Source organism: Malania oleifera, chromosome 8, assembly GCF_029873635.1.
Source record: "Malania oleifera isolate guangnan ecotype guangnan chromosome 8, ASM2987363v1, whole genome shotgun sequence".
Taxonomy (NCBI): Eukaryota; Viridiplantae; Streptophyta; class Magnoliopsida; order Santalales; family Ximeniaceae; genus Malania; species Malania oleifera.
In genome coordinates this window covers 27413934-27486022 of record NC_080424.1, presented here as the reverse complement: position 1 = coordinate 27486022, position 72089 = coordinate 27413934, and positions in this window count along the sequence as shown.

Genomic DNA, 72089 nt, shown 5'->3' with positions numbered 1-72089 from the left:
TTTTTTGCTGCGTATATGTCCTGTATGTGAATGTGTATAGGGTGTACGGGAACCCCACGGGGTCGGACCCTCATTCATTATAGTATCATGTGTGTTTTGTTTGATATAGGGTCATGTTAGGTTACTACATCACACCCTGGGTCCCATTGTCGGGTTCAGAGTGTAACAACTTGGTATCAGAGCTGACCAGGTTGCTAGGTCTTGTATACTTGGTTAGGCGTAGCTATGTGTACATACCAGAGTATAGGATGTAGGGAATGGGTAGAATAGGTCGAGGGTTGTTTTGTTACTAGACAGGGACTCGTTGGCGATGTTCTGTATTTTTCCTGGAATGACGATTTCAGTAAAATCATGACAAACCATTGATGGTTTCGTGTCGGTGTGATGGGACAGACCTGGGCCGGTGAGAGTAATAGTTGACATGATTAGTTCTAATGATTGTGTTAACTGTGTATAATATAAGAATTCTAACTGATTATTCTATTTTCAGAATGAAGCCCAAGGATAATAACTTGGATAGTGCCTCTGAGGAGATTTCCAGCGATGAGTCTCCTTCTATGCCTCGAGGGCTGACTAGGTAGGTTATGAGGGAGATCGGGTGGAGTGTTAGGAGGTGTGAACATTCTCCTACTGCTGCAGGGTGTACCATCGAGAGGTTCACACGTATGCACCCTTTGACGTTTTCAGCAGGACCCAATCCGATGATAGCAAAGGACTGAGTCGAGACGAACAAAAGGATTCTGGAGGTCCTACACTGTACAAATAAGTAAAGAATACTATACGCTACCTTCCAGCTGTTTGGGGAGGCTGGGCAATGGTGGACTGCGGTGAGTCTATTGGAGAAGCAGAGAGTCAATCCAATGGAGATGACGTGGAGCCGCTTCAATGAAGTGTTCTTTGAGAGATTCTTCTTGGCCTCCACACGTGATGCTAAAGCGGACAAGTTATCTATTCTGACACAGGGAGATATGACGGTGTAGGGGTATGTTGCTCGGTATATAGAGCTATCCCATTTTGTGCCATGCTTGATCTCAAATGAGTACGAGAAGACTCGGAGGTTTGAGAAGGGCATGAGGAAAGACATCTGCAGGTTAGTGGGTATGATGTAGATCTGTGAGTTTTCGGTTTTGGTGGATAAGGCCACTGTGATTGAGATCAACATCCAGGAGGATAAGGTGGATCAGGGACCGAAGAAGAGGCCAGTGTTATTTGGTTCTCGTCAGGGATCATAGAAGAAGAGGAACCATGGCTTGGGTTATCACTAGAATACCGAGCGTCTGGGTTCTCAGGTGGACCAGTCGCGCGATCGTTGTATTAGGTGCCACAAATGGCCTGGTGGTGAGTGCTAGTCATTTGGGGGTAATTATTACAGTTGTGGCAAATCAGGCCACATGGCTCGTGACTACCGTGCACTGAAGAGAAACATGTCTGCATCCAGTGTGAACCGGGGTAGCAATCAGATACCTCCGGGAACCATCCAGGCAAAAATAGCTCTAGCGAGGGTATATTCTCTTACTCCAGCAGATGTTGACTGTGCGAGGAATGTAGTGACAGGTACCTTGTTATTTCTTTCAAATAGAGCAGTTGTTTTATTTGATTCGGGTGCAACCCATTTTGTTGACCACATTGGTCACGCCCAGTTTTGATTATGAAAAATACTCTTGGTACTAATGGTTGTACTGAGAATTGCATGTAGGTTCACCTTGTGCGCTCTTTAGGATTGAAAGACATAGCATGATGGCGTGAGGTGTTCGTGCCGAAGAATGAAGATATATGTGTTGTATTTTGTATTCATTTGATTATTTCTTCATTCTAGGATGTAATTTATTATGAACTGTGCGGGTGTATGGTTTGTAATAATTTACATCATGCATGGTAGGTAGGTAGGTATGCTAAAAAATGATCACAGTTGGACTTTAAGTACCTACACAAACCTTAGGAATTTTTTCCGGTAGAATAGAAAGTCCTTAGGTCTCTAAAAAAATGCACAAAAAATCCTCATTATCATCTTCATATCAGGGGAATTACAATTGGCTAAAATTGGACTGAAAATTGGAAAGATTGAGAGGGTTCGGGTGACCGAACCCATGCCGTGTAAAGCAGCTTGGGTGACCGAACAAGTCAACATGATGACTTAGCTTTGGGCGACCAAACCTCTTTTGAACATATCTTCCTCGGGCACCCGAGTGCTCTTCAGAGCACCTTTTCAACCACTCGGGTGACCGTCTGTCTACATTCAAATAGAGGCTCGAGCGACCGAACTACCTAGTTCGGTTAACCGAACTCAGCTTCGGGCACCCGAACCTCGGACAATTGGCTACTGACTTTGGTTCAGCCAACCGGTTGTCAACTCGGGCACCCGAAGCTCTTAGAGTTGAATTTTTGACTATGTCTATTCTGGCACCCGAACCTCAGGCCGAGCACCCAAACCTTGCGGGTTAAAATAATTTTTACTGATTTTTTAAATGGGATAAACTGGGTTAATTTTCTTAATGGTCTTTTAGACAATTCTAATAATACCCATTGTGTCCCCAACGGTCAAAAAATCCTCTTTACTTATATATACCAGTTCATTTGTCTTAATTAGGAAGAATTAGCAAACTTGATTAGGGCAAATATTCTCTCAACTCTCAAAACCCTAAAAACCCTATATTAGCCAAATATTTCTTGCAAACACTCACATACTCCTCATTCTCTTTCTCTAAGCATTGTGAGTATCTCTATAAGGCTATTGTGCTTAAATCTCTCTAACGTATACTCTCTTTTGATATATTGATTAATTGATTTTACTTGAGAGTATAGCCTAAACTTCTTCCACATATTTCATTTGATAAATCTAGTGTGGAAAAACTTTAAGGATTTTGGTTCTTGCATTATTGTTGCAAGTTACCTAAACCTAGATTTTGTGTGCAAAAATCCTCTACAAAAGCTAGTCTTTCAAACAACTCCATTGTGCTTTATATATTGAAATATCCTATTGAGTTTGTTTGATTTATCTTGCTTAGCATATTTGAAACCCTGATCTAATTTTTGTGATGTTCAAATAGTGTGTTTCAAATCTTGCTTAGAAATACACTCTAGATCTGGACTGAAATTATATACGTGATTGAGTGTTTAGCACACATTAGCATATTTACATATCATTCGTGCTTGCATTATTGACTGAGCTATATTGGTGCACGCATCTGCTTGTGTTAAAGTGCATTTACGTGCACAAACAATTTATACACATTGATTGTATTCCAGGCACGGGCTTGAAGAGGGAGACTAGCCCTGTGGAATAGTCCCGGATTGGCTTAGACCCAGTTAGGAAAGCTAGGTGCGCCATCCTATTAAGGAGTGTCAGTTGAGGTCAGCCCCTTGAATTGACTTCGTTGTATAGGTGCCGCTCCACCCGTTTAAGAGAGCATTATAGTGGTAATCCTTGTGCTGGTGTGGCCAAGGCGGGGATATAGGCACAGTTGGCCGAACCTCGATAACATATCGTGTGTGTTCTTTACATTTTCGCAATTTACATTTACTGCACGTGTATGTTTGTTTGATGATTGCATAGAGTGACCCTAAGCCAAATTACATTGTTGTTAAAATTTGTAAACCTAGGTAACAAATTTTTAAATACCCAATTCACCCCCCCTTCTTGGGGTTGCACCATAACTATCACATTCTTTTGTATCTGTGAGCTTCGTAAAGCTATGTGGGGTTGAGACCCAAGTTATGAATAAGAGGTTATTTGTAGCTACATTGTCTGGAAGTGTAACATCCTGAAGGAGGATGTTAGGAGGCTGCTTAGTGGAAATTTAAGGAAGGCTACTATTGGCGAATCTTGTGGTGTACTATATGTCTGGCTTTGATGTCATACTGGGAATGAATTGGTTATCCTCCAGTTATGCTCTGATCGACTGTCGTGGAAAGGTGGTAGTGTTCAGACCTCTTGGGGAGCAGGAGTATGAGTTTATGGGATTGTGTGTGCATTCGATGCCACAGATTCTATCGGCATTACAGGCGAGGAGGTTACTCTTGGAGGGATGTTAGGGGTACCTAGCTTGCGTGAAGGAACTACTGTGGGATAAGTTGGAGCTCGAGGATATTCGAGTGTCAATGAGTTCCCGAATGTGTTTCCAGAAGACTTACCTAGTTTACTTTCGGATCGTGAGGTGGAGTTTGCGATAGAGTTTCTGCCTGGTAAGGCACTGATCTGTAAAGCACCACACTGGATGGCTCCAGTAGAACTTTAGGAGTTGAAGGAGCAGTTGCAGGAATTACTAGACAAGGGCTTTATCTGACCTAGTGTTTCGCCCTGAGGAGCTCCAATTTTGTTCGTAAAGAAGAAGGACGGGTCAATGCACATGTGCATTGGTTACCGTAAGATCAACAAGGTGACTGTGAAGAACTGTTACCCATTGCCTCGTATTGATGATCTCTTTGACCAGTTACAGGGGACGCAGGTCTTTTCAAAGATCGACCTATGGTCAGGGTATCATCAGGTGAGGTTTAGATCTAATGATGTTGTGAAGACTGCTTTCCAAACCTGATATGACCACTACGAGTTCTTAATCATGCCTTTTGGGTTGACAAATGCACTGACAGTGTTCATGGATCTGATAAACAGGGTTTTCCATGAGTACCTGGACTAGTTTGTAATGGTGTTTATCGACGATATTCTGGTATACTCGAGGAGTCCAGAAGAGCACGAAAACCATTCGAGGTTGGTGTTATAGATTCTGCAAGAGAGGAAGTTGTATGCGAAGCTGAAGAAATGTGAGTTCTGGTTGAATCAGGTCACATTTTTAGGCCATGTGATGTCTAAGGGCGGTATCTCAGTTAATCCTAGTAAGATTGAAGTTGTGGTCGACTGGGTAAGATTGAAGAGTGTGCAGGAGGTTCGGAGTTTCCTAGGACTGGCGGGTTATTATCGTTGGTTCGTGGAGGGGTTCTCCAAGTTGTCTAGGCCTCTGACACTATTGACCAGGAAGGGTGTGAAGTTTGATTGGACCGAAGATTGCGAGCGGTGTTTCCAGGAGTTAAAACAATGACTGGTTACTGCTCTAGTCTTGACCATTCCTTCTGGGGATGGCAGTTTTGTGATCTATAACGACGCATCTTTGAAGGATTTGGGATGTGCTTATGCAACAGGGTAAGCTAATTGCTTATGCTTCTTGGTAACTCAAGGAATACGAGAAGAATTACCCTACGCATAATCTGGAATTGGCTGCTATAGTTTATGTACTGAAGAATTGGCGACACTACCTGTATGGTGTTCAGTGTGAGATTTTCACTGATGACAAAAGCCTCAAGTACTTTTTCATGTAGAAGGAGTTGAACATGAGGCAGAGAAGGTGGCTTGAGCTGATCAAAGACTCCGATTGCACCATCAGTTATCACTCGGGGAAAGCTAACGTGGTAGCTGATGCGTTAAGTCGGAAGTTGGAGCATGCAACAGTATTTGCAGTTGTAGCTCAGCATCATACCAGATGGGATCTGGAAAGATTTGGCATAGAGTTGGTGGCTAGAGATCATTAGGCTTTCATTGCTAGCTTGGTGATCCAGCCGAATTTGTTTGAGCGCATTAAAGTTGCACAGGCTAGTGATGCAGAGTTAGTTGAAACTGTGGAGAAAGTGCAATAGGGGTTGGTTGCGGATTTTAACATCTTTGAGGGAGTTGTATTGAGATTTGGAACCAGACTGTGTGCTCCAAACAATGACGAGATCAGAAGGATGATTCTGGAGGAAGTGCATCGTTATTTGTATACGGTACATCCTAATAGCACGAAGATGTATCAGGATTTGTGCGAGACCTTTTGGTGGAGCGATATGAAAAGGGAGATCGCTTGGTTCGTGGAGCAGTGTCTGACATGTCAGCAGGTGAAAGCTGAACATTAGAGACCGACAGGGCCATTACAACCCTTAGCTATTCTAGAGTGGAAATGGGAGCACATTTCCATGGACTTTGTTACCAGATTGTTGCTAGTGCTTCATGGGTAGAACGCAATTTGGGTTATCGTGGACAGGTTGACGAAATCTGCTCACTTTTTACCGATAAAGGTTAGCTACTCTTTGAGTAGGCTAGCAAACCTATACGCATGAGATAGTTAGAATGACGGGGTACCTATAGTGACCCAAAGAATTATGATATTTAAATAATAAAAGGAGGAGGGAAAGGAAGTTATAAAGGGGTCACAGCAGGTCCTCGTTGACGAACACAAAGAGTTCGTCGATGAAGTGGCTTGTTGGACTCGTTGATGAGAAGATACCGAGAGGCTATATTCAATTTTGAATTTTGTCTATGAGGAATGGGTGTTCGTCGACAAACATCCTTCATGGCCTCGTCGGCGAAGTGACATGTCTCGTTGATGAAGGCCAGTGTATAAATAGCCTAAACTCAAGTTTTACAGTAGAAAATAATGCAAAAACCTCTCTCTCACTCCTCTTTCGGTTTTCCTTCATTCTTTCTAATATTTCGGGTCGGATTCTTGCCGGTTCGACGATCTGAGGCCACCACGACACTCCAGGGAAAGTTCTCTTCAAGTCTGCTGGAGTGGATCATTGGTGGGGTTCACTTAGGCTTCGTTCCAAATTCAGGGTAAGGCTTTTTATTTAGTATTTGGCTTACCCACAGTTGTAGAAAATGTAGTAGTCAAATAAATACTGAAGTTTTGTTTAGGGGGATATTGTTTTCAGGGTGTTGAACGGGGAACCCTGCGGGTGTAAAACTTGACTTCATAGGGGCTTTTTCAAGAATCAGGAAAGGGAATAAACTAAGTCAGGATTTTTATGGAAATATATATATATATATATATATATATATATAATTTTACAGCATTTAATTTCAGATAAATATGTAAATTATAAAATTATGTTGGGAATAATGCTATTGATCAGAAATATGTTTAATATCTAAATTCGTGTGGCATGAGTAAATTTACCATGAAAATGTTATAATGATACAAAAGTTTTTATATGATATATTCGTGTATGGGCTGAGAGTTTAATAAGAAATACCGGCGTACGGGCCATGATCTAAAATATACGAAATGCTGGCGTAAGGGCCATATATTTTATGATATGTTATGAAAAATTATATGATGATATTAACTTGACAGTTATAATTATGAATAGCCAAGTATCACTATTTGGAAAATATATTATATATTATCAGAATCTAGTTGGCTTAGTTTAGGTTTTCATGAGTACAGTATTGTAGCTATATGATTATGATCATGATATGTTAGTACTACCGCTAGCCGTACAGGGCAGTGAGAGATTGGCAGTCGATGTGGTTTATTGTAGTGTTGGTGCCCCTATTGTACAGACCAGTAAAGGCAGACCCATCGTACTTATAGACTTTTGCTTTTGATTCGACAGTGGTCGGCCAACCATTGTCGGATCCCACCTTCTGGCCGCAGAACCCATTCATGCGGGGGTAAGACATAACACCAGCCACTAACCATCCATGATGTTTTCTATGTATTGTTATATGAGATGATTTATACGTATGAAAATTCAGTATGTTATGATTATATATATTTTCCCAAATATGATACAAACAATTTAATCATGTATATTTATGTACTATTATATGTATAACATGAAATTGCTCATGTTGCCACACACTGGTATTAGTTTATTTCCCTTACTGAGAAGTGTCTCACCCCAAATTGTATAAACATTTCAGGAGTCTCAGATAGAAGAGCGGATAAAGTTCTGCAGCGTTAGAGTTCGATAGTCCTACCTTACCTGAAGGGTAAGTTGTAATAACCCCAAAAAGGGTTATAGAAGATTAGTGAAGTGATTTCAAAAAAAAAAATAAAAAAAAAAAATAAAAAAAAAAATAAAAAAATAAAAAATAAAAAAATTAATTAACTAGTTAATTAATCAGATTTAAAAGAAAAAGAAAAAGAAATTAAATTAATTAAAATTTATTTTTATTTTTATTAATAAAACATATTATTATTAATATTAATTAAATATATTATTATTATTATTATTATTATTATTATTATTATTATTATCATTAATAGTTATCCTGAAGCTGAAAGCTTCAGGATTCTTCTTCTTCTTCTTCTTCTTCTTCTATCTTTCTTTCTTTTCTTTTCTTCTCCTGCTGCAGCGTAGCTCTGAACACTCTCTCTCTCTCTCCTCGATTTCGTGACGGATTTTCGCCCGATCGAAAATCCAAAAATACCACTGGACTCCATTCGCCGCTGCCGTCATTTCTACTGGAGCGGATTGGTGGTAGGAGTGGCGTAAGCGTATTCCCTGGGATAAGCTATTTTATCCTTTTTCTTTAATTTCTCGCAAAATATAAGCCCAATTGACGAACGGACACCACCACGAGAATCTAGGGAATACGAGTATAGTGGGACGGAATTCTCGTGGGGGTGTCGGGCCAAAACCCCAAATTTGGGGTGCGGCGATTATTAGGGGGCTTATTTTTAATTAGTTAGCATTAATTTAGAAATGCTAAAATATTAAGCATTTAGAACTGAAGTAGGAATTCTAAAATTTAGTGCCCGGGTGAGCGTTGCGGGTGTAATTTTGGGACCCACAGATAAAATTCAGAAAATTAAGTGGGGATATTAAATAATAGTTTGAATATTAATTTGAGGTATATGGGGTCTAAGGAAGGCTAGATGAGTATTATTTTGGAGAAATAGATTAATTAATCTGGGAAAAATGTAAATTGCAGGAGTTAAATTTCTGGCGCTAAGGGCGTGAAATTTTGGATTCTAACGAGACTCTCAGTAAGTCAGGTAAGGGGAATAAATTATAGCAGTGTTTTTAGAATTATTATTTGAATGAATATGTGAAATTGAGCATATGATATTTTGTCTGAAAATTATTATGATATAAATATAAGATAAATTGTGTGGCATTTGAGTAATTGTAAATTGTGATATTTTGGAGTGTAAATTATAATAATGTGTAAATTCTGAGAAAATATTGAAATGAGAATTACTGATCTGATTAGTGAAAAATAATGTAATATGGTATCACTATATGAGTAGAAATGTTTTGCCTGGAAAATGGGATTTTGTGAATTATTGATATTGGAAAATAATGAAATGTGGTATTTATTTGTGAGTGTAAATTATTTGCATGAGAAATGAGTATTTTGGGAAAATGTGAAAAATATATGAAATGTGATATATGATATTACGAGATGATGAAATGTGCACAGAAAATGATGAGAATATTTATATTGAACTGAATTGTGATATACTGGAATATAATTGATGAAATGCCAATACCGCATAATGATTGCGGGTATGTGGTGGTAAACCCTGTTGGATGGTTATGATATTTAGCACGGTACCGTTGCGAGTGGTGTTAGTGCAACCACACGGACTCTTGGAGCGTGTGGCGTGACAGTCGACTGTGCCATTGTGTAGGGTTGTTGGGCCCCCTGAGTCCGGATCAGGGTATTAGGCCGGCCAGTCGTATTACAGACGCGATATGTGATATGATATTTGATCTAATCGGGTCGGCCAACCGCGGTTAGATCCAACCTTCAGGCCGCACAACCTTGACCATGGGGGGAAGCATGGCGTGTATAGAAAGATCCTCAGGGTGGCCATGAGTTACAGACGCAATGTTGGTATTTGATACCGAGGATACTCATGAGCCGAAAAGTAAAGTGGAAATGAAAAGTGAAAGAATGATTAAATTGACTAAAATGAGAAATGAAAGAAAGAATGGAAATTGAGAAATAAAGAATGATAAAATTGAGAAATGGAACAGTGTGGGTTAATAATATAAATAATTAAGGCGAAGTGAAACTCTTCGCCTGAGGGCTTACTGAGTAAGGTGAGTGCCCTGATGGGTATCAGATGTGGCCATACCCGGTTGCATAATGTGTTAGGGCAGAGGGAAGCTACCTATATGGGCGGGTAATCTTCCCTATTCTCAGGAACTTCGCGTGTAAATATGTGTTGGAAATCATTGAATTTGATAAATGATTTTAAAGCTTATAAAAGCTTGTGTTGTATATCTATATGATTATGTGTATGTGAATATCAGTGTATTTTCTCAGATGAAATTGTGATTTGAAAAGTAAAGTGTATTATAATTATACTCATTTGGCCACACACTGTAAATAATTTATTCCTTCTTATTGAGATGTGTCTCACCCAATTTATCTAAATTTTTCAGGAAATAGAGACGACCCGGTGATAGAGCTCCGTGATACTAGGGAGTTGAGACCCTGATACACAGGGTGAGTTTTTGGACTAGGGGAGATGTAATTCCCCTAGAGTTGAATAATAATTTTTAGTATGGGAAGGTAGTGTGAATATTTGTATGTATGTTGATACTCTGGGTATTGTATTCTGACTGATATATGTATATTGTCTTCCGTTGTTAGGTTGAATATAATTAAATACTTTTTACCCAGTACCCAATGCGGGTCGGGTTGTATGAATGGTACTAGGATTGTTGACGTGGCCGATTTGTGGATGTTATGGATTTATGACGTGATTAATTATTTATTTATTATAATAAAAAAAAATTATACGAAAATCGGGGCGTCACAGTTTGGTATCAGAGCCTAGGTTACTAGGTTCTGTAGACTTTAGTAGACAGCGGAATACAATACCAGAGTATAGGAGTGGATTTTGAGGGAAATAGGAGATGGGTAGATTGAAATGTGAGTTAGTGGTTGTTAGAGGATGAGGTGAGAATTTAGGATTCTATCTTGCGGTCTAAAGACAGGAGTATCGGGGTTGTTTCTGTGTTTTTCCTGGGGTGACAATTTCAGGAAAATCATGGATACTACCACTGGATCTTGTTTTTGAGTGGTAGGACTGAATCTTAAATGGGGATTAAAGATGTGGATAGAAGAATAATTTATGAGTTATTGTAGTGTATGGGTTGTGTGATAGTGATTGTATGCTAAGATTAGTTGTTTCCTTTGCAGGATGGATCAGGGCAACAAAAACACGAATGCGGGAGGTGATGGAGCAGGACCTTCTAGTATGGGTGGTACAGACCCTAATGCAGTGTTATGTAGTGTCACTCAGCAGGTGATGGCTGAGATGCCCAGGAGCTCGGGGAGCGGAGCTGCACGATCGAGCAGTTCACACGTATGCGACCCCCATCTTTTGCTGGAGGAGCGGACCCATTGGTAGCAGAGAACTGGGTTCAGGATATAGAAGACATTCTGGCAGTCCTATCATGTACAGACAAGCAGAAAGTATTATTTGCTACCTTTAAATTGACCGGGGAGGCAAAGCACTGGTGGAGGTCAGTGAGAGTACTGGAGGAACAGAGGCCTGGCCCTATAGCGATGACGTGGAGTCGCTTTAGGGAAATTTTCTTCGAGCAGTACTTTCCCGCTACAGTCAGGAGTGCAAAGGCGTCGGAGTTTCTGTATCTAACACAGGGGTCTATGACGGTGCAGCAGTACGCAGTGAGGTTTGTTCAGCTGTCCCGCTTCGCCCCGTATATGGTGCCAGATGAGGAGAGGAAGGCGAGGAAGTTTGAGGAGGGCTTGAGGCAGAACCTGTATGAGTAGGTGGTAGGTTTCCAAGCTCAGACTTTCTTGGAGATAGTGGATAAGGATGCGGTGATTGAGAGCAGCATACGGCGAGGCGCAGCAGCCTAGAGCCAAAGGAAGAGGCCCGCGCCTTATGATTTTTAGGCAGGGCCCAGTCGTGGGCCATGGAGGAGATAAGATACCGGAGGAGGACGACAACAGGGAGGAGGAGAGCGAGCAGTATAGGGTAGACAGATGCTGCCTCCATGTCCCAGATGTTTGAGTAGGCACCTAGGAGAGTGTCGAGCGAGAGAGGTGGTTTGCTATCAGTGCCACCAGCTTGGGCATATCGCGAGAAACTGCCACGCACCACCAGCGGTAGCAGCTGCTCCTCGACCATATAGAGGAGGCTACCAGGCACCTCGAGGTGGACAGCAGAGGAATACTATGCCGGCGTGAGTTTATGCACTGACGCCTGGAGATGCTGAGGCGGCGGGAGATGTGGTGACAGGTACGGTTTCAATACAGTCATTTAAAGCTACTGTTTTATTTGATTATGGGGCGACGCATTCATTTATCGCTCGAGATTATGTAAAATTGTGTGGGTTTGAGCCTCAGCAGTTAGAAATTAGTTTGTCTGTTGCTACGCCGACTGGGGCCGTAGGGGTATGTAGAAAGGTACTCAGGGACTGTCCAGTGGATATTCAAGGGAGGTATTTATTAGCTAATCTGGTGGTTTTAGACATGCATGGGTTTGAGGTAATCTTGGGCATGGATTGGCTAGCTGCCCACTATGCTAGCATTGATTGCCATCAGAGAGTGGTAGTGTTTAGACCTCAAGAGGGACAGGAGTACAGATTCGTGGGATCACGTGTGCGCACCCCACCTCAGTTATTATTTGCTATTCAGGCATGTAGATTGCTATCAGAAGGTTGTCAGGGATATTTAGCCTATGTGAAGGCTGTATCAGAAGGGGAACTGAGGGTGGAGGATATCCCAGTGGTGAGAGATTTTCCTGATGTATTTCCAAAGGATTTGCCGGGACTACCTCCTGATCGTGAGGTAGAGTTTGTTATTGATCTGGTTTCGGGGACAGCGCTGATTTCGAAGGCGCCGTATAAAATGGCACCGGCAGAGCTGAAAGAATTGAAAGAGCAGTTGCAGGAGCTGTTAGATAAGGGGTTCATTCGGCCCAGTGTGTCACCCTGGGGAGCACCGATTTTGTTTGTGAGGAAGAATGATGGCTCGATGAGATTGTGTATCGACTATCGAGAAATAAATAAAGTAACTATCAAGAATAAATACCTGCTCCCGCGTATTGCTGATTTGTTTGACCAGTTACAGGGGACACAGATCTTTTCGAAGATAGATTTACGCTCCGGGTACCATCAGGTGAAAGTCAGGGCGAAAGATGTTATGAAGACGGCATTTAGAACACGGTATGGTCACTATGAATTTCTAGTTATGCCGTTTGGGTTGACGAATGCTCCTGCAATGTTTATGGATCTTATGAACAGGATTTTTCACCAGTACTTGGATCGGTTTGTGGTAGTATTTATTAATGATATACTGGTGTATTCGAAGAGTCTAGAGGAGCATGAGGAGCATCTGAGTATAGTGTTGCAGGTATTGCGAGAGAAGAAGTTTTATGCGAAGCTCAAGAAGTGTGAGTTTTGGCTGGAACAAGTTACCTTCCTTGGACACGTTATATCCAAGGGTGGTATTTCTGTTGATCCGAGTAAAATTGAGGTGGTAGTAGACTGGGTACAACCAAAGAGCGTGCACGAGATCAGGAGTTTCCTGGGATTGGCTGGGTACTACCGCAGGTTTGTTGAGGGCTTCTTTCGATTGTCAGGCCCATTGACCAGATTGACTAGGAAAGGAGCGAAGTTTGAGTGGTCTGATGAATGTGAACAGAGCTTCGAGGAGTTGAAGCAGTGACTCATCATTGCGCCTGTGTTGACGATTCCTTTAGGAGAAGAGGGGTTCGTAATTTATAGTGATGTGTCCCATAAAGGGCTCGGATGCGTGTTGATGCAGCGGGGGAGAGTGATAGCCTATGCCTCACGACAGTTGAAAGAATATGAGAAAAACTACCCTACCCATGATCTAAAGTTGGCGGCGGTTGTTTACGCGCTGAAGATTTGGAGGCACTATCTATATGGGGGTAGGTGTGAGATATTTACTGACCATAAGAGTTTAAAATATTTCTTCATGTAGAAGGAATTGAATATGAGGCAGAGGAGATGGCTGGAGCTAATAAAGGATTACGACTGCACTATTAGCTACCACCCGGGAAAGGCTAATGTGGTTGCTGATGCTTTGAGTCAGAAATCAGTGGAATCATCTGTATCTGCAGTGGAGATTCAGCATCCGATTCAGATGGATCTGGAGAGGCTCGGTGTGGAGCTGGTAGAGGGCGATCACTAGGCGTTCATTGCTGACTTGGTTTTGCAGTCGACTCTACAGAAGAGGATTAAAGCAGCTCAGAGGAATGATGTAGAACTAGTAGAGCTTATGGGAAAGGTACAGGATGGTCAGGAACCAGAGTTCAGCATTTCAGATGATGGAGCCCTGAGGTTCCATACCAGGTTTTGTGTTCCTACCGATCCTGAGATCAAGAAAGTCATTCTGGGGGAAGCACATCGATCCCTATATACTGTACATCCGGGTAGCACTAAAATGTACAGGGATCTTCGAGAGTCCTTCTGGTGGAGCAACATGAAGAGGGAGATAGCTCAGTTTGTGGGTCAGTGTTTGATGTGCCAGCAAGTGAAGGCTGAGCATCAGAAACCGGCGGGATCGTTGCAGCCACTCCACATTCTTGAGTGGAAGTGGGAGCATATAGCGATGGATTTCGTCTCAGGATTACCGCCAGCATTGCACGGACAGGACGCTATTTGGGTAGTGGTGGATCGATTGACGAAGACTGCCCACTTTTTGCCAATCAGAGTTAGCTACTCCATGGACAGATTGCTCAGGCTTCTCTCACTTTGTTTACTGTTTTCAAAATCGTAAAAGACCAAAAAGATTTTCAAACCCCATTTTTCGGCAACAGGATTTCACTAAACTTGCATAAATACTTTGATACTCAGTGGTCCCTGTGGAATACGATCCTGGACTCATCCTTGATACAACTTGACACTTCTGTACTTGGAAGCACAACCTAGAACGAGTCAAGTTTTTGGCGCCGTTGCCGAGGACCAATTGGTGTCATCGAAGTGTTTCTCAGATTTCAATGAGGTGTTATGGAGTTGTGAACGTCTTCACAGCCTAGGTGATATCTACTTCCTCTCCTTTGACCTGTTTGCTTTTATTGCATTTATGTCGAGTTTGTATCACTAGTTAGGCTAAAGATAACACATTTAGAGTAGTTAGGACAAACTCATCCATCTCATCATCGAGTGAACCTGTTTCACTTGAATCACGTGAATCGCCATTTGATACACGTAGCATCATGGCTGAGAATGAACCTCATGATATGGAGAACCCCAATAGGACACCTAGAGAATATTTGCAACCTGTTAGGACCAGTGCCCCATTCTGCATTATTCTACCTTTGAATGCAAATGCTTTTAATTTTAAACCTGGGATGATTCCATTATTACCTCATTTTCATGGCATTGAATCTGAAAACCCATATTTGTATATTAAAGAGTTTGAAGAAGCTTGTGCCACATTCATGGATAGAACATGCACTAAGGAGGTAATAAGACTGCAATTGTTTCCCTTTTCTTTAAAAGACAAGGCAAAAACTTGGTTTTATTCCTTTAGGCCAAGATCCATTGGGACTTGGCAAGAAATGCATACTGAGTTTTTAAAGAAATTTTTTCCTATGCAAAGAACTAATGCTTTGAAAAGACAAATCATGAATTTTTGCCAAAATGATGTGGAAACATTTTATCAGTGTTGGGAACATTTCAAAGACCTCTTAAATGCATGTCCTCACCATGGGTATGAGAATTGGAGGGTCATCAGTTTTTTCTATGAGGGGTTGCAACCAAAGATGAGACAATTTGTGGAAACAATGTGTAATGGTGAGTTTTTCAATAAAGAGCCTGAAGAAGCTTTTGACTATTTTGATTATTTGGCTGAAAACGCCCAATCTTGGGTTGTCTCTGATGCGTATGATAGATCTGAAAAGCAAAAATGTATTAGTGGGGGTGGTAAGTATCAATTGGAAGAAGTTGATGATTTGAATGCTAGGCTTGCATTGATGTCCAAAAGGTTAGATTCCATTGAGCTTAAGGAGGTAAATGAAATGCATGTTTTACCATCATCTTCTAAAAAATGCAGCATATGTGAGGATCTAGGGCATGCGACCGATGCATGTCCAACTATTCCTGCTTTTAAGGAAGTTTTGCTTGATCAGTCTAACTCGGTGTATATGGTTTCTGAGATTTCTTATGAACCTTATTCTGAATCTTACAATGTAGGTTGTAGAAGTCATTTAAATTTCAGTTGGACGAATGACCAAGTGGAGCCATCTCCCTAGGAACAAAGTCAATACATTCCTTATGCAGCATCTGGCCAAGACTCGGGACCCTCTTACTTTTCAAATCAGCCTCCTCCAATGCAAAGAAGGGAAATGGAAGATTCCATACAGCAGCTAACCGTTAGCTTGCAACAGTTCATGGCAAGCCAAAATGTGATCAACTCTCAAACTTCTAAAGCCATCAATGAGATAAGCACCGATTTGACTAGGTTGAACACATTATTGAATGCTTTGGAGATAGATGAATCTAAATTTCAAGCCCAGCTAGATACTCAAGTGCAGATTGCAATCAGGGAACTGTTATCCTCTATTGAAGCAAATGTCAATGATTGCAATGCCGAAGCAAATCTCAGTAGTGGTAAGGTGACTAGTGCATCAGATGAAGAAGTTGAGCAGAATGGTGAGCGTTTAACCTTCAAGGAACCAGGTATAAATTTTAATGTTGATGCTTCTGAAGAACCAAAGGTAACTATTCCGAAAACTTTTCCTCAAAAACCGGTTCTTAGAGAACTATATTTCTTGGAAACTATACTGGATAAGGATCCTTTCTTGTTAAAAAAAGAAAGACAATTTGAAAATGTGTTGTCTGATATTGTGTAGAGCATTGATTTATTCAGAGATCACTTTTGTGTAGATAGCAAAACTAACCCATTGTGGTGGCTCAAATTTGGAGACCTGCTAGTTCAATTTATAAATCTGCACCCATCGGACGAAATTCCTCCTGAGCCTCCTCCAGACACACTATAATGTTTTGCTTTCCTTTGTTTTCATTTTGTTTCATTATGTCTTATTTTTAGTTTATTGATAGGTACAATTTCCTTTAGTTCAGTTTTCCTTTTCCATTATTTCTTCATCTAGGTACGCCCACTTTTCCCGGGCACAATTTTTCTATTTCCCCTATGCTTTCACATTGAAGACAATGTTCCATTTTAGTTGGGGGGGGGGGGTGAGCATTTGCATGTGACACTATGCACGTATACGTACTGGGTTTTATATTAAAAAAAATAAAAAATAAAAAATAAAAAAAAATCATCAAAAATCAAAAAGAAGGAAAGAAAGAAGGGAAGAGTAGTGAGGAATTACATTGAATTATGCTATGCTTAACATTGACTCGTACCCTTCACATACCTGCATATAACCTAAGAACTACACACTTGAGTCATTTATGCGTAGTTTCTCTTTATATGATTTTATGACTCCATGAATAATTGATTGGTAGTACATTCGTGCTAATTTGACTATATAATTTTCTGTATTTACATGACATCTCACGAGGTTGAATACACACTCACGTGATTCATTGCACTTAGGGTTTCCTATGAGCATTGAGAGAACACCCGTGGCGACTATGACACCTTGTGAGATATCCTTGAGCTATGTATCGTCCTTTTGAGCATTAATATCAAATCAGAGTTCATGGAACTCAATTTTTTTTTTTTCTGGATGATTCCTTGTACACTAGTCTTTGTTTTGATTTGCTAGCCTAGAGGTGACTTCTAGTGGGGAGATAGAAACCTAGGTTTTGTAGCCTACTCAAGATGTGAAGGCTGAGCCATCCCTAGAGACAGACTTAGTTCATGGACCACTATTCGAACTCAATTCCCGTTGATGGTATGAAGATAACAAACGAAGTGTAATGATTATCTTAATTGTTCAAGAAAAGACAGAAAATAAAGAACGAGCAGAAGAAATGATAAGAAATAAAAATGCGTGTGAAATGAAATGCTAATGTCTGCTCCACAGAAATATCACAAAAAGTCAAGGACACAACACATGCTCTCTACATACAAAGATTCTTCAACTAGTTAATGCCTCAGATGTATTCACGAAAAGTTTGTGAATAAGTTGATCTAGGGTGGTCTCCGTTGGATGTGGTGAGTAGGTGAGAAGATGCTAGGGTGAGGGACCCGACACCTCATAAATAGGTTAGATACTTTTCAGACTAGTCCACTCCATATACTTAGTATTTGTTCCTTTTAATATGTGGGATGTTTGATCGCGACACTCCTCCTCACATATGACGAGTGAACCCATTCCTTTTGAGTGTTTTTGTGGGTATACCAGTTAGGCCGAGTCAAAGCGACTGTTATGTAGGTGTTCACTGGTATCCTAGGTGTATTGAATCACACACATCACACAAACTTCAAGAGTTTACTTGTTTATACTCGAACTCATATGACTGCATTAATTCTGAATGTGCCACTGACTAACTTCATGTGAGTATGTTGCTCTTAAATGACATATAAACGATAAAACTTGCATGAGTGACGTGCTTTGGAGTTGTGTGTACTGAATATGATCAAGTCTGTGTGAAATTCAGTGGTATTCTCATATGTGAAACGGTATGCTTGTGTTGCATGTGCATCAATTTCATGTTCATCAGAGTTTGTAGTTGTAGGCACTACCCTAAAATTCATTCACGTCATTTGCTAGATACTAGCAAAACGTTAGTTGGGGGGTGTGATTACGCGAGCAAATTGCGTAATTGGGCACTTAAACCCGGTCTTTGCGGTGTATATTTTTAATTAAATGTCCAAATTTGTCCAATATTTTAATAAAGTGCCTAAATTATCATTCTTGAGTTTTATTGTGCAATTTACGAGTTTTTGATTATTTTTTATCGCAGGAAAAGTCCCGAGAACCAAAACTGACACCTGTTCGTATTTTATACATAACTTTTCTGTAAAAACTCCGATTGAGGCGATTCAAATTTCTAGAGAAAGAGGAAAGGAATATCTAAAACTTTTGTGTTTTAAGTTTTATGATAAACTAGCTTCAGAAGGGTCAAATATTGTAGTGAACAGAGAACAAAAATGTGACCCGGCCTGCGAATCAAGTTATCGGGTCGAGTTGGCTAAACCGGGTCTAGGGCTTCCCCCAATCTCTTTTAAATTCTTCTTCTTCTCCCCCTTATTTCCTAGGCAGCCCGAGGGCTTTCCTCCTCTTCTCCCTTCTTCCAATTCCCTTTCTCTTTATCTTTTCCTTCTTCTTGATTTTCTTCTTGTCCTTTTGTTCTCGCTCTCTTTTTCTCTTTTCTCTATTCTCTGCTCCAGCCACAACACTGCCTCATCCTCTGCAAAACACCAGCAGCTCCAGCCACCTCTGCAACCTCCAAGACCTCCAGGCCACCAGTAGATTATGTGGTCTTCTACAACTCTCCTGCACGGTCACCACCACAGCAGCAGTCCTTCCGGGTTCTCCATACTAGCAGCCGTGTGACAGCTGAGCAGAGCACCTCTACTGCTACAACCACAACACCTTCGGCCAGCCCTCTACCTCTCCAGAACTTCTGAGCAATAGCAGCTTGCTGCCCCTACCAGCCTGCAATTCAGAGGCCATCTCCATGGCTTTGTTTTATCCCTCTCTCTCTCTATCTCATTTTTTTTTTTTCTATCTCTTTTATTTATTTATTTATTTATTTATTTACTTTTTTTGTATTCAAAGTTGGACATGGTTAAATTAGTATTAAGGTTTATTTTAGATTTTAAATAATTGTTAAGTTGTTTTTGCCTTTGGAAAATTAAATTAGTTGTGTTTTTTTTGTTCAAGATTTATTTTTATTTTTTTGTTGAAACTCAATTTAGATTAGGTTCGGTTTTATCAAAGTTTGTATTTTTCTTATGGTTTTTCGTTTTATTGATGCAGTGAGCCACCGTGGAATTAATTTGACCCGAAAATTGTGTATTGTGAGCATGAGTGGCTAAGTTCGGTAACTCGGGTTGTGGGTCAATGTCGTTTGTTTTCCATGATTTATTAATTCTCCTGAAAAATTATTGTTAAACTTTTATTTGGTTAAAACTGAATATTGAAGGCATCGTTGATAAATCGTTGGCTCTTATTTCTTGTTTTGTTGTTGATGATAGGCACATCAAAACCTTGATTTAATCTAGGATTTTAATCAACTAATTTTTACATAAAATTGGGTTGATGCTTAATGAGAGTTTTTATTTTCTTCCGTTTGGAAGTGGCCAATTTACTCGATTTTTAGTGATAAAATTTCATCTATTTAATGCCTTGATTGGATTAACAAGAAGAGGAGTAAGGCCTAGCAAATTAGTAAACGGTGGAAGCAAACAGACGTTGAACCCGTAACCCGAGTGTTTGGTAAAATTGTTTAGTTTCGGTTGTGTTATTAGATTTACACTTTTGGAAAATTGATAAAATTTTAGTTTCATTTTGATAGTTTACTCAGGCTTCTCTCACTTTGTTTACTGTTTTCAAAATCGTAAAAGACCAAAAAGATTTTCAAACCCTATTTTTTAGCAACAGGATTTCACTAAACTTGCATAAATACTTTGATACTCAGTGGTCCCTGTGGAATACGATCCTGGACTCATCCTTGATACAACTTGACACTTCTGTACTTGGAAGCACAACTCATAACGAGTCAGAAGGCCAGTGTATAAATAGCCTAAACTCGGGTTTTATAGCAGAAAATCACGCAAAAACTTCTCTCTCTCTCTCTCTCTCTCTCTCTCTCTCTCTCTCTCTCTCCTCTTTGATTTTCCTCCCTTCTCTCTAAGATTTTGGGCCGGATTCTTGTCGATTCAATGATTTGAGGCCACTACGACACTTCGGGGAAAGTTCTCTTCAAGTCTGCTAGAGTGGATCATTGGTGGGGTTCACTTAGGCTTCATTCCAAATTCGAGGTAAGATTTTTTATTTAGTATTTGGCTTACCCACAGTTGTAGAAAATGTAGTAGTTGAATAAATACTAAAGTTTTGTTTGGGGGGATATTGTTTTCCAAGGTATTGAACGGAGAACCCTACGAGTGTAAGACTAGACTTCATAGGGGTTTTTTCAAGAATTAGGTAAGGGAATAAACTAAGTCAAGATTTTTATGGATATATATATATATATATATATATATATATATATATTATTTTACAGCATTTAATTTCAGATAAATATGTAAATTATAAAATTATGTTGGGAATAATGCTGTTAATCAGAAATATGTTTAATATCTAAATTGGCGTGGCATGAGTAAATTTACCATGAAAATGTTATAATGATACAAAAGTTTTTATATGATATATCGACGTACAGGCCAAAGTTTTTATATGATATATCAGCATACGGCCTGAGAGTTTAATAAAAAATACCGGCGTACAGGGTCGAAGGTTTTATGTAGTACCAGCGTACGAGCCGTGATCTATAAAATACGAAATGCCGGGCGTAAGGGCCATAGATTTTACGATATGCTATGCAAAATTATATGATGATATTAACTTGACAGTTATTATTATGAATAGCCAGATATCACGATTTGGAAATATGTTATATGTTATCAGAACTTGGTTGGCTTGGTTTAGGCTTTCACGAGCACGGTACTATAACTATATGATCACAATCATGATATGTTAGTGTTATCGCTAGCCGTACGGGGCAATGGGAGATTGGCAGTCGATGTTGTTTATTGTAGTGTTGGCGCCCCTGGTGTACGGACTAGTAGAGGCAGACCAATCGTACTTACAAAATTTTGCTTTTGATTCTGCAGTGGTCCGCCAGCCATTATTGGATCCCGCCTTCGGGCCGTAGAACCCAGTCATGTGGGGGTAAGACATGACACCAGCCAACTAACCATCAAGGATGTTTTCTATGTATTGTTATATAAGATAATTTATATGTATGGAAATTCAGTATGTTATGATTATATATGTTTTCCCAAATATGATACAGACAATTTTATCATGTATATTTATGTATTGCTATATGTATAACACGAAATTACTTATGTTGCCACACACTGGTATTAGTTTATTTTCCTTACTAAGAGGTGTCTCACCCCAAATTGTATAAACATTTCAGGAGCCCCAGATAGAAGAGCGGATAAAGCTCCGCAGCGTTAGAGTTCGATAGTCCTACCTTATTTGAAGGGTAAGTCTTTTGTTAGGGTCGGATGTGACCCTAGGACCCTTTTTGGAATATTTTAGGATGTGTATATTTATATGACGGTTGTAATAAACTTTGGTATTGTGTTAATTGATAGTTTGGTATGTGTATGATTATATGTTTCTTGCTGCATAGGCTTCTGTATTGTATTTTAGGAGTTCCCTTGGTACCATGGGTCCGGGTGGATTATAATATGTCAGGACTATTATATGGATATTATTATTATGCAAAAAAATTGTAAAATAAGCAGGTTATTATAGTACCAGTGTCCACTGTGTTAGATCGAGACCCGAGGTTTACCTCTCAATTTTGGAAGAGCTTGCAGGAAGCACTGGGGATGAAGCTTACTTTCAGTGCAGCGTTCCAGCCCCAGACTGATGAATATTCGGAGCGAACAATACAGATCTTGGAGGATATGTTACGGGCTTGCGTGTTGGACTTCGGTGGTGGTTGGATGCAGTTTCTGCCACTAGTAGAGTTTGCCTATAATAATAGCATCTAGGCTAGTATCGGGATGACACCATTCGAGGCACTATATGGTCGGAGGTGTCGGTATCCTCTGTATTGGGATAAGGTTGGTGAATGTCAGATTTTAGGACCTGAACTCGTACAGCAGGCGTATGAGAAGGTGGGTTTGATTCGAGATAGGATTAGATCGGCTCAAAGTAGGCAGAAGAGTTACGCGAATGTTTGCTGCCGTGAGTTGTAATTCGAGGTGGGGGTAAGATATTCCTGGGAATCGCTCCGATGAAAGTGGTCATGAGATTCGAGAAAAAGGGCAAGCTGAGCTCGAGGTATATCGGACCATTCAAGGTTCTTGAGTGAGTGGGTTCGGTAGCCTACAGGATTGTACTAACTCCAGTGCTCTCGAGGATCCATGACATGTTCCACGTATCCATGTTGAGGAGATACATGTCAGTTCCGTCGCATATTATTAGTTATGAGAACTTGAAAATTGGGGATGCTTTAGCGTATGAGGAGGTACCCATTCAGGTTCTGGACCATAAATTTTAGAAGCTACATACCAAGGATATACCGCTAGTGAAGGTATTCTAATGGAATCACGAGGTTGAGGAAGTTTCTTAGGAATTGGAAGCAGAGATACGCCGGAAGTATCCACAATTGTTTTGAGTGGTAGTTTGGATAGTAGAGACAGTTTAGTACGTGTGAATAATGCTACAATTTTATTGTGATAGGTGGTTAGTCTCTGGGAGTGTGTGTTATTGTGAAATCCTGAGATGATATATGTATATAACCACGGTATTCCTCCGCCATAAGCGAGGGTATGTTTATATTGTAACCGGGTTGTGTTGTAAGTGGCCGCCGACTCTTCCTAGAGTCGGGTGTGTGTATTTGGTTGTACGGATGAGTTCAAAATGAGAGATTACAAATTTCGAGGATGAAATTTTTGTAAGGAGGGGAGGTTGTAAGAACCTGACCTGTGAGATATATAATAAATAAATAAGAAAGGGGTAAAATAGTAAATTGAGTAGGCTTCGTCGATGAAGCCAGAGTTTCGTCGATGAAGGCCCTTCTATTGTTCGGCGACGAAATGTAGAGGTTTTTCGACAAGGAGAAGCTGAGAGATTTTGAAAAATTTTGAAATCTCAGGCTCGTGGACGAGGCCACCGCAACTTCGATGAATGACCTTAGCTGGCTCGTCAATGAAGATGCCCCCTCATAGACGAGTCAAAGGTGCTATAAATATCACTTTGGGTTGCTTAGAAGCTAAGATATCTAAATTCCCATCTTTATCTCTCTCTCTAGAACTTGAAGCTCCACTCTCTCTCTCTCTAGATTTCTTCGTCGTTCGTTGTTAGAATCGACTATCCGAAGTTACTGTGAGGATCAGGGAAGGAATCTTTACGTGTTCTATGGAATGGATATTCATTTTGAGGTCTTCAGGTTTTCACCCAAAAATCGAGGTAAGGCTCAGTTTTCATTTCTGTTTTGGTAGATCTGTAGAGAATAAGATTGTAAGTAATTATTGTACTGTGGTTTATAGGTTTTGGGAACCCAGTTCGCTGTTTAGGAGCCGTAGAGTTCATGTTTTGATTTTTGGGGAAAGGTAAGGGGATTCTATTTATATCGATTATTTTTGAAATCGGATTCAGTACAACTATGGTTCACGAGTCTGTGTGTATTTTGGCTACTTATTTGGGGAAATCTAACGAGTAAAAATTACGGGGTTTTCATGTTACATTTTTGGGAAAAAGGAGGCATCAGGTTGCATCTTTGGTTTCGTTAGAAAACCGTGGATATATTGTTGAGTATATTGTGACATGGAGATGGTCGTGCATTGACTTGTTTTAAACTGTATTTTGAAAATCATGATTTTGTGATTACCAAATGAGTGTGGAATGAATTGTTATATGAATATGCATTGAATTGTGATTTGCTGAAATGAGATATAGGAACGTGTGTTTCGAATTATTCCAGGTTGTGAAAGAGTATCCGGCTCTATATCCGAGGGTGTGAAATACCACCTGCCAATGGGAAAAGTGTTCGACTCTACATCCGAGGGTGTGAAATATCGCCTCTTATCGGTTGATCACTGAAGGGTGTGGATCCACCAGATGTACCGGTACGATGCCATGGGAGTCTGGGGCTACGCCATATGTAGAGGATGTTGAGTAATGCGGGCCGGATTCCTGCCGAAGGGTGTGACGACACTGGGTTGCTTGATTATGTGTGTGTGTTTAGAACTATACTAGAACCGTTTTGTGAAAATACTGGAACTAAGCTGTGTATGTTTTATGTCATGATAACACTCATATGCCACACACCGATATAACTTGATTCTGCCTTACTAAGATGTGTCTCACCCCTATCGTACGTACATGTTTTCAAGTCCTTCGAGTAACTGAAACTAGCGTCCTAGTGCTAGGAGGGTGGTGGTCGGTTTACTGCGTAGTGTACTTGTGTAAGTACTTGGACTATGACTCACTCGAAAAATGAGCAGCTCGGAAGCTATCCCAAGTATAGGAGTTCTGTCGTGTAATATTAAGCCCAAAGGCTAGATCGTCTCCTCAGGGAATGCGTTTAATCTCAAATTTTACGTTCTCCTAATCGAAAATAAAAATGCACTGAACTCAGTTCAGATTCGGGTTTTTCAAGATTGTTGAGTTCCACTTTGAATTAAATGACATGTAAATTAAAGTCCTAAACTAAATTGTACTAAATAAAAGAAAACAAGAATAGAAATTCTAGTTTACTTAAAGAAACATTGGGACACGTACTAATTAAAAAATGGAAACTTCAAATAAGGAATTAAAACACGCTAGAATGGAAACTCTAATCTACCTAAGGAAACATCGACACACGCTCTAATTAAAAACGGTAACATTAATCATGGAATTAAAGCATGTAATGGAAACTCAATCACACACACACACTAAAAATCAAATCTTTAACATGAACTAAAAATTACGAATCAAAATCACAATTTAAATGCAGACTAAAAAAAGAACTTAACTTTTAATACAAGCCAAGAACTCGAACCGAAGGAACAAAACACAAACAAAGACCTAAATTTAACGAAACACAATAAAACCTTTTTATTTTTTGCTTTTTTTTAAAAACAAAACTGGACCTCATTAGATTACTGCAAATAAACTAAAGTACTAATTAAATCTACCATGAAATTAATTGAGAAAATACATAAATAAAGTGCAATAATAAGAAAACACCCTAAACAACGACTCAAAAACTAAAACTTTCCAATAAACCTCAATGAAAACTTAGCAATGTCCAACTAAATAAATAATTTTAATAATAAAAGTATACCTTAGACAATTATTCAAACTCACACTTTTCAAACCAAACTAATAATAAAAAAAAACAATGTTTGCATAACATAAAAAAAAAAACAAGAAAAATGAAAAAGGAAGAGAGAGAGAGAGAAGTTGCCGGCTGTGTGTGCTAGTGTAGCAGCAGGGGGGCTGCTGTTTGGAGACTTCTGCAGAGGAGAGGAACAGCCGGCTGTGCTCTGAGGTGTGGAGAAGCTTGCTGTATTGGAATAGGGGCTGAGGAGGTCTTGCAGCAGCAAGGAGGACTGCTATGCTGTGCTGGCCGTGGCTGTAGCAGAGGTGAGGCAGAGGACTACAATTGGTGTTGCTGTGATGGAGGCCGAGGCTGCTGCTGGTGTTGGAGCTGGCTGTGTAGAGGGCTGGTAGGTAAATAGAGAACCAGAGGGAGAGGAAGAGCAGGGGAAGAGAGGAGAGTTTGAGGGAGAGAAAGTAAAGGGAAGAGAAGAGAGCAAGATAAAAAAAAACAAAGCAAACTAAAGAAGAAGAAGAAGAAGAAGAAGAAGAAGAAAGGAGAGGAGAGCCGGCTGGGGCAGCGCCCAACACCAGAGAAAGGAAAAAAGGAGAGAATAAAAAGGGGAAATTTGGTGCCCTAGGATCCGGATTACCCAGCCCGACCCGTTTGCAACGGGTTGACCCGGCAACTTGATTTTTTCATTTTTTTAATTCTCTGTTCGTTGCAAATTCTGTTCTTCTGGAACTCGTATCTCACAAAACTCAAAACAGAAAAGTTGTAGATGATCCTTTTTTATTTCTCTAGAAATTTGAATCGTCTCAATCGGAACTCGGACGGAAAAGTTATGCATGAAATACGAACAGGTGTCGGTTTTGATTCCCGGGAATTTTTCCTGCGACAAAAAATTACCAAAACTTCATAAATAGTGCAATAAAGTTCAAGAATAATAATTTTGGCACTTTTTTAAAATATTGAACAAATTTGGATATTTAATTAAAAATATAAACCGTAAAACCCGGGTTAAACGTCCAATTATGCAGTTTCGGCGCGTAATCAGACTATAACAAGGTTGTCATTTTTGGTATTGTTGGCACCCTGGGCATGTTTTGTACTATGGAGCTTAGACTATGGTATGGTATTATGTATGTATGAAATGAACTTTTCCATTGCGTATATGTCGTTTATGTGTGTATAGGGTGTACGGGAACCTCATGGGGTCGGACCCTCATTCATTATAGTATCATGTGTGTTTTTTTTTTTTATAGAGGGACAGGTTAGGTTATTACATCACACCCTGGGTCCCATTGTCGGGTTCTGGGCGTGACAAACTGCATATCACAAGTTTTCACCTTCACAACTTGTGTTTAACCACTAACCTATTATATCGCATCTTAGAATTTTTAGTTGCACTGTATATGTTCCTATTGCACTTGCACAACAAAGTAAGATGGGATCACAACGTCGGCTTGGTATTTATGTTGGTTTTGATTCTCCTTCTATCATTAGATATCTTGAACCACTAACAGGTGATCTTTTTAGAGCAAGATTTCTAAATTTTCAATTTGATGAATCAATTTTCCCATCATTAGGAGAAGGAAAAGGAAAAGGTTTAAAAACAAAAGAAATTTTTTGGAATACACCAACTTTGTCTAATCTTGATACACACATAAATCAATGAGAACTTGAAGTTTAAAGAATAATTCATTTGCAAAATGCTGCAAATCAATTGCCAGATATTTTTACAGAAACCAAAATGGTCACTCAATCACATGTTCTGACCGTAAATATTCCTGCTAGATTCATTGTTCCTTAAGAATACCCAATGGGAATAACAACTAATGAATCTAAAGTGCGCTAGAAGCGTGGTAGACCAATTAGTGCAAATGATATTGTTCCTTGAAAGAAAAAGGAAATGAATAAAAGTGACACTCCAAAAGAGTTCACTAACACTCAAGAAGAGGTTAAAAGAAATATAGATCAACAATCCCATATTTCCATAGAAGCAACACTAGAAGTGGTTCTAGTACCGAAAAATTATGAGATCTTATTAAAATTTGGAAATATGCGGAGAAAAAATGAAGTTGTTCTTGACAATGTGTTTGCATATGCGATTGCTTCAGAAATTATTAATGATAATGATCTTGAGCCTCAAACTATAGAAGAATGTCGATATCGAAATGATTGGTCAAAATGGAAAGAAGCAATATGGGCTGAGCTAGACTCATTGGCCAAACGTAAGGTATTTGGACCAGTAGTCCAAACACTTGAGAATGTCAAACCTACTGGGTATAAATGGGTTTTTGTACATAAAAGAAATAAAATGAATGAAATTGTGAGATACAAAGCGCATCTTGTAGCACAAGGTTTCTCCCAAAGGTCTGGTATAGATTATAATGAGACCTATTCCCCTATTATGGATGCAGTTACTTTCAGATTTTTGATTAGTTTGACAATTTTTAAAGGACTCGACATACGCCTCATGGACGTAGTAACAGCTTACTTGTATGGCTCATTGGATAATGACATATATATGAAAATCCCTAAAGTATTTAAAATGCTTGAAGCATATAATCCAAAACAACAACAAATGTATTCTGTTAAATTGCAAAGATCCTTATATGGATTGAAGCAATCAGGACGAATGTGGTACAATCGTCTAAGTGAATATTTGTTGAAAATTAGATATGAAAATAATCTTATCTGTCCTTGTATTTTTATTAAGAAGATAAATTCTAGATTTACTTTAGTCGCAGTTTACGTTGATGGCATAAACATAGTAGGAACTCTAGAAGAGATCTCAACGATTGCTGACTACTTAATGAAAGAATCTGAAATGAAGGATCTTGAGAAGAAAATTTTTTTTCTTGGTTTTCAAGTTGAACATTTAACAAGTGTAATTCTTATTCATCAATCATATTATATAGAAAAAATATTGAAACAATTTTATATGGATAAATCTTATCCATTAAGCTCCCTAATGGTTGTTCATTTACTTGATGTGAAAAAAGATCTTTTCGTCCTCAGGAAGATGATGAAAAAATCCTTGGTCCTGAAGTACCCTTTCTTAGTGCAATAGGAGCACTCTTGTATCTTGCAAATTGCGCTAGACCAGATATTGTTTTTGTGGTAAATTTGCTGGCAAGGTTTAGTTCTACACCAACTCAGAGATGTTGGAATGGAGTAAAACATGTTCTTCGTTTATCTTCGCAACACATCTGATATGGGTTTGTTTTACCCAAAGGGAGTAAAGTCCGTGTTGAAAATATATACTGATGTTGGATATCTTTCTGATCCTCATAAAGCTCGATCATAAACAAGTTATATTTTTACATGTGGTGATACTGCTATCCCATGGCGATCTATAAAGCAAACGATCACTGCTACCTCTTCAAACCATTCAAAAATATTGATAGTTCATGAAACAAGTCGTGAATGTGTATGCTTAAGAACTATAATCCAACACATTAATGGGACAAGTAGATTATCACTGGAGAATGACATGCCAACAATATTGTACGAGGACAATGCAACATGTATTGTACAAATCAAAGGTGGGTACATAAAAGGTGGTAGAACTAAAGATATTTCACCAAAGTTCTTTTACACTCATGAACTTCTGAAGAAAGGAGATGTTGACATTTGCAAAATTTGTTCAAGTGGCAACTCAGAAGATCTATTCACAAAAGTATTGCCAACTTCAATTTTCAAGAAGCATGCACATAACATTGGAATGCCACAACTTAAGGACATTTCTTAATTGATTGTAATTTTTAGGGGAAGTATGAATATTGTACTCTTTTTCCTTCGTTAAGGTTTTGTCCCACAGGATTTTCCTTAACGAAGGTTTTAACGAGGCATATTCATAGTGTATAGTCATCCAAGGGGAAGTGTTGTAAAACATGTATATTTATATGGATGACTATCTAGATAATATATTACAACCTTTGGTATGCCCACATAATGGTTCATTATGTGGTTAACCTTTGGGATGCCAATGTATTTACCTATATAAGGACATGCTTTACAACAAAATGAGATGATAAGATAATTAGCAGCATCTAGTTCCTGAAGAACTAGACTGTTGAATCTCTATAACTCCAATTTTTTTTCCTCTTTTTATTTCATTTACAACAAAAATTTAGTATTTATATATTGCTATTTAAATTTTAAATTTTGAAGTGGGTAAAATAACATTAAATTTGATATGAATTATTTGCTATTGTATATAGATTAGTTAAATATGCTGTAAATTTTCAATTGACCATAAATGAAACTTGAATGGCTAGTCAAAAAGAAAATATCTAAGCTATTTAAAGGGCTTTAAAAAAAAATTTACTTATCGGTCTTTCTTCATTTTGATGCATTGGCTATTTTTTATTAAATCATTTTGCTTAAGAACTTTTAGAATTTGTTTGTATAAATAGATGTAATTGGTGTAATCCCACGAGGGGGGTGAATTGGATATTAAACAAAAAATTTATCCTAGGTAAGGTTCAAATCCACAATCAGTAATTCGTAACCTAGGGTCTGTCCAAGCAAATATCAATTACCCAACAATATAAAATTGAGCAATTAAATAAAACAGATCAAGCATGCTTAGTACTTCCCAATCATTTAGAATACTAAAGATATAAACATTCAAATGCGAAAATTTAAATAGCATAGGGAAGAAAAAGTATAACACGATATGATATCGAGGTTCGGCTAATACTACCTACGTCCTCACTTCAAGCTCACAAGTAAGAGGATTCCACTAATGCTCACTTAACGGGTGGAGCGACACCGATTACAACCTCCACTCCTTACTGGGCGAGGAAAACCCTAGGTCAGATTACAGGGCTAACCCCAACCTACAACTACACCTTATAGGACGGTGTTCCTAGTTCTCCTAACCGAGTCTGAACTAATCCGGAAATTTATTAACACGGTCTAAGTCTATCCGGTGCACATTGCAGGCCAATGCAATCCTCTTCCGACTACACGTCGTTAAGACAATAATAATAACAAATTTGTGTACAAATAAATTGCTTTCAACAAAAGCATGTGTGTACAAATTTAACCTCTTGATGCACTCACACATGATATAAATTTAAGCTTAAGTGAGTTTGTATATTTTCTCAAAATATTTTGAAATATTTAAATAAGATTTTTATGATAAGTTCTTCAAAGATATAACCCTAATAAAACTTTTCTCCCAAAAATATATTTCAAAGAAAATAGAAGAACCTAGGGTTTTTGCTTTCAAATAGATTTTGCAAAATAAAGATTTTTCTATTAAAGAAAAATGTAAATAGACTTTTCCAAGCACAAAGATATATCAATAAAAAGTATGTGCTACAGCCTTTCAAAGATGATCAATAAAAATTTTCTCCCAATAATATTTATCAACAAAAATATATGAGAGAATCAATAAGCTTTCTCTCAAAGAAAATAATTTTCAAAGTTGAAGATTGAGAAAAGAAAATGCTTTGAATGCACAAGCCCAAAATATATGCTCTCTTTCAATAAATATTTTTCAAAGGAAAGATAAAAAGAGAGTAAGAATTGAATAAAGAATGAAAATTAATTTGGGAGGATTTTCTTTCTAATCTCAGGCTTAAAAATGAGTAATGGAGGGGTATATAAAGAATCTGAGAAAATTATGACCATTAGGGATACACTTGTCATTTTGGAAAAAAAATTAAGTGAAGAATTAATGACGATTAGCACTGGAAATTAAGTCAACCTGAAAGGTTTGGTCGACCCAGGACATTGTCGGTTGACCGTCCTTTGTAAAAATTTGAATTTTTCAAGTAGGCTCGGTTGACTTAGCTTGATGCCGGTTGACTAGTTGAAGGTGATTTCGAACCCTTTGTAGGTTCGGTTGGCCTAGGCATAAGGCCGGTCGCCTGAGGAAGGTAGAAAGGAGGTCGATTGACTGTGGAAGCTTAGTTCACAAAACGGTCTGTCGATCGGGCACATAGGACATGTCGATCGGGTGAGGTGCGTTTGAATGTAAAAGGGTCGGTCGACCTAGGCTTTTTAATTAAGCCAAAAAAATATAACGTTGGTTGACCGAAGTCTTTGTAAAATTAATTTTAGCCTAGTTTTTGTCCCAATTTTGACCCTAAAGATATTTCAAAAATTTTATTTGATTTTAACTTTTATGAGGATGATTTTTGATGAAAAAATCAGTGTCCTAAGGTCTGCTTACAACCTTTGATTCTCTACAATCAATCTGTGGTGCTATCTGAGCATTCAAATCATATCATGTAAGATATATGGATTATTACAAACCAGATATGAAAACTAAATGTAATTACAATAAAAATAAACATCTTCTTCTTCTTTTGCCCTTCTTGTTCTTTATGAAATTCACCAGGAATGTGTGAACTTTAAGACCTTTTTGGCTTCCATTCTTCTTTTTCATGTGTGTGTTCTAAATTATTAACCTGTTCAAGTACTAGGCACACACATTTGATCCAAGTGCTTTGTCAGTATCAAAACAGAGATCGGACTTAAGAAGTCAACATAATTTTTTTTTTAAAAAATATTTTTGATTATCTTTTTTTTATATCAAATATTATAAAAAATAAAAATTTATTCTAATATACTTTCAAAAATAAGAAAATTAAATGTTATTCTTGTGCAAAGTAAAATTTTTATTTATTAGTCTGTTACTTATTTTATTTTCTTTTTCACTTTCTATGATATTCGAAGACAAAAGAAATAGATTGCATGTGTATAGATATTATAAAAAATTCAAATTTAAAATTAGTTTATTTATTTTTATTTTTTTAGAAGATATGAAAAATGATGAAAATGTTTCAAAAATTACATTTTTTTTTTAAAATAAGAAGTGTGGATTATTTGAAAGACAAGATAAATTCGTAAAATATATTACATGTGTTATATTTGTGTGTGGCTCTTATACTTAGTGGGATTTACAAACAAAGGAAGAAAAACATGAGTTTTGAAGTGTTCCTCAGTGGTAGCATAAGACTCGTCGACGAGTGTCTTGTACTTTTCGACGAAGAGATCCAGAGAGTAAGAAAAACTCAGAGATCCTGAGATATCGAGAGCAAAAAATGGGCTCATCGACAAATGCCTTGTTCTCATTGACGAATGTCCTTCTTGGTCTCGTCAATGAATCCCTTGTTCTTGTCGACGATAAGTTTTGGGCTACGAGCATTTTTTGAATTTTGAATTTGAATGTTGGGGTGGTTGGGTAATTGGAGGGAAACCTCTAAAACACTATTATATATGTCATTCTAGGCATGTATTGAGAGAGAGAGTGTGATCATTTTGAGAAGTGTATTGTGTACTTTGAGACTTCCATAGCAAAATTCGTGTGCCATTGCTTCCGTAAATCTTGTTGTTGTTCTTGTTATTTATCATTTTATGGTCGTGTTTCATTTACTTGTTGTATTTGTTATGCTATGCTTAGTATTATCCCATCCATATCACAACAAATTGGTATCAGAGCGATTGTTGTTATGGCATCGGGATCGTCTTCTGCAAGATTTGACATCGTCAAATTTGATGGAACCGGGAACTTTGGATTATGGCAGAGGAGAGTGAAAGATATTCTTGTACGACAAGGAATGGGAAAGACATTATTTGGTGTTCAACTGAATGGAATTGATGAAACAACATGGGGAGAATTGCAAGCAAAAGCCGCTTCTACAATATGCTTTTGTTTAGCCGATGAAGTACTCTATCAAGTGATGGAGGAGGATTCTCCAGCGGCTATATGGAGAAAGTTAAAGAGCTGGTACATGTCCAAATCTCTCAATAATAAACTTTTTCTTAAGTAACGTTTGTATTGGCTTAAGATGGTTGAAGGATCAAACTTAGATCAACATATTAATGTTTTCAATCAAATTATTAGTTATTTGATGAGAGCTTATGTTAAGTTTGATGAGGATGATTGATGAGGATGACAAAACTTTGATGTTGTTAAACTCTTTGCCCTCGACTCATACTTATGAAAATCTTGTGACCACTCTTACGTGTGGAAAATAAATTCTTGATCTAGAAGAGGTAACAAGAGTTTTGCTAAATTTTCATCAAAGATTGAAAATATGTGATGAAGGAGAAGGACTTGTGGTAAAGGGTAATAACGAGTGAGGCAAAGGAAAATCCAAACATGGATCAAGTCAGAAATACAAAAATCAATCCAAGAAGAAGAAAGAAATTCAGTGTTATAAATGCAGTAAAAAGGGGCATGTGAAACCGGAGTGTGTGGATTGGAAGATTTAATAGCTTGATCAAAATGGATGTTCCAAGACCTAGATGCCTGCTTAAGTCCATAAATGGGCTTCTTAAGCTTGCACAACATGTGTTGTTGGCCTACTGCTGCAAAACCATCTGGTTGCACCATATAGATGCACTCATCAAGACTTCCATTAAGGAAAGCTATCTTGACATTCATTTTTTAAATTTCATAATCGAAATGAGTTGCAATGGATAAGAGAATCCAGATAGACTTTAGCATGGCTACTGGCGAGAAAGTTTCCTCTGAAAGTTAAGGAGTTGTCCCAAGAGGGGGGGAGTGAGTTGGATTATTAAATTTTCTTTTAATTCCTTTCTTGAATTCTTAACCTTTTGTTAATCTAGCAGTCACACAACTAAACCTTATTTGGACAACCAATCAATACTTCAACACAACACAAAATTGGTTTATACAAGTTCAACAGAAAATTAATTAAGTTATAAATAAGTGTAAGTATGGTAACTTGAGTAGATTTTCAGATATTCTTCCAACAATTCAATTCAACCAAAATACATTCAATCAAGATATACTATGCAACTCTATGACAATTCTAAGTTTTTTTAAGAATTCAAAGTATTTGTTTGTTTGCAGCCCTGTGTATATGAATTTGATTCAATCCTTGTATTAATGAATTTGCTTTCTCAACATGATGCACAATTTAAAATTCAACACTCTTTCCAAAAGCTTGGACTTTAAATAAACTTTTAGTTAAAGAGTCTTTGGGTGTTAACCAATCAACGTACTTCCTTATGATTTTCGCAAATTATTGATCAACCAATGTACTCCCTTTCAGTTTTCGCAAATTTCCAAAAACAAATTAAGCTTTAGTTTATTTAATATTTTATCTACGTAGTGTATATGATCAGGAATTAAAACACAACCACGCAATTAATATTTTCTGAAAATTAAAGAGAATAGGGAAAGAGAGTAACACTATGTTTTTTTACGAGGTTTGACTCATCCCCAGCCTACGTCCTCGCCTTTGGCCAATACCACCAAAGGATTCCACTATGTCATTCCTTTCTGGGCGGAACAAACCTTTTACAAGCGATACCCCATGCACAAACACTCCTTAAGTAGGCTAGAGCAATGTCTCTTTAAGCGATACACCACGCTCGATCACTCCTTCAATAGGCTAGAGTAAGACCACTCCAAGTAATACCCTACACTCGGTCAATGATCCAACAACTTGGAATTGTCAAGAAACAAGAAAAAAATAGCTGCATACAATGACACTCTCACAAAGAGTAGATTAGTATAGTTTCAAACACTATGTACTTCAATAATTAAATATCAATATGAGATAAAATGAAGATCAAGTTAAGAATTCACCAAGTTCCTTCTAGATGAGAATTAGCAACTCATAACTTAGTAGTGTGATGACCAGCACTTCAGAATTCAGTAAGTCGATTGTGCAAAGAGTTGAGCAAGAGAGAGCAGCAAGATAGCAAGATGTGCTTTTAGCAATGCAACTGATTTTTTCAAAAGTGATTTTATGTTGCCCAAGTTTACTTGGTGTGTAACGACTTGCCTAATTTACCATATATTTTTTTTCCATACAATAACATACATAATATCTAGTTAAACTGTCATAGTCATAGTCAACCTGGACCCATGGGTATCAGGGATATATCTGTCATAAAACTCTGATACCTAAGCAGTGGAAAACATAAAATCATATACATGCCATACGCACTAGAAACCATACCAAAGTTCTATTAAATCCGTCATATACATAAACAAACAGTCATTCACCAAAAAGACCGAAAAGTACTCCTAGGGTCTCTACCCAAAAATCCATTTGACCCTAGCCATCCACTTACCCTATAGATAGGGTAACTCAAACCACTTCTACTGCTGCAGGACTCTATCCGCCCTCCTATCTAGATTTCCTGAAAACTTTGTAATGCTAGGGTGAGACACCTCTCAGTAATGGAGACAAATTAATATTAGTGTGTGGCAATATGAGTATTTTTCATGGTATGCATATGAATAGTACATAATTCATAACTGGTATAATAGTTGTATCATATTGCACAAAAATGTGGTTTATCATAACATAGCATATCATACTAAATTTTTGTACTGAGAAATCATCTTATATAATCATAACATACTTGAATTATTACCAAGGATAGATAGTTAGTGTAATGAGCCTAAGAACAATGGTATTTAAATAATAAAAAGAAAGGAAAATGGTAACAGGAATGGAATGAGGCAGCCGACTTCATCGACGACATTGCATTTTGGATGGGATAATCCCAAGAAATTTTCCAGATGAGGGTTCTTCAGGATCTTGTCGATGAAGTTCCGTCTTGTCGAAGAGAAGATACCAAAATAGGATTTTTAGAAGCCTGAAATTCGTCGACAAGGTTTGAAGTTCGTCGACAAACTTTCTACAGGACTCGTTGATGAGGTGACATGGCTTGTCAATGAATCCCGCAGTATAAATAGGGTTAAACATGATTTTTCAATTCATTTTCTGCGTAGAACCTCTCTCTCTTTCTCATCCTTCGGTTCCCTACTCTTCTCTCTAAGATCTCGGGCCAATTTTTTGCCGGTTCGACGATCTGAAGCCACCACGAAGCTTGTGGAAAAGTTCTCTGTAAGTTTGCCATAGCGGATCGTCGGTGGGGTTGAGTTGGAAATCATCCCAAATCCAGGGTAAGTTTTTCTACTCAGTATTTGCCTATTTGACAGTTGTAAAAAGTGTTGTATGCGTAGAAATACTAAACTTTAGTTATGGGGAATGTTGTTTCCAGGGTATTGTACGGGGAACCCTGCGGGTGCGGGGCTATTTCTCTTAGGGGCTTTTTAGGACTCAGGTAAGTGGATAAACTAATCTAGTTTTTTTATGAATATATGTATAGTATTACAACATCTGATTTCAGGGAAATAAATATATTTATATATATATATATGATTTATATTTGGGAGATATTGCTGAAAATGATGGTATGTTAAATATAAGAAAAACTTGTTCGTGTGGCATAAGTAGAAATTATAATGAAAAACTGTTTTTTGGGAATGTGATAATGATACAGATTTTTATAATGGAAAATTGGAGTAGGGGCTGAGATTTTTATACGTTTTGCCGGCGTACGGGCCGTGTTATGTATATGTTTTGCCAGCGTACGGGCCGAGCTATGGATGTGATTTGCCAGCATACGGGCTGAGCTATGTATATGATTTTTCGACGTACAGGCCAAGCTATGGATGTGATTTTCCAGTGTACGGGTTGAGTTATGGATATGATTTGCCAGCGTACGGGCTGAGCTATGGTAAAATGTGAAATACCGGTGTACGAGCTGATGATTTTCATGATATACGTATATATGAAAAATGATATGATTGATTTGATAATTAATGGTATGAAATATCCATGTATCACAGTTTCAGTATATGTTATATGATATCAGAACCTGGTTAGCTTGGTCTAGGCTAGTACTTGCACGGTACCATTGCTATGTGTCCATGGTCATCATGATCATGATATTTGTGTTAACGTTGCTGTACGGAGTGGTGTGAGATTGGATGGTCGATGTGGTTTTTAAAAAGTGTGTGAGCGCCCCTGGTGTACAAACTAGGTCTGGGAGACCCATCAGACTTATAGATTGTACTCTTGACTTGGCAGTGGTTGGCCAGCCATTGTCAGGTCCCGCCTTCGGGCCACACAACCCAATCATGTGGGAGTAATACATGACAACAACCAGCTAACCTACCAGGAATGTTTTTGTATTATATTTTATTAGATGAAATATGATTATGATTATGAAAATGCATTATGCTCTGCCATGCTATGATGATATATATACGTTTTCCCAGATATGATGAAACGACCCGAATAATAATGAGATTTAAATAATAAGAAGGAAGGGAAATGGAAACTAGAAACAGAAGGAGGCCGTAGACGAGTGCATAAGAAAATTTGTCGACGAACACAGGGCTTCGTCGACAAGAAAATACTGAGAGAGTACAGGGCCTCGTCGACGAATGCATAAGAAAATTCGTCGACGAACACAAGACTTTGTCGATGAGAAAATACCGAGAGAGGTTCTGGGGCAGCCTGAATTTTGTCGACGAATACAGGGTCTCATCGAAGAATTTAATGAAGGACTCATTGACGAGGTGACGTGTCTCATCGATGAAATCCCCTGTTCGGGCCAGATCTTCGCCGGATCAACAATCCGAAGTCACCACGATGCTCCTGAGGAAGTTCTCTCCAAATCTGCTGGAGCGGATCATCGTGAAAGCAAGGTGGAAACCATCCCAAACCCAGGCTAAGGCTTTTTACTCAATATTTGGATTTGTGACTGTTGTAAAAGTGTTATACGCTTAGAAATACTGAACTTTAATTCTGGGCAATGTTGTTTCTAGGGGTGTTGAATTGGGAACGTAGGGAATCATCCCTAAGTTGAGGTAAGGATTTTAAGCCGAATTTAACTTAGTGATAGTTATAGAAAATGTTGTATGTACGAAAATACTGAACTTTAATACTGAAAGTTTTTATTTTTAGGGTGTTGAGTTAGAAACCCTGCGAGTGCGGGGCGGTTTTATTAGGTGCTTTCCAGGAATCAAGTAAGGGGATAAACTAAGTTATTCTTTTTTTTGATAAAATACATGTAAATATATATCTAGCATCTAGTTTCAGGAAAAATAAATATATTTAAATATATGATTTATGTTTGAAAAATACTGTTTAAATGATGATATATTGAATACGTGAAAAATATGTTTAGTGTGGCATGAGTATAAAATGTAATGGAATACTGTTTTCTGAGAATGTGAATGATACTGATTTTATGATGGAAAATCGGCGTACGGATCGATATTTTTATGTGATGTGATTTGCTGGCGTACGGGCCGTGCTATGTGATATGATTTGTTGGCGTACGGGTCGTGCTATGTAATGTGATTTACCGGCGTACGGGCCATGTTATGTGATGTGATTTTCCAGCGTACGGGTTGTGCTATTATTTTTCGATGTACGGGCTGTGCTATGTGCTATGATTTGGTGGTGTACGGGCTGAGCTATGATAAAATGTGTAATACCGGCGTACGAGCCGATGATTTTCATGATACACGTATATATGAAAAATGATATGATTGATGGGAAAATAAATGATATGAGATGTCTATGTATCACGATTTTAGTATATGTATATGATATCAGAACCTGGTTGGCTTGGTCTAGGCTAGCACTTGCACGGTACCGTTGCTATGTGTCCATGGTTTTCGTGATCATGATATCTGTGTTAACGCTGCTGTACGGAGTGGTGTGAGATTGGATGGTTGATGTGGTTATTAAAGAAGTGTGCTGTGATCGCCCCTGGTGTACGGACCAGGTCTGGCAGACCCATCGGACCTACAGACTACTGTTTGCCTTGGCAGTGGTCGGCTAACCATTGTCAGGTCCCGCTTTCGAGCCACACAACCCAGTCATGTGGGGTTAATATATGACAATAGCTAGCTAACCTACTAGGATTGTTTTTATGTTATTATATGATATGAGATGAGATATGCTTATGGAATGCAGTATGTTCTGCCATGCTTTGATATATAACTGTTTTCCCAGATTTGACAAACTGTTATTGAATATGTTATGTATGGTATATGTAGAACATAGAATACTCATGTTGCCACACACTGGTATTAGTTTATTTCCCATACTAAGAGGTGTCTCACCCCAAAATCTTATAAACTTTTCAGAAGCCCTAGATAGGAGAGCGGGAAAAACCCCGTTGAGCTAGTGTTGTTTATCTGCCCTCTGTAAAGGGTAAGTTTTTGTAGGGACAATTAGATTTTGTGGGAAATGTCCCTAGATATGATTTTTGGGATGTGTATATAAAGAAATACAGTCGCATAGTGACTCTTGTATATTGTAATGCATGTTACGGTGAGATGTATATGATTATGTGCTTTCTGTTGCTTAGGGCTTTTGCTGTATGTTCTGATGTATCCCTGGTACCCATGGGTCCAGGTGGATTGTGACCTACTGAGCTGGAATGTGAGATGTATGGTATTGATTTTATGATGATATTATTATATAAAAAAAATGTTGAAAAATGAGCAAGTCGTGACAGTTTGGTATCTGAGCCTAGGTTGCTAGGTTCTGTAGACTTTAGAATGCAGCGGAAACGATACCAGAGTTTAGGAAAAGATTTAAGGTTGTTCTACAATCTAGAGGCAGGACTTCCGTGGTAGTTTTTGTGTTTTTCCTGGGGTGACAATTTTAGGAAAACTATAGTAAGCTATTGTCGGGTTGTGTTCCTAGAATGTAGGACTGGGAGTTAGAAATGAGTTAAAAATGTTGAGATAGGTGGTGAGGATAGGTGGGTAAAATATAAGGATAGGATTTCTGAGTTGCATCTACTGTTTTTAGGATGGAACCGAAAGGAAATAGTGCCCATGCCGGTGGCAGTGATGGAGCAGGACCATCAAGTGCAACTGGGACCAACTCTGATGTGGTATTACGTAGCATGGCTTAGAAAGTTATGGCTCAGATCGCTAAGAGTTCGAGGGAGTAGAGTGGTCCATCTGCAGGCCATGGGTGCACCATAGAGAAGTTTACAAAGATGAATCCTCCGACGTTCTCAGGCTGAGTTGATCCTGAAACCGCTGAGAACTGGATGCAGGAGATTGAGAAGATCTTGGCTGTACTATAGTGTATTGAGGAACAGAGGGTCCTCTTTCCCACCTATAGACTGATAGGAGAGGCTGAGAGGTGGTGGACTGCTGTGAGACTGCTGGAGCAGCAGAGGGTGACTCCGATAGCCATGACATGGGGTCGGTAGTGAGATGTAGTAGGGTGCTCCGGGATTGTCCAATTAATATTCAAAGAAAGACCTTGTCTATTGATCTGATAGTGCTAGACATGCATGGGTTCGATGTTATATTTGGCATGGATTAGCTAGCAGCTAATTTTGCCAGTATAGATTGTCGTGCACGAGAAGTGATATTTAGACTTCCGGGGAAAGCAGAGTTCAAGTTTGTAGGGTCGTGAGTGCAATCCCTGCCTCAGCTAGTTTCCGCTATTCAGGCCAGAAGATTACTACTGAGTGGTTGTCAGGGATTTGTGGCAGTTGTGAAGGAGATGTCAGAGAATGAATTGAAGCTTGCTAGCACGCCTATAGTAAAGGAGTTTACAAATGTTTTCCCAGATGAGTTACCAGGCTTGCCACTTGACCGTGAGGTAGATTTCTCTATTGATCTACCTTCCGGTACGGTGCCGATTTCTAAAGTACCTTATCGGATGGCTCCAGTAGAATTGGCAGAACTGAAGAATCAGTTGCAAGATCTGCTTGATAAGGACCTCATACGACCCAGTGTATCTCCGTGGGGAGCTACAGTTTTATTTGTGAAGAAAAAATACGGGACTATGAGGATGTGTATAGACTACAGGGAGATTAATAAAGTGACCATCAAGAACAAGTATCCTCTACCCCGTATTGACGATTTGTTTGACCAGCTCCAGGGTACACGGGTGTATTCGAAGATTGACCTTAGATCTGGTTATCATCAGGTAAAAGTGAAAGCAGAAGATGTCTCGAAGACGGCTTTCAGGACTAGGTACGGACATTATGAGTTTCTTGTTATGCCGTTTGGTCTGACGAATGCTCCAGTATTATTTATGGACTTGATGAATAGAGTTTTCTACCAATACCTAGACCAGTTTTTTGTTGTGTTTATTGATGATATACTGGTCTACTCAAGGAGTTATGAGGAGCATGAGATGCACTTGAGGCAGGTTTTGCAGACACTTCAGGAAAAGAAGTTGTACGCCAAGTTCAGTAAATATGAATTTTGGCCGGAGAAGGTCGTGTTCTTGGGGCATGTTATATCTAGAGATGGTATTTCTGTGGATCCTAGTAAGATTGAGGCGGTAGCGAATTGGGCTAGACCAAGGAATGTCCAGGAGATCAGGAGTTTCTTGGGGCTAGCGGCCTATTATCGTCGTTTCGTAGAGGGATTCTTAGCTTTGTTAGGACCTTTGACACGACTGACGAGGAAGAATATCAGATTTGAGTGGGATGACAGCTGTGAGCAGAGTTTTCAGGAGCTGAAACAGAGATTAGTCACAGCACTAGTGTTAGTTATCCCATCTGGAGGTTAGGGCTATACTATCTACAGTGATGCGTCCTTGAAAGGACTTGACTGTGTATTGATGCAGCATGGTAGGGTGGTGTTGTATGCATCCAGATAGTTGAAAGAATATGAGAAGAACTAACCTACACATGATCTTGAATTGGCTGCAGTGGTACACGCACTGAAAATTTGGAGGCATTACCTGTACGGCGAGCAGTGTGAGATTTTCTCCGACCACAAGAGCTTAAAGTATTTCTTCATGCAAAAGGAATTGAATATGAGGCAGAGAAGGTGGTTGGAGTTAATTAAATATTTTGATTGTACCATCAGTTATCACCTAGGGAAAGCAAACGTGGTAGCTGATGCATTGAGCATGAAATCTAGGGAGCCAGCATTGGCGGCTATGGGGATCCAGCATTCAATCATGATGGATCTGGAGAGACTCGGCATAGAGTTAGTAGAGAGTGATCTCCCAGTATGTATTCCAGACTAGTGGTACAACCTACTCTGCAGGAAAGAATTAAAGTTGCCCAGAAAGAGGATCCAGAATTAACAGAGGTGATAGACAAAGTACAGAGTGGGCAGGGGGAGGAGTTCAGTATAGCAGATGACGGAACTTTGCGATTCCGTTCCATATTATGTGTTCCTGCTGATACTGAGATCAGGAAGACCATTCTAGAGGAGGCCCACAAATCTTTGTATACAGTTCATCTCGGTAGTACAAAGATGTACAGGGACCTGTGAGAGTCGTATTGGTGGAGTGGTATGAAGAGAGAGATCACCGAGTATGTAGCCCAGTGTTTGACGTGCCAGCTAGTAAAGGCTGAGCACCAGAGACCGACAGGGCAGTTGCAGCCGTTATTTATCCCAGAGTGGAAGTGGGATCATATATCTATGGACTTCGTGTCAGGACTGCCGACGACGTTACATAGCTAGAATGCCATCTGGGTGATTGTTGATCGTTTGACGAAGACTACCCACGTTATACCTATCAAGATCAGCTATCCCCTCAGCCGTTTAGCGAAGATCTATGTTCAGGAGATAGTTCATTCTCATGGGGTGCCAGTATCGATTGTGTCAGATCGAGACCCACGTTTTACGTCACGATTTTGGAGGAGTTTACAGGAGGCTTTGGGGTCTTAGCTATCATTCAGCACGACATTCCATCCTCAGTCAGATGGGCATACGGAGAGGACGATAGAGATATTAGAGGATATGCTCCGTGCATGCATGTTGGACTTTGGGGGTAGTTGGACTCAGTTCATGCCACTGGTAGAGTTTGGATATAATAACAGTTATCAGTCTAGCATTAGCATGACACCATTTGAGGCTCTATATGGTAGGAGATGTCGTTCTCCTTTGTTTTGGGATGAAGTGGGTGAGCGGCGAGTAGTGGGGCTAGAGCTTGTGCAGCAAACGAGTAATAAAGGTCGACTTATCAGGGACATGATCAGTGCAGCTCAGAGCCGACAGAAGAGTTATGCCAACCATCGCCGCAGGAATTTAGAGTTTGATGTGGGTAATCATGTGTTTTTGAAGATAGCTTCGATGAAAGGGGTTATGCGATTTGGGAAAAAGGGTAAACTTAGTCCTAGTTTATCGATCCATTTGAGATTCTAGATAAAGTGGGACCAGTAGCCTACAGACTAGCTTTACCACCTGTGTTATCCAGGATCCACGACGTATTCCATGTTGCTATGTTGAGGAAGTACATCTCAGATCCTTCTTATATCATCAGTTACGATGAGTTGGAGCTTAGTGATTCACTGGGGTATGAGGAGGTACCAGTACGGATTCTGGATAGGAAAGTGCAGGAGCTACGTAACAAAAAGATTCCTCAGGTAAAAGTTTTGTGGAGGAATCATGCAGTAGAAGAGGCTTCTTGGGAGTCCGAGGAGCAAATGAAGCAGACGTACCCGCATCTATTCCAAGAAGGTTGAATGGATGAAATGTAAGTAGTTAGGTAGTTTTTTTTGCAGGTACATGTAATGGATAATTAGAATAGCATTTTAGTTTTTGGAGACGTTTCTTTTGTATATATAATCTCACAAGACTCGGAATGTAACCACAGTATTCCTCTGCCATAAGCGAGGGTAGGTAATAAAATAAGTAGACCATTTTTCCTTATTAAGGGATGACGAGTTATGTGAACGGTAAATTTCGAGGACGAAATTTTATAAGGAGGGAAGAATGTAACGACCCGAATAATAATGAGATTTAAATAATAAGAAGGAAGGGAAATGGAAACCGGAAACATAAGGAGGCCATAGACTTCATTGAAGAACGCTCTGCGTTCGTTGACGACATTGCATTTTGGGGGATAACTATAATTTCAAGGAAATTTCTAGGACTTGTCGACGAATACAGGGCCTCGTTGACGAGTGCATAAGAAAATTCGTCGACAAACACAGGGCTTCGTTGACGAGAAAATACCGAGAGAGGTTCTGGGGCAGCCTGAATTTTTTCAACGAATACAGGGTCTCGTCAATGAATTTAATGAAGGACTCATCGACGAGGTGACGTGTCTCTTCGATGAAATCCCCTGTCTATAAATAGAAAAATCTGGATTTTAACTTACAAACAAAGCTACCTCTTCTCTCTCTCTCTCTCTCCCCTTCGGTTCTCTCCCTTTCTTTCTTCGATTTCGGGCTAGATCTTCGCTGGATCGACAATCCAAAGTCACCACAACGCTCCTGGGGAAGTTCTCTCCAAATCTACCGGAACGGATCGTCGGTGAAAGTAAGGTGGAAACCATCCCAAATCCAGGGTAAGACTTTTTACTCAATATTTAGATTTGTGACTATTGTAAAAAGTGTTATACGCTTAGAAATACTGAACTTTAATTCTGGGCAATGTTGTTTCCAGGGGTGTTGAATTGGAAACGTATGGAATCATCCCTAAGTTGAGGTAAGACTTTTAAGCCGAATTTGACTTAGTGATAGTTATAGAAAATGTTGTACGTACGAAAATATTGAACTTTAATACTAGGAGTTTTCATTTTTAGGGTGTTGAGTTAGGAACCCTGCGGGTGTGGGGCGATTTTATTAGGGGCTTTCCAGGAATCAAGTAAGGGGATAAACTAAGTTAGTTTTGTTTTGAGAAAATTCATGTAAATATATATCTAGCATCTGTTTTAAGGAAAAATAAATATATTTATATATATAATTTATGTTTGGAAAATACTGTTTAAATGATGATATGTTGAATACGTGAAAAATATGTTTAGTGTGGCATGAGTATAAAATGTAATGGAATACTATTTTCTGGGAATGTGAATGATACTGATTTTATGATGGAAAATCGGTGTACGGGTCAAGATTTTTATGTGATGTGATTTGCCGGCGTACGGGTCGTGCTATGTGATGTGATTTGCTAGCGTACGGGCTGTGCTATGATTTTCCGGCGTACGGGCCGTGCTATGTGCTATGATTTGCCAGCGTATAGGCCGAGCTATGATAAAATGTGTAATACCGGGTACGGGCCGATGATTTTCATGATATACGTATATATGCAAAATGATATGATTGATGTTAAAATAAATGATATGAGATATCTATGTATCACAATTTTAATATATGTATATGATATCAGAACCTGGTTGACTTGGTCTAGGCTAGCACTTGCACGGTACCATTGCTTCGTGTCCATGGTCTTCATGATCATGACATCTGTGTTAACGCCACTGTACGGAGTGGTGTAAGATTGAATGGTTGATGTGGTTATTAAAGAAGTGTGCTATGATCGCCCCTGGTGTACGGACCAAGTCTGGGAGACCCATCGGACCTACAGACTACTATTTGACTTGGCAGTGGTCGGCCAACCATTGTCAGGTCCCGCCTTCTGGCCACACAACCTAGTTAGGTGGGGGTAATACATGACAACAGCCAGCTAACCTACCAGGATTTTTTTTATGTTATTATATGATATAAGATGAGATATGCTTATGGAATGCAGTATGTTCTGCCATGCTTTGATATATACCTGTTTTCCCAGATTTGACAAACAGTTATTGAATATGTTATGTATAGTATATGTAGAACACAGAATACTTATGTTACAACACACTAGTATTAGTTTATTTCCCTTACTGAGAGGTTTCTCACCCCTAAATCTTATAAACTTTTCAGGAGCCCTAGATAGGAGAGCGGGAAAAGCCCCACTGAGCTAGTGTTGTTTATCTGCCCTCGGCGAAGGGTAAGTTTTTTTTAGGGACAGTTAGATTTTTTGGGAAATGTCCCTAGATATGATTTTTGGAATGTGTATATAAAGAAATACAGTGGTATAGTTACTCTGGTATATTGTAATGCATGTTATGGTGAGGTGTATATGATTATGTGCTTTCTGCTGCTTAGGGCTTCTGCTGTATGTTCTGATGTATCCCTGGTACCCACGGGTCCAGGTGGATTGTGACCTGCTGAGCTGGAATGTGAGATGTGTGGTATTGATTTTATGATGATATTTTTATATAAAAAAATATATGGAAAAATGAGTAGGTCGTGACATATGACATGACAATTTACTAAATATGTTTCTATATGATATATGTATAACACGGAATACGCATGTTGCCACACACTAGTATTAGTTTATTTCCCTTACTGAGAGGTGTCTCGCCCCAAAATTTTATAAACATTTCAAGAGCCCCTGATAGAAGAGCGAGAAAAGCCTCACTGATCTAGTCCAGTTGATTTGCCCTTCTAGAAGGGTAAGTGTTGATAGGGTCAGATGTATTTTGTGGGATGGCCCTAAGATATCTTTTGGGGGTTGTACTGTGTGTATATAAATACAATGGTTGTAGTAACTATTGTATTGTGTTGGATGATTTTGTATTTATGATATTATGATTGCATGTTTCCTGCTGCTTAGGCTTCCATTATGTGTTCTATCATATCTCTGATACCCACGGGTCCAGGTAGATTATGATCTGCTGAGTTTTGTGATATTGTATTATATTATGGAAAAAAAATGTGGAAATTAAGCAGGTCATCACAGTTAGTTAGTTGTTGTCATGTCTTACCCCCCACATGACAGGGTAGTGCGACTCGAAGGCGGGACCTAGTAATGGTTGGTCGACCATGCTAAGTCAAACAAAAGTTTGTAAGTACGATGGGCCTGTTCCACCTGTGCTAGTCTACCAGGGGAACTACAACACTCCCATAAAGCCACATCGACTGCCATCTCCCAGACTCTACATAAGATGTGTGGTAGCACTGACATATTCAGAATCATAAACATATAGCTATGGTACCGTGCTTCATAAAACTGAACTAAAATATCCAGGTTCTAATAACATATAATATATAATTTAGAGTAATATCTGACATAAACATATTTCATGATTTCTTACATAACATATATTATCACGACATTAGTGCTGGCATAATTTGTAACGTAAAGTCACGACATTTTCGCCTGCATAATTCATAACGTAAAAATCATAAATTCTTGCATTATATATCATAATCTTAAAAATATATTTCCTGTACTGGTTTTAGGGTTTTCCTGAAAACTGCTTTAACATACTTATCTGGGAAAACTCGTAATATTTCAACATAGCAAAATTTTCATGAAAATATTGTACTCATGCCACACAAATGTACATAACCTTATAAACTTATAATAAATTCTAAAATCATATTTCCTTATAAACCATGCTTAAATAATTTCCCTGTTCAACTGTAGTATTCCCAAACATAGTTCTAAATCATACATATTTCTTTAAAAATAAATGCTCTTTAATTCATGATAATTTCATGAAAATACTGACTTAATTTATCGCCTTACCTGACTTACTGTGAAGCCCGCAAAATACTCCAAATCTACACCCGTGTGTTCCCCAGCTCAACACCCTGAAATTGCATTTTCCCTTACCAAACTTCAGTATAATACTATTTAAAGCATTTTTCCTACTCCAACAACACCAAATAACTTATAAAGCTTTAAATAACTAACTTATCCAAATTTTGGGATAGTACCCAAGTTGGTCTAACCAACGATTTACTCTAGCAAATTTGAAGAGAATCTTCCCAGAAATAATGTGGCAGCTTCAGATCATCGATCTAACGAATAATGAAGCCGAAATTTTAGAGAGAAGGAAAGGGAGATGAAGTTAGAGAGAGAAAAGGGTTCTACATGAAATTCCTTCGCAAAAAAGTGATTTTTGGCCTTATATAGAGTACTTGTCCACATGGCCTCGTCAACGAGCCACGACACCTCATCGAAGAGTTTATGAAGGAGGTTCATCGATGAGCACTTGAACCTGATCGATAAATTTTAGATCCAGGAAACAACCCTCTCGGTAAGTTCTCGTCGATGAGACACACATCCACGTTGATGAGCCCATGAAGTCTGTTCATCGATGAGAACTCTACACTCGTCGATGAGACCTTGTTGAATCCCTTTTTGAAATTCCTTTTTTTGTCCTTTCTCTTATTATTTAATTACCATAATCCCTCGGGTCTCTACATGGTGTATCTTCCAAGTTTTTAGAAAATTTGGGGCACAAGAAATCATTATTTGAAATTTAAAACATTTAAAATTTCTGGCGATTAATAAAGTTCAGACGACTGAACTATTAGGTTCAGTCTTCCGATATTCCTTAAAGCACTAAAAAATATAGTTTGGACATAGGGTCAAACGAGTGAACTTCAGGTTCAGTCTTTTGAAGTCCCAGCTTAGACGACTGAACTGAGGGTTCAGTCTTCTGAGGGTGCTTTGTCTGTTCCGTGTATCAACAAATAAATCTTCAGTTGATTGAACTAATTTTTCAGTCTTCTAAAGAAATTTTTCAGATGTCTGAAGTAAAACTTCAGTCATGTGAGGTTGCATCTTCATACTTCTGAGGGTACACCTCAATCGTCTAGGCAGACCAATTTCAGAATTTTCATTTTAGTTTTCAAAAATCCTTTTTTCTCTCTTGCTTTGATTTCTTATAAAACATTTTCTAGGTTTTGAAATAAGGTCTCTAAGTCCATAATTAACCCTAGAAGAGCTTTCAACATATTTCATAAAGATATTTAAATACGAAGTACTTACATAAAGACTTCTTAGGACATTTGACTTTCTAAGCTCTTAAGTCTTCGTGCTTGTCTTTCTTTGAGCTCCATGTGTCCACAAGCTTTAAAATACTTTAAGCTTTTAGCAAGTATTTTTTAACATCCATGCTCTCATATTTTTCAAGCTTTGAATCCATGCTTTAACACTTTAAGCTTCATTTGATCATCTTTCTTTGAAATAAGCTTTGAATCATCCTTATGAGCATTTTACCATTCTTGAGTCCTGAAATATCATCACTTAACTAAATATGTTAAGTTCATCTTATGTGTTATCATCAAAACAAGATTTTAAGTCTTGTAAGGCCAACAATCTCTCCCTTTTTGATGATGACAAATAAGGAGCAAAAAATTGAGTAAGCCTTAAAAAGGCTCCCCTTACAATAGGCATTATCTCAACAATATTTTTAATCGTATCATTCACATCATTCAAGATCAAATACCAATATAACAACTTAAGTATGCAAGATCATGCTCAATTTTTGCCCAAAATTTCTCCCCCTTTTGACATCAATCAAAAAGAGTAAGATATCAAGAAAAATATAAATATTAAGGCATTGAGCAACCATAATCAAAAGTTTGCTTTCATCATGCATAAAAAGATAGACAGCAAGATCCAAAGTAGAATAAGAAAATACAACAGATTTTACATTATAATTTTCAATGATTGCCATCATAATAACATTATTTAACAATCTAACACTTCCTGAAATGTATCTTATATTCAGTTAATTCATATTTTCATTTGTAATACCAATTGAAAACTATGTATTCATTAAGATACCAATTGTATTTTTAAATTTATCATGCCATACACCAAAAAAATATTTTCATGTTAAGTGCTCATGGATACCAATATTAAGAATAGTACTAATATTATTTCAATATCATCTATGTCATAACATGCTTATGTTTATCCATTAGTCAATCATGCAAGAGATATATAAAGTGATTCATCATTTAGCATGTAAACTAATATGATCAAGAATTAATCTCATACTCATATATCAACATCATCTCAATATCATCACATGCTCATGGATACAAATATGTTGTCATGCTCAAGTATCAACTATCATACTCATAGATACCAATATATTTCATAGAAACCAATACTAATATCTTATCATGCCAAGATTCATGCTTTATAATCATGCTCAATAATTTCATACTCAAATTTGCAATGTATAGTGAGCCTTAAATTCTCAATATGAGTCAAGTCAATATCATGTCTTTGACGATATGGTAATTAAGTGAATGTTATGTGACTTTGTTGCAAATCTAGGACTTTATATTAAAATCTTGAAGTACAAGCTACTTACAAAATTGCTTGAAAAAGGTGAAAAAATGTTAAGAGAGATGGAAATTGATAGTACATGCATGTGATAAGGGAATATTATTTTCTAAAAATAATTGGTGCGAAGACCAAATCGGGCCAGTCACCTCAAAAGTTTCATTAAATTTATTTTTATACAATACAAAAGAATTATTTTTTTGAACTTCTCCTAAACTTGATCATTTTTTTATAAAGTAAAAGTACAGTTAAATCGTCAATTATACCTTTTAATATATAATATAATTTTGTAAAATTTTTTTAACACTTTGTTTATTAATAAAAAATTTCAAAAAAAAAATATGAATTTATTGTGAGCATATATACTGAATTTTGAACTGTCCTCATGATTTAAACCCAAGAAACCTCGAGGAGTAACCCATTTTGATAAAATCACATGGACTATTGTGTAGCAAACATGTGCTTTGATAGACATTTCACATGCATCTAATTGAAACTAAAAATAAGGAGGTAGCACAAGGGAACCTAAGAGATCATATCAGGCTAACAAGGCCATGACCCAATCAATATGAAGTCAACACTAATGAACTAATTTGTGCCCAAATATAAAATTTAAGTAATATTTTAGTTAAGGGGCACTTTAGTATTTGTATTCAATTAGTAATTAAGCTTGCCTCTTGCGCAACAACTCTCTCACTTTTGCAATTAAATCTCTTCGTTTCTCTTTTTTATCTCCCTCTCTTTTTGCATTGGATCATTAATGTTTTCATAGTATCAAAGCTGGTTAACAGGAGGCCCTGGGTTCTAGTCTCATCATCCGCATTTATTCTGTGGTATTTAAAAATTTATTTTGTGTTTATCTCACCATGTGTTGTCGGGCTACACATGCGAGGGAGTGTTAAAACTTGATCTACATTATTGGCCCACAACCTAATAGCTTAAGCTTTTAGGTAAAGTGGTAGTCTAACATGGTACCAGAGCATAAACGACAATAATCTCTTTCTCCTCTAAGTCGTAGTAGCTGCACCACCTCCCAACGCCTCATGCAACCCCACCAGTCTCCCAGTGCCGCACGCAACATCAATCAAACCAGACCTCCTACATAGTAGCACCATCAAAAATTGTAGACCGTCACACCACACAACCGTCGCACCATCAGAAATTGCATGTCATCGCACCATCGGAAATTGACTCCAATATTGTCGCACCACCGTGGTTCCAAAATTATTAAAGAAAGCTTCGCCAGTATCACCTTCTTACTGCACTTCACGCTGAGATTGACAATTTCATCATCACGTTGTCGTTGTTTCGATGAATACTCTATCATTGTCAAAGTTCAATCTCTATGCACATGTGTCATTGTCTCTCTGTGTGCATGACCATTGCCGTCGCCGACGATGACAAACGCCTTGAACCAAGTTCGCTGCTCGACGTAACCCATATGTTCTCCTATGCTTTCTTTCTCTTCCCGTGAATGTCATTATTTCGTATTGCTTGAAATCAATAAGTGTTTGCAGTGATGTTTTGTTTCCGAAATTATTGATAGTTCTGTTCTCTAGGAAACTGAGCAATTTAGAGTTCTCGGCGCCAGAGACTATTAATTTCTTTGCATTTGAAGATGGCTTTTGATTCACTTGTTAGTGAACTAATGGCAAAGGAAGTGCGTCTCAAGTCACATCTGGGTAAAGGTCTACATGCAGTTCATACTCAAACTGTTTTGACTGTCTCGTCTAAGCAATCTTCCAATGGTCAAAATCGACGTTAGAAAGTTATCATTGATGAGTGTCGTTTTTGCAAACTAGAAGGATCATTATAAAGATCAATGTCCATTATTATTAAGTAAGAGACAACAATATACTTTGAAGCCTAGGCATTATCACACTGTAGCCACTACATTATCAGAAAAGTCGTCTCCCACCGCACCTACACTGTAGAGACCCAAAGAATTATAGTAATTAAAGAATAAAAGAAAGGAGAGAAAAAGATTTTTCAAAAGAATATTCAGCAGGGTCTTGTCGACGAGTGTAGAGTGCTCATCGACGAATAGGCTTCTTGGGCTTGTCAATGGGGACGCGTATCTTGTCAACGAGACATTACCAAGAGGGATGATTTCAGGGCCTCAAACTCGTCAATGAGGATTAAGTGTTCGTCAACGAACTCCCTTCATGGACTCGTCGACGAGGTGATGTATCTCGTCGGCGAATCCGTGTTTTATAAATAACCTAACCATGGGGTTTCAACAAAATTTCATGCAGCAAGTTTTTCTCTCTCTCTAAGTTTCGTCCCCTCCTCCTTCTCTCTTCATTTTTGGCTTCAATTCTCACCGATTTGACGATCGGAAGCCGCTACGCTACTCCTACGAAGATTCTCTTCAAATCTTCTAAAGTAGTTCATTGGTTAGGCCAACTTAGGTACCATCACAAAATCTGGGTAAGTTGGTTATTTTGAGTTTTATAAGGTATTTGGTGTTTCTGGACTAAGGAAAATGCTATAGATATTATAATACTGAAGTGTTGTTGGGAAAAATGTAATTCCAGGGTGTTGTGCTGGGGAACACATGGGTGTAGGTTTGGAATATTTTTTGGGCTTCTTAGTAAATCAGGTAAGGGGATAAATTAAGTTTGTATTTTTCATGAAATTATTATGAATTAAACAGCATTTATTTTCAGGAAAATATGTATGATATAAAACTATGTTTAGGAATACCGCTGTTGAACAGGGAAATGATTTTAACACATTTTATACGGGAATATGATTTCAAAATAAATTATGAGTTTATAAGGCTATGTACATTTGTGTGATATAAGTATAATATTTCCATGATAATTATACTATACTGAAATATTATGAGTTTTTCCAAGTAAACTTGTTATAGCAGTTTTCAGGAAAACCCTAAAAACAGTACAGGAATTATGTTTTTAAAGATTATGTTAAATAGTGCAAGAATGTAAGTTTATTAAATTATGAAATATGTTGGCATAAATGCCGTGATTTTTACATTATGAATTATGAAATAGTTATGTTTTAATATGGAATGCATTATATGTTATCAGAACCCGGATAATTTAGTTTAGTTTTATGAAGCACGGTACCGTAGTTATATGTTCACGATTATGAATATATTAGTGCTTCCACATATCTTATGTAAAGTGTGGGAGATGGAAATCGATGTGGCTTTATGGGAGTATAGTAGTTCCCCTGATAGTCCGACATAGGTGGAACAAGCCCATCATACTTACATACCTATGTTTGACTTAGCATGGTTGGCTAGTCATTGCTAGGTCCCGCCTTCGGGCTGCACAACTTTGTCATGTGGGGCGTAAGACATGATAATAATGAACTAACTATCTATCTTGAGTAATAATTCAAGTATGATATGGTTATATAAGATGATTTTCCAAGCATATAAATTTAGTATCTTAAGCTATGTTATGATAAATCATATTTTATTCAGATATGATACAACTGTTTATACCAGTTATGAATTATATATTTTTTATATGTATATCACGAAAAATACTCATGTTGCCCCCACACTATTATTAGATTATCTCCCTTACTGAGAGGTGTCTCACCCTAACCATATAAACATTTCATGAAATCCAGGTAGAAGGACAAACCGAGCTCCGCGGCAGTAGAAATTGGCCGAGCTACCCTATCTGAAGGGTAAGTAGGTGAGATAGGATCAGATGGGATTTTGTGATTATGACCCTAGGAAACTTTTTGGGTCTTTTGTAGATGACTGTATATGTATATATGACGTATTTAGTAGAACTTTGGTATGGTTTCTACTGTTTTATTGCATGTATGTAATTTTATGCTTCCCACTGCTTAAGTATCAGAGTTACGTGACAGATATATCCTCGGTACCCATGGGTTCGGATTGATCATGACTATGATAGTTTAGCTGGATGTTAGAATTATTAATATTATTTTTATGTGAAATATATATATATATATATATATATATGAAAAAATAGGCAGGTTGTTACAATTTGGTATCAGAGCCTAGTTTACTAGGTTCTGTAGACTCTAAAGTGTAGCGGAAACAATACCAGAGTATAGGAGAAAGGATTTGAGGTTTTGTTCTATAGTTTGGAGGCAAGACTTCCATGGTGGTTTTTGTATCTTTCCTGGGGTGACAATTTCAGGAAAGTTGTAGTAAACTATTGTCAGGTTGTGTTTCTAAAGTATAGGACTAGATCTTGAATTAAGATAAGGATGCCAAGGTAGAGGGATAGTATGGGATTTTAGTTAGATACGTAAATTATAAGGGAAGGGTCCCTAAGTCATGTTTATAGTCTTTTCAGGATGGACCCGAGTGGCAGGCGTGCTCATGCAAGCCGTAGTGAGAGTGCAGGGCGCTCAGGTGCAGGCGGAGCTAATTCAGATGTAGTATTGCTCAGCAGGTCATGGCTGAGGTCACACAAAGTTATAGGGAGCAGGGAGGCCCATCTGCAGGCCATGGGTGTACGATAGAGAAATTTACCAATATGAACCCTTTAACATATTCAGGAGGAGCAGATCCTGCAGTCACTGAAAACTGGATGCAGGAAATAGAGAAAGTTTTGGCAGTTCCGTAGTGCACAGAGGAATAAAGGGTTTTATTTGCCACCTATAAACTGACAACAGAGGCTGAAAGATGGTGGACTGCGAAAAAATTATTGGAGGAATAGAGGGCGGTGCCTATTGCCATGACTTGGTGCCTGTTTAAAGATTTATTCTTCGATAGATCTCTTTCGGCCACTATCAGGGAGGCCAAAGTGAAGGAGTTCTTGAATCTGAAGTAGGGATAACAGTCAGTCTAGCAATACGCGATGAGGTTTATAGAATTGTCCCACTTAGCCCCGTACATCATACCTGATGAGGCAAAGAACGTGAGACAATTTGAAACAGGTCTAAGGCGAGAAATTTATAAGCAGGTGGCAGTGTTGAAAGTGTAGGACTTTGTCGAGTTGGTAGACAGAGTAGTTGTGGCTAAGGCCGGTGAGCGGATGAGTGCAAAGGAGTAGGGATGGAAGAAGAGGTCCACTCCTTCAGGCTATTAGTAGGGATATAGTCGGAGCCAGTGGAGGAGAGGTAACTATGGTAGGGGATAGAGGTAGGAGACAAGAGGTCGTGAGACTCAGGGTATGCAGATCTACCCAATTTGTTAGACATGTGGAAAGAGACACTTGGGAGAGTGTCGAGCAGGGAGAGGAGTTTGCTATCGCTGTGGTGTATCAGGGCATTTAGTACGAGATTGCCCTACACTATCTGTTACTGCACTTACTCTCATACCACATCGAGGAGGTTATCAAGTGCCTCATGGAGGCCAGCAGAGGAATGTAGCCCTAGCAAGGGTTTATGCTTTGATTCCAGGAGACGCAGAGGCCGCATACAACATCGTGACAGGTACCTTTACTACTTTATCATATCAAACTATTGTTTTATTTAATATAGGTGCCACCCACTCTTTTATGTCTGTGGGGTATGTTAAATTGGATGGTGTTGAGACACAGTTATTAGATGTCGAATTGTCAGTAGCAACACCGACAGGGTCAGTGGTGAGATGTCGTAGGGTGCTTAGGGGTTACCTAGTAAAAATTCATAGGAGAGTAATACCAGTAACCTAATTGTGCTAGATTTGCATGGATTTGATGTAATACTGGGTATGGATTGGCTGGATACTAACCATGCTAGTATCAACTTTCATCTGAAAGAGGTGATTTTTAGACCACCGGGAAGCCAGAATTTAGATTTGTGGGGTCACAGGTGCATTCCCCATCTCAGTTAGTGTCAACCATGCAGGCGAGAAGACTACTTCTAGACGGATGTCAGGGGTTTATGACTTATATAAAGGAGGTGATAGAAAATGAATTGAACCTTGTTAGTACACTAGTGGTTAAGGAGTTTCTAGATGTTTTTCCAGAAGAACTACTTGGGTTGCCTCCCGACCATGAGATAGATTTTACTATCGACTTACTTCCATGGACTGCACAGATCTTTAAAACTCCTTACCGAATGGCTCTAGCGGAATTGGGATAATTAAAGGATCAATTGCAGGATTTATTGAATAAAGGGTTTATCAGACCTAGTGTATCACCTTGGGGAGCTCCAGTGTTATTTGTGAAGAAAAAGGACGGGTTTATGAGGATGTGCATATATTACAGGGAAATAAACAAAGTAACAATTAAGAACAGGTATCCTCTACCTTGTATAGATGACTTATTTGATCAGCTTCGGGGTACACGAGTCTATTCCAAGATAGACCTCCAATCAGGTTATCACCTGATGAAAGTTAAAGTAGAAGACATTTCAAAGATAGCTTTCAGGACTAGGTATGGGCATTATGAATTTCTAGTTATGCCATCTGGTCTCATGAATGCTCATATTGTATTCATGGATTTGATGAATAGAATCTTTCACCAATATTTAGACCAGTTCGTTATGGTTTTAATTGATGACATACTGGTCTACTCGAGCAGTTTTGTAGAGCATGAGATGCACCTAAAGCTAGTACTTCAGATGCTCAGAGAAAAGAAATTATATGCCAAGTTTAGCAAATGTGACTTATGGTTAGAGAAAGTTGCGTTTTGGGGCATGTTATATCAGGGGATGGAATTTCTATAGATCCCAACAAAATAGAGGCAGTGGTGAATTGGGACAGGCCGAGGAACGTACAGGACATCAGAAGTTTCTTAGGACTGACAGGTTATTACCATTGGTTTGTAGAGGGATTCTCAGCATTATTAAGGCCTCTAACACGACTAACTAGAAAGAATGCCAAGTTTGAATGGGATGACAATTGTGAGTAGAGCTTCCAAGATTTGAAACAGAGGCTTGTCACAGCACTAGTATTGACTATTCCATCAAGAGGTGATAGTTACGTGATCTACTGTGACGCGTATTTAAAAGGCTCGTATGTATATTGATGCAGTAGGGCAGAGTAATAGCATATGTCTCTAGAAAATTGAAAGAATATGAAAAGAATTATCCCACTCATGATCTAGAATTGGTTGCAATGGTTCATGCACTGAAGATTTGGAGGCATTATCTATACGAAGAACGATGTGAAATTTTTTCAGATCATAAAAGTTTAAAGCACTTCTTTATGCAGAAGGAGTTGAATATGCCACAAAGAAGATGGTTAGAGCTCATCAAGGATTATAAATGTATCATCAGCTACCATTTAGGCAAAAAATATGTGGTGGCTGATGCTTTGTGCCTAAAATTAAAGGAAACAACATAGTTAGCAGTAGTAATTCAGCGCCCGATCATGATGAACTTGGAGAGGCTCGGCATGGAGTTAGTAGAGAGTGATCACTAGGCATTTATTTCCAACCTAGTGGTACAACCTACGCTATATGAAAAGATTAAAGCAGCCCAGAAGAATGACATAGAGTTGACGGAGTTAATAGAGAAGGTGCAGGACGGACAGGGAGAGGAGTTTAGTATATCAGATGATGGAGCTCTATAGTTCCGTACCAGATTGTGTGTACCTATAGATGAAGATATCAGAAGGATGATCCTTGAGTAGGCTTATAGGTCCCTGGACACGGTACATCCATGTAGCAACTGCAAAAGTATTTCTGGTGGAGCGGCATAAAAAGAGAGATTATCGAATTTTTGGAGTAGTGTTTGACGTGTCAACAGGTAAAGGCTGAGCACTAGAGGTCGGTGGTCCAGCTATAGCCACTTTACATTCTAGAATGGAAATGGGATCACATTTCTATGGACTTCATGATGGGTTTACCGTTGGTATAATAGGGGTAGAATGCTATTTGGGTGGTCGTAGATCGATTGACGAAGACCGCTCACTTTATTCCTATTAAAATCAATTACTCCATGGACAAACTAGTAGAAATATATATTCAAGATATAGTATGATCACATGGTGTGCCAGTGTCTATGGTATCAGATCGGGACCCACGTTTCATGTCATAGTTTTGGAGGAGTCTGTATGAGGCTCTGGGGTCTCAGTTGTCATTCAGCATGAAATTTCATTCTCATACGGATGGGTAGTTAGAGAGGATGATTCAGATATTAGAGAATATGCTATAGGCATGTGTGTTGGATATTTGGGGTAGTTGGACCCAATATCTTCCGCTGGTAAAGTTTGCATACAATAACAATTATCAGACCAATATCGGCACCTTACAAGGCGTTATATAGTAAGAGATGTCGTTCTCTTCTATACTGAGATGAGGTTGGTGAGATGCGAGTTTTGGGACCAAAAATAGTGCAGCAAGCATACGATTAAGTCTAGCTTATTAGAGAAAGAATCAGTGCAGCTCACAGTCGACAGAAAAGCTATGCAGATAATTGCCGCCGAAAATTGGAATTCGAAGTAGGAGACCATGTATTTCTGAAAATAACGCCATTGAAAGGTACTATGAGGTTTGGGAGGAAGGGTAAGCTGAGCCCTAAGTTTATTGGCCTTTTCGAGATACTTGAGAGAGTAGGATTAGTTGCCTACCGACTAGCCTTACCACCAATTTTATCTAGAATACATAACGTATTTCATGATTCTATGCTAAAGAAATACGTCATAGATCCCTCCCACATGGTCAATTATGCAGAGATAGAACTCAGAGATTCACTGGTTTATAAGGAGATACCAGTGCAGATCTTAGACAGGAAAGAACAGGAATTATGTAATAAGAGAATTCCATTAGTAAAAGTCCTATGGAGGAATCATGCGGTGGAAGAAGCTTCATGGGAGCTTGAGGAAGAAATACTATAGATATACCCGTATCTATTTTAGTGGGGATCAACAGTAATCAGGAAAAAGATGCAGGTAAGTATGTTAAGTATCTTTTGTGTAGGTTAGTTAGTACATGTAATAATTTTCGGTTGGTAGGTAGTATTTTGTTTTGGGAGATTTGTTTTCTTTTATGCATTTGTAATCTCCCAGAACCTTGAATGTAACCACGGTATTCCTTCGCAACAAGTAAGGGTAAGTAATAAAATAAGTAGCCCATGTTTCTCAAAGGATGGTATTCAATACAAATAATAAATTTCGAGGACAAAATTTTATAAGGAGGAGAGAATGTAAAGACCAAGAGAATTATAGTAATTAAATAATAAAAGAAAGGAGAGAAAATAATTTTTCCAAAGAATATTCAGCAGGGTCTCATCGACGAGTGCAGAGTGCTCATTGACGAACATGCTTCTTGGACTCGTCGATGGGGATGCGTGTCTTGTCGGCGAGACATTATCGAGAGGGTTGATTTTAGGGCCTGAAACTCGTTGATGAGGAATAAGTGTTCGTCGACGAACTCCCTTCAGGGACTCGTCAATCCCTATTTTATAATTAACCTAACCTCAGGGTTTCAGCGAAATTTCATGCAGCAAGTTTCTTTCTCTCTCTAAGTTTCGTCCCCTCCTCCTCTCTCTTCATTTCCGGCTTCAATTCTCATTGGTTTGACAATCAAAAGCTGCCACACTACTCTTGGGAAGATTCTCTTCAAATCTGTTGGAATAGTTCATTGGTTAGGCCAACTTGGGCACCATCCAAAAATCTGGGTAAATTGGTTATTTTGAGTTTTATGGGATATTTGGTGTTTCTAGACTAATGAAAATGCTTTAGATAGTATAATACTTAAGTGTTGTTGGGAAAAATGTAATTTCTGGGTATTATGCTGGGGAACACACGGGTGTAGGTTTGGAATATTTTGTGGGCTTCTCAATAAGTTAGGTAAGGGGATAAATTAAGTATTTTTTTATGAAATTATTATGAATTAAACAAAATTTATTTTCAGGAAAATATGTATGATATAGAACTTTGGGAATACCACTGTTGAACAGGGAAATGATTTTAACACATTTTATACGGGAATATGATTTTAGAATAAATTATGAGTTTATAAGGCTATGTACATTTGTGTGGCATGAGTATAATATTTCCATGATAATTATGCTATGCTGAAATATTATGAATTTTTCCAGGTAAACTTGTTATAGCAGTTTTCAGAAAAACCCTACAAACGATATAGGAATTATGTTTTTAAAGATTATGTTAAATAGTACAAGAATGTATGTTTATTACATTATGAAATATGTCGGCATAAATGCCGTAATTTTTACGTTATGAATTATGTCGGCGTAAATGTTGTGATTCTTATGTTATGAAATATGTTGGCGTAAATGCCGTGATTTTTACATTATGAATTATAACGGCTTTGATGCCGTGATTATGTATGAGATGTAAGAAATCATGAAATATGTTTATGTCAAGTATTACTCTGAATTATGAAACAGTTATGTTTTAATGTGGAATGTATTATACGTTATCAGAACCCGAATAGCTTAGTTTAGTTTTATGAAGCACGGTACTGTAGCTATATGTTTTCAATTATGAATATGTTAGTGCTACCACACGTCTTATGTAAAGTGTGAGAGATGGCAGTCGATGTGGCTTTATGGGAGTGTTGTAGCTCCCTTGGTAGTCCAGCACAGGTAGAATGGACCCATTGTACTTACACACCTATATTTGACTTAGCATGGTTGGCTAGCCATTATTAGGTCCCACGTTCAAACCACACAACCTTGTCATGTGGGGGGTAAGACATGATAATAGTTAACTAACTATCTATCCTGGGTAATAATTCAAGTATGATATGGTTACATAAGATGATTTTCCAAATATAGAAACTTAGTATGTTAAGTTATGTTATGATAAATCATGTTTTATTCAGATATGATACAATTGTTTATATAAGTTATGAATTATGTACTATTTATATGTATATCACGAAAAATACTCATGTTGCCACACATTATTATTAGTTTATCTCCCTTACTAAGAAGTGTCTCACCCCAGCCATACAAACATTTCAGGAAATCCAGGTAGAAGGGCGGACCGAGCTCCGTGGCAGTAGAAATTGCTCGAGCTACCGTGTCTAAAGTGTAAGTAGTGAGATAGGATCAGATGGATTTTTGTGATTATGACCCTAGGATACTTTTTTTGTCTTTTTGTGGATGACTGTATATGTATATATGATGGATTTAGTAGAACTCTGGTATGATTTCTAGTGTTTTATGGCATGTATGTAATTTTATGTTTCCCGCTACTTAAGTATCATAGTTATATGGCAGATATGTCCTTGGTACCCAAGGGTTCGGATTGATCATCACTATGACAGTTTAGCTGTATGTTAGAATTATTAATATAATTATTATGTGGAATAAAATATATATGGAAAAATAGGCAGCTCATTACATACACTATCTATTATTGCAGTGGAGTTGCAAAAGCTTCTTTTTGCATCAATGCATAATGTCTTATCTATTTCTCCCTCAATAGTTTGTCCTTCTCATCCACTTCAGGTATATCTCCATCCACTTAGGTATTTGATTCAGGTGCTACTCATCATATGTCAAATAACATCTCTCTATTTACATCAATATCTTCTACCTTGATACCTTCATCTGTTTTGGATGCCAATGGTACCCCATTGCCATTGGTAGGTACTGGTTCTATCATTTCATCTTGTTTGTGTCTTTCTGATGTTTATTGTATTCCTCAACTTTCATTGAATTTGATTTCTATTAGTCGACTATGTGATTCTTGATACTGTGTTTACTTTACTCCAACCTTATGTTTTCTACAAGATCCACATTCGAAGAAGCTTATTGGGACAAGCGGTAGGAAGGGGCGATTGTATGTGTTAAAAGAGCTTCGGTTCAAAGAATTTGTTGGTTCTAGTGTTGATTTGTCCTCATTATGTTTGAGTTCAAATTCTTCTAATTTTTATTTATGGCATTCACGTCTTGTATATGTTTCTTGTTCCTGACTGAGATTTTTTGGTTTCCACAGGTGCATTAGGAAATTTATCTTCTCATGACCTTTCTAATTGTAGTGGTTGTACGCTTGCAAAATTTTCTGCTTTGCCCTTTAATAAATTACATTAGTGTCTCTTGCACCCTTTGATCTAATTCATTTTGATGTTCGGGGACCAACTCCTACTACCTCAAAGGGAGGGTCCCGATATTATGTTTTTTTCATTTATGAGTATACTAATTTTTCTTGGATATATATTATAAAGAAACATTCTTATTTCATTAACATCTATAAAATGTTTCGTGCTTTGGTTCAAACACAACATTTAGTTGTCATTAAGTGTTTCAAGTATGATTTTTGGGGGGGGGGGGGAATATAATTCTACTGAGTTTTTCAACCTACTCACCTCTGATGGCATCATACATCAATTATCGTGCATATACATTCCTGAGAAAAATGGTGTGGTTGAAAGAAAACATAGGTACATCATTGAGACAAATCGATCCCTTCTCCTTGCTAGTAATGTTTCCAAAGTTTTATTGGGAGAAGCAGTTCTTATTGCCACATATTTGATTAATAGAATTCCTACTGCTCTTAATTTGGGAGTCTCTCCTGATAAGAAATTGTACTGCAAGGTTCTAGAGTATTTTCATTTGAGAGTATTTGGTTGCATATGCTTTGTCCTTCATCCTCATATTGAGCATTCTAAGTTGTCTACATGATCCTCCGTGTATGTATTTCTTGGTTATGGTGATGGACAAAAAGGATATCGTTGTTATGATCCGAAAACACAAAAACTTTATGTTTCTTGTCATGTTGTCTTTCTTGAACACATTCTTTTCTTCTCTATTCTAACAAGTTCTAGCATCTTAAATGAGTCTAACCTTGTAAATATCGATCCATTTAATTATGATATTGATTCAGAGTCTTCCCCTATTGTTCCCATTTCTTCTACTTGTCCTTCATTTTCTTTTGCAAGTACAAATTCCCCTTCCTCCTTGGTTGTCTCCTCTTCATCTTTGAATCATGTGGACCCTGCATCTTCTCGTTTTCCAATGCGACTTTGTAAGCCCCCTTCTCATCTTGATTCATATGTTCTTACATCTCATTCTTGTTATTCTCCTAGTTTTGCTACTTTTTGAGTTTCTCTTCATTCCCATTGTGAGTCTACTTCCTATAAGGAGGCAGCTCTTGACCCTCTTTGGCAACATGCTATGAATGAAGAACTTGCTGCTTTGTGTAAGACCAGCACGTCAAAGTTGGTACCTCTTCCTCTTGGTAAAACGGTAGTGGGATGTCGTCGGGTCTATAAGATCAAAACTAAGTATGATGATTCCATTGAAAGGTATAAGGCCCGTTTGGTTTCAAAAGGGTTTACTCAAAAAGTTGGCTTTGATTATAAGGAGACATTTGCACCAGTTGCTAAGATGACATTTGTACGTACTTTAATTGCAATAGCTTCTATTAACCAGTGGAAACTCTCACAGTTAGATGTAAAGAATGTCTTCCTAAACTGGGATCTGAAAGAGGAGGTTTATATGTCTCCACCCTTGTTGTTTCTCATCATCCAGGGGAGGTTTGTAGACCGAGAAAATCTTTGTATGGTCTTAAACAAGCTCCCAGGGCTTGGTTTGAGAAGTTCTCTAAAGTGCTTTATTCTTTTGGCTTTCACTCAAATGATCATGATTCTGCCTTGTTTACTTGTTGTATATCTGCTGGGCGTATTATTCTCCTTATTTATATGGATGATATGATTTTAACTGGAGATGATACTGATGGGATTGCAAAGTTGAAATCAGAGCTGCACCACCGCTTTGAAATGAAAGATTTGGCACCCCTGAGATACTTTCTTGGCATTGAGGTAGCCTATCCTCCTAAAGGTTATCTCCTTTCTCTCATTCTAAATATGTAGCAGATATCATTTAAAAAGTATGTCTTACTAATACTCAAACTATAGCAACTCCTCTTGAACTCACTGTTCCTTATACCATTTTTTATGGGGTTCCATTGGTGGATTCAACTCTATATAGTACTATTGTTGGAAATTTGGTTTATCTCTCCATTACTCAACCTAATATTACATATGTGGTTCATATTGTGAGTCAATTTGTCTCTTCTCCCACTATGATCCATTGGGCTCCTGTTCTCCGTATCTTACGTTATATCAGAGGGACATTGTATCAGAGTATATCACTCCCTTCTACATCTACTTTAGAACTGCATGCTTATTTTGATGCTGATTGGGCTAGAGATCCTATAGACTACAAGTCCATGACTAGTTTCTGTATTTTTCTTCGTGATTCTCTCATTTTCTGGAAAATCAAGAAGCAATATGTAGTTTCTCGTTCTTCTACTGAGGCTGAGTACCGTGTCATGGCTTCAACTACTGCTGAAATAGTTTGGTTGCTTTGGTTTTTTGCTGACATGGGTGTCTTACTTGCTGAACCCACTCCTATGTATTGTGACAACACCAATGCTATTCAGATTGCTCACAACTCTATCATTCATGAACACACTAAGCAAATAGAAATTGATTGTTATCTCACACGTCATTATCTTCGCCTTGGTACCATCTCTCTCCCATTCATTTCCTTTACCATGTAGTTGGCTGACTTCTTCACAAAGTCTCACATTATTAGTCATTTCTAGTTTATACTCAACAAACTCTCGATGCTTCTTGGTGTGCCATCATGAGTTTGAGGGGGGATGTTAGATAATATATATATATATATATATATATATATATATATATAAGTAATATTTTAGTTAAGGGGCACTTTAGTCTTTGTTGTATTGAATTGTTTTTGCACAGCGGAATATCAATGCAGCAATAAATGAAAATCAATTACAGAGCACACCCACGTAGTATATATGAAAGCAAATAAAACAATACAAGGAATTATGTGGTTCTACAATGCCTACATCCACAGGAGCAATCAGCAAAGTACTTCACTATCTTGGTGTCAAAAGACACTTACAATGATCTTATTTACAATACAAATACACCCAGCATGATGTATATATAATATTCCCGGAGGGTTTCCCTACAAACCCTAACCAACTTAACATCCATTGTTCAAAATTCAAAAATCTGCGCTGGGTTCCCGAACCAAACCATCAATGGTTTCATATAGAATGTAAATTGTCTGAATTCTAGTGCCAAACCGTCAACTGTCCTAGCCAAACCGTCGACAGTTTCCCTACTGCTCCTCAACAGCTTAATTTTCCATTATGTTTTCTCCTTGCACATGCATCCCATCAAGTATATGAGCCACATATCACAACAATCTACACCTTGGCGAGTATACGCCCCTTAGGAGAACCCGAAAACATAGATCGATGCTCCATCTTGATCTTAGAACGTTAGGTTGGGGACCATCTCCCTTTTACCACTTGGAGACATGAAGCAAGTCCAAGCAATCTTGAACTTTTAAGTGGTAACCAGCTTTGTCAAGATATCCGTTGCATTCTCAGATGTGTGAACTTTCTCAAGTACAAGTTCACCTGAAGAGATCAATTCCTAGACCCTGTGGAACCTTACATCAATATGTTTGGTTCTAGCATGGTACACTTGATTCTTCACCAAATAGATGGCACTCTGATTGTCACAGTGTAGCATAACTCCACCTTGTTGTATACCCAGTTCCTTGACTAAACTAGTAAGCCATAAGGCTTCCTTTGCAATTTTGGCGACTACCATATATTCAGGCTCAGTTGTAGACAATACCACTAGGGATGGTACCATGGACCTCCAAAAAATAGGTCCTCCCACAAGATTGAATACATAACCCATTGTAGACCTTCTATCATCTATATCCTTAGGATAATTAGCATCAACAAACCCCACAACTAATGGACTATCATGTTGCTTGCCGAACATGATACCATAGTTATTTGAAAATCCATTTGATGGCTTTTTAATGTTGTATACTCGGATTAGAGAAAAACTTACTCACCATACTTACTGCATGTGTCAAGTATGGTCTTGTACACACTATGACATACATTAAACTCCCCATAGCACTAGCATAGGGGACGTTTGACATGTCCGTGATTTCATCATCCATCCTTGGGCATTCAATAGTAGACAATTTAAAGTAATTCACTAGAGGTGTACATACCGATTTAGCATCAACCATACTAAACATTTCCAACACCTTCTCCGCATAACTGCCCTGAGATAACCATAACCTCCCTGTAGTTTTGTCTCGACAAATCTCCATCCCAATTATCTTCTTGGCTGCGCCAAGATCCTTCATGTCAAAATATTTATGTAATAAAATCTTCAATTGATTTACCTTAGTTATGACAGCTATTATCATATCATCGACATACAACAATAAGAAAATAAGAGAACCATCATCAAGGTCTTTCACATACACGCAACAATCATACTCACGCCGATTGTAGCCTATCCGAATCATATAGGAATTAAACTATTTGTACCATTGCCTCGGAAACTATTTCAGCCCATAAAAAAAACTTCTTCAATTTGAAAACTAAGTGTTCTTACCTGGATTGACTGAATCCCTCTAGTTGTACCATATAGATCTGCTCCTTTAAGTCACCATGGATAAATGTCATCTTCACATCCATTTGTTCCAAATGTAGGTCATAATAAACTACTAATCCTAACACTACCCTAATAGAAGTGTGTTGGACCATAGGTGAGAAGATCTCATCATAATCTACTCCTTTCTTCTGTGAATATCCCTTTGCCACTAACCATGCCTTGAACATCTCTCCTTTTTTTTTTTTTTTTAATTGCTTCCTTCTTCCTATATACCTATTTATATCATATCTCCCTCTTCCCATCTAGAAGCTCCACTAAATACCAAGTTTGATTCTTATGCAGCGACTCCATTTCCTTAATCATGGCACCCATCCACCTACTTTTCTCCTAGTTGTGCACTGCCTCTTGAAATGTAGTTGGATCCTTGCAACTGGTAGTGAAACCATAAGATACGAAATCATCAAATCCATACCTAGGTGTTGGCCTGATAGTGCGTTTAGATCTCTATATAGGAACATTGTCAACTTACTAGTTTTCCGAGCTAGAACTCCCTACAAATAGGGGACCAAGATTATTAGCCTAAGTTTCTAACTCCATCTACACAAAATGCTCATCTCTGCTCCATTTTTATAGCTCTTGTTTCTCCTCATCATCTACTTAAGTACGCTTCACCATAGCTTTCTTATCAAAAACTATATCTCTACTAATCACCACCTTGTTTGGCATTGGATCCCACAAATGTAATATCTAGACTTTGCGTCAAGCTTCGATCTCTCCTCACTAGACACATGTACATAGGATGGACAAACGAATATCTTCAATCTGGAATAGTCTATGGCATTTTCTGTCCATTCCTCCTCTGCCACTTTCCCCTCTAGTGATGCCCTTGGCGATCGGTTTTCCAAGAAATAAGGCATACTAACTGCCTTGGCCCAGAAGTTCTTCGCTAGCCCTGCATTAAGCCTAAGACAACGAGCTTTCTTAACTAGAGTCCGATTTATCCTTTCAGCCACACCATTTTGTTGAGGTGTCCAGCGAACAATGAAATGTCTTTTAATGCCCTATTGCTCATAAAACTTCATGAACCTAGAATCAGCGCACTCAGTCCCATTATCTTATCTAAGGTATTTAATTCTCCTCCTAGTATGATTTTTCACTTAAGTTTTCCACAACTCAAACCTGGCAAATGTATCTGACTTGTGCCAAATGAAGTATACCTATACTTTCTGTGAGTAATTGTCAATAAAACTCACAAAATACACATGTCCTCTCTATGATACTACTCTCACCGGCCCTTAAACATCAGAGTGTATATAATCAAGAATACCTTCCGTATTGTGTAAAGTTGTTTTAAACTTCACCCTGTTTTGCTTCCCAAGAACACAAAACTTGCAAAAGTTCAGCTTGCATATTTTCATACTCTTCAAGATATTCCTTTGGTGAAGTTCTTTCATACCATGCTCACCCATATGTTTTAGCTGAATATGCCACAATACAAGTTCATCAAATTCAGAATTTACGACTGCAGCTCCACCTACAACTGTAGTGCTCAGCAAAGCATAAATATTTTTATCTAACTTTTGCCCATTCATCATCATTAGATTGCCTTTGCACACTTTCATAACTCCATTTTCGTACTTGTAACTGAATCCATTACAGTCTAAAGTGTCTGATGAAATTAGACTCTTCCGTAGGTTCAGAATATGTGTTACATCACATAGGAGTCTTACAGCACCATCAAACATTTTAATTCAAACATCTCTTATTCCAATTATTTTACAAGAAACATCATTACCCATAAGAATTGAACCTGAATTAACCAACCTGTAAGTGGTTAACCACTCCTTATTTGGAGTCATGTAATAAGAATACAGCAAGTCTAGAATCTAAGAGTTTGTAAGGCGATCCAACCTCGATGAAACTGAAAGTATGTCACCATCGCTACATTCTGAATTTCCTTCTTCAACTACATTTTTTGATTTTGAAGTGCCTTCTTGCTTTTTAGCATTCCCTTTCTTTCATTCCAGACACTCTGATTTTTGTGCCTCTTTTTGTCGCACTTAAAACACCGTATTTCCTTTTTCTTCTTGGACTGAGATCGTGATTTATTTTGATTCGATCCATTTACTGAATTTTCTTCTCCCACGTTCATGATTACCCTTCACCACAAGCCCTTCATCGTGTGAAATTTCATCGCTAACTTTCTTTCTTTAAAGAAAGCCCAACAATGCTCTTATCACCTTTTCCAAATTTAGGGTCTCTTTACCCCATGTAAAAATCATAACCGAGTTCTCATATGTGTGAGATATCGACAAGGAATTCAGTGGCATCAGCGCCTTGTCATCTTCCTCAAATTTCACATAAACCCTCTATTGGCCTAAAATGGCTTATGAATCTTATTTTGATGATAATTGTCATGGTCCAAACCCAGAATGGGCCCCAGGGTGTGATTTAGGAACCTAATCTATCCCTATATCATACAACCATCCATGATACTACACAAATGAGGGTTCGACCCCATAGGGCTCACGGATACCCTATACAAAATCACATACACATAATATAAGCAGCAAAATAATTCAACCTATTACATTCATAATGCCATACCAGAGTCTAAGTACCAATAATACAAAACAAAACTTGGGTGTCTACATAACCCAAAATGAATCCTCGGCTACAATTAGTACTCACACAAGTACTTATGTAGCGCTATCCAAAACCCACACTTCCGAAATGCTAGAACGCTAGTTTTGGCTACCAGCAGGACCTAAAACACATTTGTATGATTGGGGTGAGACACTTTTCAGTAAGGGTGAATCAGTTTATATCAGTGTGTGGCATATGACTATTATTTCAACAGTAAAACATAATACTTCACAATTTTAGCATTTTCACAAGCAATTCCAGAATATTTCACAAACACAGTTCTAGTATATTTCTCAAAACACATCAATCAATCTATCTAGTGTCGTCACACTCTTCGGGCTCAGTCGGCCACATTATACGGCACTCCCGGTAACTTGCTGTAGCATAAGCCCCCTCAGCGTTGAACCGACGCAAATATGGTGACTCACACCCTTTGCTGATAAATTGGCATAATAAGTGATATATCACACTCTCAGCAAAAGTCGAACCTCTCAGCCTATGGTATTATTCCGACCCGGCATCAATATCTCAGCCTACGATATAAATCCGACACAGCATCAATATCTCAGCTTACGGTATTATTCCGACCTTGCATTTTCACAAAACCTGGAACAATTTGGAACTCTTGTTCCTATATCTCATTTCAACATTTCACAGCTCAAATCATTTAAATGTACAAGCTCATGCCACACTTATTTGGGTAAATAAATAATCACATCACATTTGATCCGAGAATACAGTTTAACATAAATGAAGGTACGGTCATCTTTATATTATAATTTATTTAAATATGTGATTTTCCAATAGAAACTGAGATGATACCTGAAACCCCAATTTTCCCAAAACCGTAAACCCAAAAATTATGTTATTTCACGTGGTGGAATTTCCCAAATAAGTATTCAAAATATCCGCATCATTGTAAACCACAGTTTTACCGAATTAGATTTCACAAAACTGAAACACGAACCTAAACGGTCCAAAATAGTGACACGGGATCCCCAAAACCTTAAAACCGAAGAACACAGCTTCAATACCATCCTATTTACCACATATCTATCGAGCTGAAAATGGTTTTAGACCCTTACCTCGATTTTAGTGTAAAACCCTAAAATCCTCAAAACGAAGATCCTATTCGCTATAATCATAGAGATTCTCCCTCTAATCCACGTAGTAATGTTGGATCGTTGATTCAGGTAACAGGTGGCCTGAGATCTTAAAGAGAGAGTGAGAGAGAGGATTTGAATTTTCTTAAGCTTTAAGCAACAAAAATTCAACTTATAGACCTTTGACCCGACTAGCCTTGTCGACGAGTTGGCCCTTTAGTCGATGAGCAGAAGAAGGGCGTTCATTGACGACGAAGTTGGCCTCGTCGATGAACCTGAGATTCCAAAGTTTCAAAAATCTCTCATTATCATCTCGTCGACGAGCTTTTGAATTTCACCGACGAGCCATAGAAGAGATTTCATCGACAAGAGAAGGATCCTCGTCAACGAGCCCTACTATTTTCCCTTTTTCAAATTCCTTCCCCTTTTCTTATTTATTTAATCCATATTTCTTGGGTCGGGTTCTTATTGTTAGCTTTGGTGTATTCCCAAGAGGGGGGTGAATTGGAATTTTAAAATTGGTTATAACCGGTTATAACCACGTCAATTAGCACAGGGCTGACCTCAACCTTTACAAAATATCCTTACGGGGCGGAGAAGGCCCTAGGTCAAATTCATAAGGCTGACCCCAACCTGATTCTTCCACACTAGATCAAGCCCCCTCAGGCCACCCTAAGAAATACAACCGATTTACAATATAAATTTTGTGTACAATTTCAGTGCTTCTCTAAGAAGTAGATTTGTACCACTACGCACAGTCACTAAACAATGCACATCAACACGATAGGAACTATAAGCTCAATGATATTAATGTGTGCAATCTACACTCACTATAATGTGTGTTCTCAAATAAGCACAAGAGTGTATGCTAAAACTGTAACAACCTACCTAATTTATCATGTTATTATTATTATTTTTGCACATAATATTAATATCCTAGTAAACCATAATCCACTTGGACCCAAGGGTAACAGGGGTAACTTGAAATTTATCACCATTACCTAAGCAGCAAGAAACATGAAATCATATATAACCAAAATACCATACAACCTAATACCAGAGTTTATTACAACTGTTATATAAATATACACATCACAAGAATATCCAAAATAGTCCTAGGGTTGCTACCCAAAAATCTGTCTGACCCTAGCACGTACTTACCTTTCAGGTAAGGTAGGACTACCGAACACTAGCGTTGCAGAGCTTTATCCGCTCTTCTATCTGCGGCTCCTGAAATGTTCATATGATTTGGGGTGAGACACCTCTCAGTAAAGGAAAATGAACTAATACAAGTGTGTGGCAACATAAGTATTTCCATGTTATACATATATTAGTATATAAACATATTTGATGAAACTATCTGTATCATATCTGAGAAAACATATATAATCATAACATGGTAGAACATACTGAATTTCCATAAACATAATTCATCTCATATAATAATAATACAAAAACATCCTGAAATATTAGCTGGCTGGTGTCATGTCTTACCTTCACATGATTAGGTTGTGCGGCCCGAAGGCAGGATCCGACAATGGTTGGCCAACAACTGTCGAATCAAAAGCAAAATTCGGTAAGTACGATGGGTCTACCTCTACTAATCTGTACACTTGGGGCACCAACACTACAATAAACCACATCGACTGCCATTCTCCCGCTGCCCCATACGGCTAGTGGTAGCACTAACATATCATGATCGTGATCATATAGCTACGGTACCGTGCTCGTGTAAGCCTAAACCAAACCAACCAG